Source organism: Amblyomma maculatum, chromosome 10 (assembly GCF_055883805.1).
Source record: "Amblyomma maculatum isolate TAMU_Amacu chromosome 10, ASM5588380v1, whole genome shotgun sequence".
NCBI classification, from domain to species: Eukaryota; Metazoa; Arthropoda; class Arachnida; order Ixodida; family Ixodidae; genus Amblyomma; species Amblyomma maculatum.
Genome location: NC_139353.1, coordinates 175,946,475 through 176,004,434, shown reverse-complemented (window position 1 = coordinate 176,004,434; position 57,960 = coordinate 175,946,475). Strand labels below are relative to the sequence as shown.

At 44.8% G+C, this 57,960-nt stretch overlaps 1 protein-coding gene across 1 annotated transcript; it reads right to left on the bottom strand.

The window, feature by feature from the left end:
- Positions 1-1,570: 1,570 nt before the first annotated feature.
- Positions 1,571-32,625, bottom strand: LOC146177983 (dermonecrotic toxin SPH-like). The gene is made up of 6 exons (XM_084581873.1): positions 32,459-32,625; positions 25,041-25,284; positions 21,754-21,888; positions 12,554-12,679; positions 9,321-9,561; positions 1,571-2,285 (listed from the first exon to the last, which is right to left on the bottom strand). The coding sequence occupies exons 1-6, from the start codon at positions 32,501-32,503 to the stop codon at positions 2,159-2,161; spliced, it is 918 nt and encodes a 305-aa protein (XP_084437999.1). The 5' UTR covers positions 32,504-32,625; the 3' UTR covers positions 1,571-2,158.
- Positions 32,626-57,960: the final 25,335 nt, after the last annotated feature.

Below are 57,960 nucleotides of genomic sequence, written 5' to 3'. Positions count from 1 at the left end.
CGGGTTTGATCGCCACCTCACAAGAGCTGCCCGAGTCTAAGTCCCGCCAACTTCGGGATGTCATACGGTCTTGTGACGGCACACAACTATCGATCAATCTATGTCCGGCCTTTTACCTGCCAGCTAGCGCTTGCTAGAGGCATCCTTGTATATGCTTGGTCACAACACCGATGCCACATTTTCTGCAGAATACGGTTGTTAAAAATTATATTCTGGCTGTTTTCTTGGGCTTGTTTTGCATTATGCATAGTTTGTACTTTGCAGACAAGAAAAGTCTGCAGTTTCCCTGTTCATGTATGTGAGACATACCGAGGCTGATACTTAACCAGCCAAAGGACGAGACACAGGAAAGAAGAGGACAGGACAAGGCTGGACTTGCAACTGAATGTTTAATGATCAGAAGAAAACGACGAAGACTCTTTCCGAAAAGCACGCGCACAACCCAACCGGTGAAATGGCAGGAAATTGGGAAGAGATGAAGAAAATTCAAACCCAATTCAAAGTCAAGGCCTAATCAACGACTTTTCTTATAGATCAAATTCCTTACAATGAAGGCTAACCGACGCCTTAGCCACGCACTTGTCCTCGGCTTTAGCTATGTAAAATGCTTCAACCAACTCTCTATAGAGTTGATGACCATTGCTGTAAACTACACCCGTATTATTGAAATCAGGCGCACAAAGGGACGGGTCATGCTCCGACTTACACTCTCGGGATTGCTCATGTAGCGACAGATTAGAACTCTCCTTCCCTCTCAGAGAATTAGAGTGCTCCGTCAGGCGCACATTTAGACATCTGCCTGTCTGCCCGTAGTAGCAACGGCCACAATTGAGCGGAACGCAAGGTACGTCGTTGACGTATTTACAGCGAGGAGCCTTGTGCGCAAGAGTTAAAAAGGGGCTCGACAGTGTAGCTCGTGATAGTTTTCGTTGTGCATAAGAAAAAGTTCACCACCTGCAGAAAGAATGTGGTCTACCACATTCCGCTTTGATAACTGTTATGTTGAAAGGTTGACCTTGGATCTGAAGTGAAATCATTCGGTCGTTTTTGGGGGGGTACCATAGCACTGCTTTGCCCATTCTTCTGCTTACTATGTGCACTAAATGTAAGCTTCTTATTCCTGCCATGCTCGGAAAACATTGATGTCCTTTCCTGTATGAATTAGTTGAAGTTATTTCATAAAGTAATGTTGTAAAATATGGCCTCAACTTTGTACTTGTTCACTTCCCTAAGTAGTGGAGGGAACGTTGAAGTAACCTACTAATATGGCTCCGTTATAAAGGTAGGTATAAAATGTGAAGTGTGAACGTTACGTTTGGTTTAAGGTATACAGATCACATTGTGGCTGTAAAGTGAAATGTGTTGACGGCAACAACTTCATGAGTGATTTTAGGATCGATTCCATGCATTGACACGCCACTCTGAACCACAACAGCAGCACATCCAAAGAGCATGCTTGCTCGTTGAAACTTCTTGTGTACGCGGCATCAGCAGTTCCACACTGCTTTGAAACGAAGCGTGCAGTGCACTTTTCCGACACTTTTGAAACCATGGATAGTATTATAGAATATTTATTGCTTCATTATGTCTGACATCATAAGCACATCAGACCGTTCACTTGAGCTTGGTTGTTTTGCAGAATACGTGCGCACTGCGTCAGTGACCTATTTTCGCGACTTGAATTCATTCGATTAGCGAAAATGACCAGCTTCACAATCTTCAAATGATGACTTATATTATTTGATTAGTACTGAATAATGGGAAGAAATGCATTTTGCGGGGTTCAAATATGTCCGGAATATAACATTTCTTGCCACTTTTCTTTTATCGTACCATATTAGATTTAGTAGTAGTGCCACAATTGTTGCCGATATATCCTATTGTAAACTTTGCTCATTACGTAGTCACCTATTGAGCCCATGCCTAGCTATTGACATAATTTTTGGTGGGGGAAATAACCGATTTACTTGCGGGAAAACAAACATTATAAATGAGTATGCCATGACATTTGATGTTATGGGGAGGAGGTTCCACCAGCTATGCTGATGAAAAAACTGGCGAACGGACGTACACTTTGTACAAACTGTCATTCCTCGGGATTAAAACATGAAAAACGAGAGGCAGCAACGTATCTCCCGCAGGTTATGTCTTAGTTCTCTTAGGATAGACGTTTCCAGGGATCATCCCTTCTTTTTGCGAACCTAAGCCTACTCACAAATTCTTGTTCCATGAGGACTTTAAAAACATTCCTAGGATAATTCGTAACAATTCCATCGATGTCATGCCTGAAAAAGAGGAAAGGCAAAAACGCAGGATTATTGTTTTTTCCTGTACATAAATTATTTTAGCAAAGCAATTATGTTATGTTAAAAATATAAACACAAGTATTTGCGCGCTTCACCATCATATCAACATAAATTTGCGGCCCAAACACATGAGTCATCACGAACACACATACTTTTTTCTAGACTACACTGCCTTAATCCTGTTTAGAAAATAGGCTTTCTTTCCCAACATACTTGGCTGTGTCGGTGTCGCCAAATACACTGATATATCTGCGCTCCTAAAAACAGCATTTATTAGTGTTCGCTGACCCCCGTGGAGTGCTTACACACTTGCTCGCTGACAGCATTTTGGCGCACAATCAAAGGGAATACCAGTAGTCCTCCACGTCATTTCTTGTTCCCTTAGTAAACAAGCGCGTACAGCTTTTTGTTTGAAGTGGAACGCAGCTACCACATCTTGTTATTGAGGGGAAGAGAACACTGAGTAGCGGAGGTTAGCGGTGGGACGTAGTGGGAGTATGCAACTTCACGACAGTGACGGCCATTTCGTCGTTCTTGAAACAATTGAAAGGTTCCAAGTGCATCGAATTATCTAATCACGCTATCATTTCCTACTCCCGTTTGCACTACTGAAGCAGTGCATTGAACCAAAAAAATTGGTCCCGTGACATCATTTGAATACCCCCTATACAGGCAAGATTTGTGAGCCCTGCGATAACACTACGCCTTTGATGGAGTCCAATGAATGCTTAGGCTTTCTATCGATAACTGCATCAATGGCGCGGTTTTCATCACGCAATGCAGCACGCCCCTGAAAAGCAGTATTATCTTGCTGAAGCTGGAGCTTTTTGGAGATTCATGCTCACTAAAAGGTGCTTCCTTTTTCAGCGATAATAAGATTGATTTTTCAACTTTAGTATGACCTCAATCTGTAAACATCGCTTCTCAGAGGAGTGCAAAATCTTTTTATAAGCATCATTCGCCGAGGGAATGATAACTGTCGAACATTTTAAAGCTTACGTCTAGAATATTGATAAAGGGTGTGCTATGTCTGAGGTCTGGTATAGAGCTGATAGAGGAATTGTTGCTTAGCATTTTAACGTCATTATTCTGACTTTAGGGAAAATACGCAAAATCTCAATTTGATGGAAGAGATGAGGTGCCCTCCCCCTAACCGGGAAGAGGAAGGAAAAGAAGAGGGCGAGATAGGTGGGTCAATTAAACAGCTGAAGAGGCTGACCACTCGAAACGGGAAGCAAGGCCCAGGCGACAAGGTTAAAGAAAGCACTGCATTTTAAAGAGGAAGCTTGTCTTGATAATGTTCGCGATTTCGAGGCAGTTGGAAATGGGTGCAAAACATCTCCTTAGGCCCTGTCTCGTTAATTAAATATTCAGGAGTAAAAGAACGATTTGTGAGGTAGAGGATGACAAAATGTCGCTGCGCGCCGAGTTTGTTGAATGTGGAGTTATTAATTAGAGAGAAAGGCCAATTAGATGTCCAAATAGCGTTGTACGTGCTAATTGCGTATGGACATCATCGAAATCGTGGCAAAAAAACAAAACAAAAACGTTGGATTATCATTAACCAATAATTAGGACATTTGCTGAACACCGGGTCAAAAAGGGCTGCACTCTTGGTGACGTCACGCCATGGTGACCGTCGTCGCTGGCTTCATTACGCATTCTATTCGCAGCGTGACGTTATGGGAGAGGGCGACGGCATGATGACGTCTTCGGGAGAGAGCGGTGGCGCGAAGAAAAAAAACCTAGAAAGTTCGTGCGCTTCGCCTCCGCTTCAGGCGCTTGCGGTTTGTGTCAGTCGTTGCCTTGCCGTCAAACATATTGACAGAACGTATTGACAGTTCGTCTAGTGTCGCAACAACAGGGCACAATGGCAACAACAAGCAATTGCAACTTTAGGCTCGCTTAATTTAGATACCGTCATGCTATAATCGCGGTTCTCCTGGTTTCTCTAGAAAAGTATATTTGCACACGTAAGCAAGTTAAAAGAATCAAAATGTTTCAACACGAATGACTATTCTGAAGGAACATCTAGAAGGTGTAAGCTACTCAAGGAATCTGTATTCACTGAGAAAAAATTTGCGCTAAGGAAACTTTATAGACGACAAACTCATAGTTGATAATAGACATATATATGGATTGATGCTACAAGGAAACGGATTCTCCGCCGGGCACCGACGCCTCAGACTGACGCATTACTTCTAAGGTCACCGACCTCCTCCTTTCATTATTCTAAGTAACAATACGGAAATCACAGTTAATAGAACTGAAGCCCTTGAAATAGCTTTACTTACGCACACCCTGCAAGTAGCCATCGTAACTAAAAACTTGCTATGCATTGCATGGCAGGGGCACGGCATCTATGCATGGCAAGGGGGAGTGGAAGGGGCGGACGTCGGCGCAGTGCTGCCGAGAAGAAACATTACGCCTACACTCATAGACCAGACTGAAAGCGATGAAAGTTTGTTCCTGAAGATAATCTACCAAAGCCGCCCTTTCATACTTAGGCGCATTCTTTCAACTTCCAAAATCGGACCCTGGTTGCCTGCGCCAGCTGCGCACCATGTGTCTTTGTTCGGCAAGAACAACATATATCTTGCCATGACTTCAATACTACTAGAATTGATTTGCACAATAAAAATCTGAAATCCACTTTTGAGCCAGACTTTCTTTGCAATGTGTTTACGCATAACCTGAAACAAATTGTCATGCAGCCCACTACCCTAAGAGGCTCTGCCAATTCTATATTAACCTCGAAACCTCGTGTTTATAAACAATTTTGTTAGTGCAGAGTTCATGAGGGAATTGGACCACAAAATTGTGGCTGTATATTTCCTTCTACCAAAAAAAGTACTTAGAAGGATGCAATCAAACATGCATAAAATACTGTTCAAATGCAAGGAAAGAATCTGAACTCGAATACTTTGGAACAGGTTTGGAACAGGTTTCAGCAAAAAAATGTGTCAAAAGTATTTCACAAATTCAAGGAACGCTGCCACGACTGGATTCAAAACTTTATTTCAAACAAAAATACACCTGAAGAAGATAAATCCTTACATCAGCCGATATATTATCGACATAAAGAAACGTATTAAGTGCCTCAAAGAAATTGGTCTCCAAAGTAAAAAAAACATAGGAACACTAATGATGGATTTATCTACTAACATGTGGCTGGTCAGAGAGGTTTACTTAAGTAAATCATATAATGGAGATTTAAAATACAAATGCAGCTTTTACTCCATGCCAGAACCGTTTCAGAAACATTTTAAATGGCTGCGCAAATAATTACAGCCAATCAAACCTTTAGTTCAGTAGTAGAAAACTGCTGTCGAAATGACGTGATATATCAATTTCAGCAAGACTTTCGATAAAGCTGCTCACAGCAAACTACTTCTGAAGCTTGAGAGCACTGGAGTGCCAGCGCCATTAATAAATTGGATCGCTGCTTGCCTAAAACAGAAAACACAGCGTGTAGAGATTGACGGATATTCTTCCCCACCACTTATTAGTTGCAGTGTGCCCCAACATAGTGTGATCTTTTATCGTTTTTGGTATATATAAACGACTAGGTTTCTTTTATAAAAATGTTATGTCATCCAATTTGCCTGTGATTGTACGTTATTTAGGAAAAGGCACTGTTGTTGAGACCAATTGCACGGCTAAATACAACCTTAGGCGATGTTGCCTGTTGGTGTAACAAATGGGAATCTAATTTAACGTTGGCAAACAGTATTCATGCTCATTACAAAACAGAAGATGCCTTTGAACTTTACACTCTAAATAATATGCCTGCGACTGCAGTAAAAACATACGCGTGTATAGGCGTTGTTATTAATAAGCAGCCAACTGATGTGACAATACCTGCTTTGTAAATAAATGCACAATGAAAAAACAACAACAATAATAACCGGTTTTTAAGACAAGTTAAAAGGTGCGCCGAGCAGCCTGAAAAAAAAAAAGAAAAGCTTATGAATCTGTTAATCGGCCAAAGCTTAAATACGTTGAATGGGTGTGAGACTAACACCAAAAAGACATCGCACGGGTAGAAAATGTTTAAAGGCGAGCTGTCTGCTTTATTTGTAACAAAGGCCGAAATTCTGATTCTTCGTAGCTTCTCATAACAAACCAAAAGAAAAGAGCTCTGTACCCGGTGAAAGATAGTAAAATTAGGAGTTTTACGCTTCTGAAGGACGGAAACGGCAGAATCTCGGCAACAATTTAGGCTATACCTTCGTTAACTCGAAAAAGAAGACACTTAAAGTTATGGCTTATCGCCCCAATTTAGCAGAAGCGACATCCACGGAATTTCTCATTTTCCCAGGAACAATCAATGATTAGAATTCACTGGCCGTGGAGGTATTTATCATTAAAAAATTCGAAATTGGCACTGACAATACAGACACCGCTCTCCTCGGCGATCGCCGAACCTCTCTTGTCTACTTCGTCGCCCGTGTGAATGCGGGAGCGAGGGAGGGTGTTCCGCCGGCCGGCGTTGCGCTCGCAGGCCCTCTCCGAAAGGCTCCCCCGTGTGAATACCTCTTTAAGAGAGTCTTCAACCAGCTGTATTTCGCTATATGTTTGCTAAAGAGATGAAATTAAAATGGCTTATACATGTCCGAAGTCATGCTTCAATGTTATGTGCATTAATGATATAATTCTACTGTCTTATCTTTTTCTCCGATTTTGCCCAACCTGCTCGGACCAAAAAGGTATGCATTATCATGTAAATAAAAACACTAAATGTTCTGCTGCGAGTGCCTCATTCTCGATGCATTGGGTTGATGCTGATAGGAGTGGAGGGAAATTCATGTTGTATTCTGTGACCAACGCTTTAGAAAACGAACATGCCCTATCTGCCAAATAAACGCCCCCTTCGGCGCAAAGAGGTAAAGAAATAGTTCTTACAGAGACTTTCCAGAGCTCCATCCTACGAAAGCCCGAAGAAGCTAACCACTCAAAACGTGTAGTCTAATGCGGCTTGAAGGCGACTGCTTCAGGGAAGACTACTGGGATTTCAGTGCCATAACGTCGTTTGCTTTCGCGACCACACTGGAACAAATGCATGCCTTAAATAGTCCCAGGTCTCTATACTTCATTGTCATGCTTGTTGTACACTAAGCAGCTGTCACGTCAGGAAACATTTCTTGGTCCACTACCTCGTAACGAACTTGGCACGCTTCAAATCTCGCCGAACTGCATTTCACTAATAATCGTTTTATATTAAATTCATTTCTTTCTCAACCATATGATGCTGCATCCGGCGACACAGGTAATATGAAAATGAACCACTTTAACTACCAAAGAACGCTCCGATGAAATCAACTACTTAAGCTCGTATCAGACCTACACCATAGTGTCGGAAAGCTGCCAATGCTATTGAATAAAGGGGCCTTACGATGTATCTGACAAGTCCGACTAGATTTATTGTGACTGATACTGCCTGGGAAAAGAAAGTTTCGCGAGCATGGTTTTTACGGCCTTGCCCGAGTAAAGAAGTTATTAGTAAGCTGATCCTCTGTTGCGCCCCAACTAAACCGGCCGTGTACGTCACTAGTCATCGGAGTTCTACACCTTCTGTAGTTTTCGTCAACATTTATTTTCTTTACAAAGCTGCAGAAGCATGGATATCATCGGCGACACACCGACTAGGGCGGTCGTGTCATTAGTCATTTTATTTCACCGTGAAAATTCTGCTGAAATAAAAGATAATCAAACCGAAATCAAAATGAAAGAAAATATAAATGCATACTTCCTTAACACGCTTTCTCTGAAGCACCAAATACGCAGGATAAAACAGAAAGGTAAAAAACAGCTGGCAATATTTTTGTAGCGGCGAAAACTGAGGTGCGCCAACATCTTATTTTTTTTTTCATATCCCTAACTTCCGTTCTAACCAATTTCGTGCTAACTTTTCTTATCAAATGTAAACAATTTGATTAACTCAGTTTTATAATATCTAAGTGTAAATAACTATTTCACTGAAGTACTTCTCGCAAAACACGCGGCTGCCTGGAGCCATGCAATTATTATAAGCACTTCAAGCAGCCTTGGGATGGGCCGTCGGGAAGTGCTGTTTCTCCAGATACCCATGTGAGTAATATGTGGGCGTCGCTATAAGGTAAACGTCATCTACTGTCAATAATGAACGTGTTCTTTAGGCGTATAGGTTCACGCTTCGGGCAATAAAAGCGTCTGAAAATGTCTGCTCTTAAACAGGTTCTTCCAATAGATGCACAGCAAAACCAATAAATACCAAAATAGGAAGAGATCGCAAAGTATTGCATGTATAGATAACTAGGATATTGATGCACAATTTCGATACAAGCTAGACAGTGAAACAGCAGTTTACAATGCATTTGAATTAGTCATTCTGTATCCTAAGATGTGTTCTCCTGTTGCCAGAACACAATATATTTACTTGGTAAAATTAAGATACAATAGGTTTTCACAACGCCTTCTTGCACGCCTTGTCATATTCACCGCTAGGGTTTGTGTGCAGGTATATAGGCTTTGCCGAATAGCAGTGATACGGCCTGTAGCTGCAAATTTCTGCCTTCCATAGTTCTGTGCTCATTTATTCAAGCATTTTCACTGCGCTGGCGCTACCAGCAAGGGTCAAAGGCTGCGCAGACGCCCTATAGTTGAACGTCTGAATAGTGAACAAAACTCGACGTTAGGATTACCACATGTTTCTACATCGTTTCATATATTGAATGAGTTGTGAACACTGAGGTTCAATTTACCTTCAATATAACTTTTTAAACGCCACTGTGTTTGTTTAATATTGCCATTATATTGAGATATATTCTGGCTTGACGTCTGCGTGCTGAAATGCATTCTTCGGTAAAACATAACAGCGATGCCCTTTATTTTAAACTCTTTCGCCTACCTGTTAATTTACCTTTCAGAATCAGTTAAGCAGCCTATGACCTTGTGCCCAGAAAAGAGCAGCCCCGTTGCGTCTTCAGAGCCGCTTATGCTTAACGGACGATCACGACAGGAAAGAACTGGCACCTCAAAAATCGACGGATCGTGAAGGCGTTGTCGGCCGTCCAGACGTACGCCTTGTCCACGTAATTTTGATCCGAAAGGTCGTACGATCGTCGAGCAGTGATGAAGGACATCCTGAACGTCGGGTAGAGGTTGATTAAGAGGTTGTTTGCACCGTCCCCTTGCCAGCGATGGCGAGCCACGCCGAGTTCGTTGTACATGCTCGCAATCGTAGACAGGAGATTGGTCCCGCTTACGTCCAAGCCTGCGTAAGAGGAGGGGAGAAGATCGCAGACTGTAGAGAATTGCATGCGAGAGCGCGATTTTACTCCATATCACTAGACGTGCAGCCAGCCTCCAACGCAGCCCTCCACTCCCCAAACCAGGCAATATCGACGATTGTACAAAGCACTCGTTACTCAGCACCTAGTGAGTAAAGTGTTGCTCATAGCGTGTGAGGTTTAAGGGAAAGGTATTCTTGTGAACGTAAGGTCCGTTTACTATGGCGTATCCTTATAAAGCAGCACTGCTTAGATCAGCAAGAAATGTGAAAATCACGGCTTGGGTTGAACTTTAAGGCACGTAGCTCTGAGCGATGTTTACAGTTATGTTTAAATTTTAAACTCGCGAACAGGTTCATACACTGCAGCGTAGCTCGGTCCCGGTGTAGCACGTCTTTTACCAGCCGCGAAAACACTATAGTGGAGCGTGGGAAAACGTGCCGAACGCTTTGTAAAGCGGTTCTGGTAAGCAGGATTCCATATGGGCAGAAAAGAGCTGCTTACCCTTTTAACCATCCCAGCGATGCGATACGTCATCAATAAAATAAAATTACGTGTGCGACCCCGGCTAGAAAACATGTCTTAAGGGAAGCTGGTCATGTAAGGAGACAAGTCGATTAACCAAAATACACTGAGGTCCCTAGGGAACAAACACATGACAAGAGTGGGAACTGTAGATACCGGAACTTAAGGCCACCATCACCTACTAATATGCGAAACAGTGGCTAGCCAGGTTTTTAGAGATAGGAATGGCGATAACAGGGAAGCTGAACATACACATCGACGCTGAAATAAAAAATTAAAGCCAGTATTAGAGCCCCAATATAAGGGACAGAATACATGCCACCTACCCAGGGGCTGAATTTTACACGTCGAATTGCTAGCCTTGCTGGAGCCGTCAACAGGATTACGAGGGCCATAAGAAATAGGATTGGAGAACAGGATACTCTGACACACTCATACGCAGCTACTGCAGCGCTACTGCCTCCAGCGACAGACGACGTGGTGAATAACTATATCAGGAGAAGGTTGAAATGAATAAATTTCGGTGGAAAGTTTTCAGATTGTATTGACTTTGGGATATACTGGCACGGACGGGGGAATTGCTGCCGCAGAAGTGTATGGAGTCGGAAAAAAAAATACAACACCCCATACCCTAACTTTCTGCCAACCCTACTGACTTAAATCTCCGGCAAAATTCTCACTGAAGACTCTCCTGGCACAGCAGTCATGCACTACGTCCGTAGCAGCGTTAAATACGAAGGCAAGTGTAGGTTATTAGATGCAACGCCAAAGTCGATTATTCCTTCGCTAGAAATCTTTGTAAACAAAATAATGGGAAGCTCAGCTGGAAAACATTGTCAGCAATGAGCGATAACTGCGCGTAATACTTCACAAGTAGTTTTTCGTTTGACACGTAACGACCAAAATAGAACACATGAACCCAATGGAAGATACTAGGTTCAACACACCTAAAACATCTTGTACATGCTTTCGCAAAGAACGCACAAAATTGAGCAAATTTGGCATGACGTCATGTCCGCTCTAGCACACCAGATACGATCGAGCATCGCAACACAACTTTCCCTTGCGGCATATGAAAAAGAGAGTGACCTGCTCTGAGTTGTGCAAGAGCAATTTAATTGCAACGCACAATTTTGAAGATCGTGATAGAGACGGAAGTTGCTTCTTCAAATACACCACCATTTATCTTACTTTTCCATTCCCAGAACCGTGGCCAATAGCAATCTCTTGTTCAGATATTTATATTGCGGGTTCAATGGGTATATTCCACCCTCTTGAACATAGTTCCTCTGTATCTAGTTCATAGTCCTTGAACTATCTCTGAGTGCGGCTGATATTGCGTCGGCTTGTGTTTGAAGCGGTTCTCAAATGTCGCGCGCGAAATAGATTTTAAACCATGAAGTGTATTGTTTTCATATCTTCTATATTTGTGATGTTTCGCCTTCGACGAAAAAGCATGAGAAAGCCAACGTGCCCAATTATTTCAATAACTACTATTTGGAGTTTAATATCTCGGGTGTACGGTTCTTTCCTTACTGTTCGAATTAATTGAGAAATATGAACAAAGACACCCGAATGCTGCAGCAACACTCGCCCGAAACCCATGTGTACGAGTCTGTCCAGATTTTTGGGATGCGCGGAATTTTATTTTGACTGAGTGGATGCGAAGAAAGCAGTGGTCATGCCGGAGAGTGAAGGGGGAATAACCTAACCGTGCCCTTCTCTTCATCCCCACTTGGTCTTGTGGGTAAACGCAGAGGTTGTTTGAGGGCACTAGACAAATTGCGATGTGCATTCACGCTAGGTGGTTGTGGATTCTTGCTTCTGGTATTACGTTCCGCCTAGCTAGGCAACTGTATTTGTTTTTTGCAGCAAGACAAAAATTTGTTGCTAATATAGCCACAGGATCTCTTAGCCATGCGGCATTGCTACTGCAGATGTTCATACCAAACATATCTTCTCTATACAATCTGCCAACATCTATGGTTAAATACCGAAAGTAATATCGTAATATCAAAAATGCGTTATTCGAATCGGTGTGCCCTGCACAGAATATGAGTGACAGTTCTCTCAGGCAAGCATATGAAGTTATTCTCCCAAAAATTCGTTATAAGGTCTTTCTTTCTACCATAGTATGTGGAGGAGCTTTCCGAGACAAAAAGAGAGCACCCATAGCGCCTTCGCTGCATAAAGGCATCGACACTAGCTTCTAGTTCACACCAGCAATCAATGTAATTTCAAAATGCCCCAGCTTTGTCATAAGGGACAAATGAATTGAATAAATTGGCCCCAGCTGCTAATTTTTTTTTTCGTTTAGAGTGTGATTTACTGTTCCACATACCCTTATTTTAAGTTTATTGATATACTTCTTTCCTCCTCAAAGTTGTTATAATTAAAATAGAAAAGAATCAGTTGTGCAAAGAAGCTGAAAAAGCAAAATGTTATTCTTACCCACGTGGTCAATAAAATCAGAGCTGTTATCATGCGACGCCAGTGTATGCAGTGCCCCTCTGAAGACTTTCTTGTCAGTCGTCGTGTAGATCGACAGCAGCACATTCACCATGCGACTTGAAGGAACTGCAAAAATGGTACACAAAAAATTCGTCAGCTCGCAACCTTAGTGCAGTGGTAAAGATGCCCGAAAACTGTGCCGGAGTACCCGGGTTCGATCTCAACCGCTGGCGGCTGTGTTTCGATGAAGGGAATGAAGAGGCGCCTGTGGGCTGTGCGATGTCAGTTCACGTTAAACATCTCGAGGTAATCGTAATTACTCCGGAACCCTCCACTACCGGCACCCCTTTTTCTCTTTCTGCTTTCACTTTAATCTTCCTCCCTTTCCTTATAGCGCGGTTAAGTTGTCCACAGAAACAGGTGTGACAGATACTGCGCCTTTAATGTGATCCAATTATTATTATAAAAGATCAAAAACGTTAGGTGATCGAATGGACTGCAACTGCCGAGCAACGCGCAGCGTTTTATGTAGTAACGCCATGAGAGGGAGAACGAGAGATGTGGGTGATTGCGCAGCGCCCTCTGGCAATCATCAAGGGGACACACAGCGGACAGTTGCACACAACGCGGTTGCGCGACGCCCTTTTTCTCCCTTTCATTATTTTCTCGAATGTTCCCCTCGCATCCCACGGTCTACTAGATATCACATGAGAACTCGCAGGCTGAGGCTGTATATGAACAACACAGGTAGGCTTCAGCTGAAGCTAAGCGCAGAGCCACCCTCTTATTGGGGTCTAACACATACTTAACACATCTTCCCCACTCTAAAAGAAAAGCAAGGTCGCCTGGAATTAGCTGCGGAAGGAACGTAAAGGAGACTCGTTTTCAGCGTAAATACTAGCTGCAACACTTCATCACTTGCATCTGCATGATATAATGCTCAACCTATCGAAGGTGATCAGTGAGATACAGCTGTTCATGAACACAAGACTTAAAGCACATTGAGAATAATCTTCCAAGCATTTCCGGTAAAATTTAGCCAACCCGATATAAACTTGGTTAACTTAATTATTTTCCTATTAGACTTTATTCCACAAAAGAAAAAAAAAACGCACTGAGAGACGCGTAGTACAATATAGAGTACAAAAGACTACAATCATTGCGAACAGCATGAAGGCAAACTTGAAGCCTATGAAGGTTAACCCTATTGAAGCCGTGATCGTCTCACAGTGTGGCGACTATAGTGGATCCACGCTCGTGAGCTCCAAAGAGCGATGAGAGGATTGTTACAGCCGTAAATGCACTACGAGGCAGCAATAACAAAAATTGGGACAATCTCATCATCATCATCATCATCATCATCAGCCTGACTATACCCACTGCAGGGCAATGGCCTCTCCCATATTTCTCCAATTAACCTGATTCTGTGCTAGCTGCATCCGCTTGACCCCTGCGAACTTCTTAATCTCATCCGCCCACCTAACTTTCTGCCGCCCCCTGCTACGCTTTCCTTCCATTGGAATCCAGTTTGTTATCCTAAGCGACCATCGGTTATCCTCTCTTCGCACTACATGTCCTTCCCATGACCATCTCTTCTTAATTTTCACTACAATGCCGGTAACCTGAGTTATTTCTCTGACCCACTCTGCACGATTCCTATCTCTTAATGTTACCCCTACCATTTTTCGTTCCATAGCCCTCTGCGTTGTCCTCAACTTAAGTAGAATCCTTTTCGTTAGCCTCCACGTTTCAGCCCCATAGGTGAGTACAGGTATTATGCAACTGTTGTATACTTTCCTCTTGAGCGATACCGGTAAGCTGCTAGTCATAATCTGAGAGTGCTTGCCAAATGAGCATCATCAAAATCTTATTCTTCTTGTTATTTCCTTTTCATGGTCCGGATCTGCGGTTACTACCTTTCCTAAGTAGACATACTCGCCTACTACTTCCAGTACTTCGCTACCTAATGTAAACTGCTGTTCCTTCCCGAGGCTATTGAACATTACCTTAGTTTTCTGCATATTGATTTTCAAGCCTTCCTTTCTACTTTCCCTGTCTAGGTCATCAATCATTATGTGCAGTTCATCCCCCGAGTTGCTTAGCAAGGCAATGTCATCAGCAAATCGCAGATTACTGCGGTATTCTCCATCTACCCTTATTCCTAACTGCTCCCATTCCAATTATCTGAATATTTCCTCTAAGCAAGCTGTGAATAGTACTGGGGAGATTGTTTCCTTGCCTTGCCTAACACCTTTTTTTATGGGAATTTTGTTACTTTCTTTATGCAGAACTATGGTTGCTGTGCAGCCACTATATATATATTTTCAGCACTTTCACGCACGGCTCATCTACCCCCTGATTTCGCAATGCTTGCATCACCACCGGGGTTTCAACTAAGTCAAATGCTTTTTCGTAATCAATGAATGCTATGTATAAGGGCTGGTTATATTTGGAGCATTTTGCTATCACCTGATTGATGGTATGGATATGATCGATAGTAGAGTACCGTTTCCGAAAACGTGCTTGATCCTTTGCTTGATTACAGTCTAAGGTTGCCCTGATTCTATTAGCGATTACCTTAGTAAATACCTTAGACGTAACAGACAGTAAGCTGATTGGTCTGTAATTTTAAGGTCCTTAGAGACCCCTTTCTTTTGAATGGGGATAATGTTTGCATTCTTCCATGGTTCCGCTACCGTCGCTGATACTAGGCACTGCATATACAGGGTGGCCAGTTTTTCTAGCACGATATCCCCCCCGTCCTTCAGCAAATCCGTAGTTATCTGATCCTCTCCAGCTGATTTCTCCCTTTTCATAGTTTCTAATGCTTTCCTGACCTCGTCCTTCGTCACTGGTGGAACGTCTGACTGTTTTTCCCTACCGCCAATCTCATCACGGTCCTGAATACTTTGGCTACTGTAGAGATCTTTATAGAACTCCTCGGCTACTTTGGCTATCTTGTCCATATTCGTGATGACGTTGACCGTTTTGTCCCTTATCGCATACATCTGGTTTTTGCCTATGCCCAATTTCTTCTTTACCGCTTTAAGGCTTCATCCGTTCTTCACAGTATGCTCAGCTTTCTCCATGTTATACTTCCTTATATCGGCCACCTTGCTCTTATTGATTAGCTTTGATATCTCGGCCAATTCGATCTTGTCTGTTGGAAAGGAAGCTTTCATACTCTGGCGTTTCTTAATCAAATCTTTCGTCTCCTTAGACAGCTTACCGGTATCCTCTCTAAATATCCTACCGCCTACTTTTACCGCGCACTCAGTAATGATATCTCTGAAATTATTGTTCCTTGGTTCTAGGGTAATGTCGCCATCCGCGGTTAGAGCTGAGTACCTATTCTGTAGCGAGATCTTGAGCTCGTCTGCCCTCCTCCTCACAGCTAATTCGTTGATGGGTTTCTTTCTTAATAGTCTGTTGCGTTCCTTCTAAAGATTCAGGCTAATTCGGGACCTAACCATTCTGTGGTCACTGCATCGCACTTTCCCGATTACCTCTACATCTTGCATAATGGCGGGGGTTGAACATATTATGAAGTCAATTTCATTTTTAGTCTCCCCGTTAGGACTTTTCCATGTCCATTTACGGTTCTTCCGTTTGGTGAAGAAGGTATTCATGATTCGTAAGTTATTGTGCTCTGGAGACTCAACCAGTGACTCCCCCCTGTAATTCCTAGAACCAATGCCATAGTCACCTACTGCCTTGTCTCCAGCCTGCTTTTTCCCTACCATGGCATTGAAGTCGCCAATTAGTACAGTATACTGCTTCTTTACCTTTCGCATTGACGATTCTACATCTTCGTAGAAGCTTGTAGCTTGGGACAATCTAATCGGAATAAAATCCCGGTATGAAACCACAGAATAAAAATTCCCGCTATAAATAGGTTAGGCAAACATAACTGCTGGCCTAAGGTCTGCGAGTGCGACTCTGGATCCAAGTTCCGTGTCTTCGAACCCCATCACATCCATCGTGAGTTATCTTTACCACGCAATATTTGGCTATCAATTCTACCTATCCACCTCTGACGTCAAACCGATTATACCAATGCTGATTTTCCTCACGCTAAACTGAGGACTGAGCCGTCGCCAAACAGTTCTTCGTTCATCGCTGAAGCGGCGACAATGCTGTCGTGTTATTACCCCTCACATCCTCCTCCGGTGGCTACGCTAGGGAGCTCGACCGCTGAACCCCCAATTCGGGTTATATCCCGGCCAAGGCTGGTGCTTTTGGACGGAAGCGAAAAACAAAGCCCCCGTGTATTGCTTGACACCAGTACACGTGAATAACCACAGGTGGTCATATTTCTCACGCCCTCTAGTATGACGTTCCTCATTGCCGGAATTGCTTTGAGACGTTAAATGACCCCTGACACTTTACTTGCGGTAATATTTGATTTTAAGCAATTCATAGAGATGGTCGTAATATCACATTTAAATTCAAAAGATCCATGTGAAACTCGTAATTTAGAAATATTTTTTACTAAATGTTCCTGACAACCTCTCTCAACCCGCCTAGGGCGAGGAATCTCTACGCCTTTTCCCCTGATGACGTAATCGGTGTTTGCTAGGTATGCCCACTCATTGGACCCTCTGTAATGAGGAAAGCGGTTCTGGTCGCAGTAGGGCGACGGCGCAACTTGCTTTCTTTGTTGGTTTTCTTGCGTTGAGTTAAGGGGGGAGATCAAGAGCACCACACTAGATCGCCAATATGTTCAGGGGTAAAGATGCTATCTTAGAAACTTTTGCTCCACAGATAGGAATAGTAGGATAGGCATTGTTCGCGCGCATTTCATATAGTTTTAGTAAATTTTATTTCATGCGATCTTTAAACTATATGGCGATGAACCACTGAAACCTTTATTTGTACTTCTTTTCAAGAGCACCAGCTAGTAGCCTTATTGATAGTAGCGCGACGAACAATCTTTTCCATGCTGGATGTCATGAGATGTCGCATTATCACTTTTTGTGTAGCGTGGAATGCGCTCATAGTATTCCCGAGGGATCGCCGCAAAGCTCACAGTTGCCGCATCGTTCCAGACCTTTACTGGTTCCTTCGCCCGGTTCTGTAGATGGTTCTTTGCCGACATTAAATTGAAAGCTGCCGAATTCTGCGGTGTTTCATAATTCGACAACAGGAGCACGTTTTCTGCTATCGCCGCCACCGTGTAGCTAAATTATGTTGCGGGCGCAAGTCAGCCCAATAGTTTCTTTTCAATACAAAGTTAGTGTCTGTTTATCACCTACCGCGTTCTCTCCACAGCACGTGACAAACTAAATCAAAACAAATTAATGCACTCATGAGCACACAGTGCTCCCTCTTTTTCCATCCTGCCCTCTATTTACCACCTCGCAGGGTGAGTGATGGTGGCGCTGCGGCTGGTTGCCTCTGGCAACGACATTTTCTCTTCCTCTTAGCCTCCACATGGTTTAAATGGTGGCATAGTTGATTCGTGTCCCATGAAAAACCGACGTCGTCTCCGCATCGGCAACGGATGCAGCGACGACAAGTTGCACTTGTTCAAACTCAGATCTTTATTTGGGTAGTGAGGGGCTAGATGTTACGCACCGCGAGACCTGGTGAGGCTCACGGAGCCACAATTTGCTGCTAGTGAAGCGGTAGTCAGCAACTTGGACCAGCCTTGTGCGCGAGTGACCATACTTGGGCATGCGCAGTGGAATGCATGGTGGCGGATTACAGTAAGCGATCACACTATCCTATTTATTTCTATGCACGGTGTCGCAACGTCCGTGTCTGCGTGGATGACTGCTTCCGCTGATGCAAGACTGAGTCAGCCTCGTAATGTATTTCCATAACACATTACCGTCCTCGCTCTGGCCATTTGGCTCCCGCAGCGCAGAGAAGAAAGTCGCTACGCACGTTGTTTTATTTTTTCTCCCCTATAGAAATGGCGTGTCATAGTATTAAATGGTGGTAGCTTAGTGTTTCCTTTATTCTTATATTTTAATTTATCCTTGAAAGTAAACGCTGCTCAGAACTGAGGGTCCTTTCTGGACAGGGAATTTCTCGTACTGCCGAAATACATGTTTCAATTCATTATTATAAGAGAAATCCTGACCGTTTCAGCTATAATTTACAAACACTTCAGCTGCGCCCCTAAATGTATGACGTGATAACATTATGCTTCCGCCTGCGGCTACCCTTGTAGACAGTCGCTCACGTAATGCAGTTTGCTGCTCTTCTAATCACCAATCAATTAATTTATACATTTGTTATCGCACAGGTACTCATCACTATACAGTCGTAAGATATACGCTATGTGTAGTCCGCGCGACATATAAAGCGTTCCTTTAACTAACACGTTAACTCAGAAGTGCTGCGTTCGACCACGTAAACACTCATATATCTCATAAGCACTACTACCAAAATCGCAGCTCAAGACAGCGGTCTGGTTAAGTAGCCTAGATATTTCACATTTCTCGCAATGAATAAGAAGTTCGCGTTCATGTCCCCTGAGAACTATCTTTTGCCACAGGCAGAATCATGAATATTTAATCTCACCGCAAACGCCAATCTCGATTTTCCGCAGAACATAGCCTTCAAACCTACGGCAGGCGAGCGGACCTAGATAAAAAAAGTGAACAACAACAACAAAAAGACAAAAACAACAAACAAACGTTTGCTCAAATTGAAATCAGGTGAACGCTTTTTAAGAGTCATGAATGCATTGTACCCTCTAGCGAAGGTTTCTTGACATCTACTTTATTCCGTCTTTCACATCAGTTAATCAAACTTTTGAAAAACCAGAGAGGGCTGCATGATCTGCACTGGAGAAATGCGTAAGCCTGAGCGTTTATGCTACACACAGTATATGATGCGCCACTAGTAGAGGTTTCAAATTGCGGATATTATGATAGCAGCTGCATTGTTCACGACATTGTGTACCAAGCTAGGCAGTAATCATCAAGTGGTGAATTGTTAACGTTGCCCAGCAATGGGCGGCCGCTATGTCTTTTGTGCCGGCGCTCCTCCTTCCCAACGCACTCAGATGTGCCTCGTCGCCGGTTCTCCAAGACGTCACCGTTGGTAGAAGCGCGCAACGGCGACAAACGGTTGCAAGAGGCTCAGCATGGAAATGTTTGCCCGTCTCTATTTAGTCTTGCTTCCTCCTCCTCGCAATCGTTTGGCCTAAGTGTATTTTATTTTAATTATCTGACACCTATTATACAATTTGTGATCGATCTCGACCACTTATTAGCCCGTTTTCATTCAGACTTCGGAACACGTCGTCTAGCGATTGCGTGGCATCACGTTCGTTTGGACGTCGACATTAGCTCGCTCGGCCATTTTAACATCTCATTGCCGTTTTGGCTATAATTAACCAATGACTCCACTTCGATCACACGAGTAAACTGGCGAGATTTCCTGGTCCTCTTTCGCATACAATTTTTCTTTTTCGTGTAAAACTTTTCAGTTCACCGCAGTCGCGATGACAACCAATGGGGACAAGTTGTGCACTGGGACAGTGCATAGTGTGTCGTTGTTTTATGTAAGTTTTGGGTCATTATGTCGGATTTAGGATATATTTAGAATCGCAGTAAATAAATGCGCAAACCTGCGCACCTTAAGAAGTCTTGTTATGGATTAGCTCTGGTTAACCCTAGTTGAATTGCGAAAGCAACGGCGAAGCTTCTTTTCCCCGCTTCATTATTCCCCTATCACGCCCTATCAGTGTAAGGTGCTACACTATTGGGCACACTTAAGCTCATCCTTTAAGGCTATGACGCGAGAGCGTAAGCTATCAGCCCACATATGATGTCACCCTTCAAACAAGTCCTATGGACTTGCCTGAGTCACGTAGGGTTAACTAATGCCAATTGTTCTTGCGTGCTGATTCTGATATGACCCTGCCATACGAAAGGAGCGACCCTAGTTGGCAGCTTTTGCCCTTAGCATAGGGGTAACGCGAATTCAAGTGTCATGTCAGGCGGAGTTTCGTATGAGGGGACTGTAGTTATGCCTCTTCACGGCTCATCTTCACGGCGTAGCTGCGGCCATCGGAGGTCTCGCTTTGGCGGTCGTAATATTGCTTTCAGAATAATATTCCTGGAAAAGTTTTCCCCATCCGGCCAGCTCAAAAGATGCTATCTTGCAATGGCACACAACAACGCTCTTCGGCAGCTTTGCTGGAGATATTAAAGCGGAGCAGCCTGTAGGAGCTGCTACCTTTGCTTCCCGCCTAGTAGACCGCTCCAGTGCACCGTCTCCTGATGCGCTCTGCCGCCGAACACTGGTCTGATCCTGTTTGTGGCCGGCGGAGCAGAGAAGAAAACGGCATGCATGTTGCTTCGAACCCTTCTCCAGAACGGGAGGTCAGGCTCCGACACTCCTAGGTCATCTCGAGCAATGGATGTGGTATCTTCTCGCGTTGCGTGCATCATTCAAAATTTCATGTCTTGTCCCTATATTAATATAGAAAGACTGGCTTCGCCTAAGATGTCGAGGGGCATTTCTAACTCAAACTTAACTAACCGCGATTCACTTTATTAAAACGGCGTCGCTTTTACGTATAATACATAAAATACGGGAACTGATTGCACATTTTGTGCTGTAGAAGCAGCGAAGCTGACGTAAAACGCCAATAAAACGCCAAGAGATGATGTTCTAAAATGTGCAGTGCGGGAAGTCAGCTTTACCAGCAAGAAATGCGATTTGTTTTTTACGTTAACTGTTTCCAATGTCATTGCCAATGAAAAAAATAAAACTTGGTTCATCCTTTATGGTGCTGGCGTTCATTTGCTTAATATAATGTTGGCCCGTAAGATCAAAAGTAAAAAGTTTAATAGCCAATGTCCGTTAATTGCTTAATCACCAAGCTCTGTCATGTACGTGATGCCCGCCTTGCTGTACAATCGACCTGCGCAGACCGCATGTGCGTATCCCTCGCAGGGATTGAAATAAAGATATGTAAAGAGTGAAAAAACAAGACAAGCACCCGAAAACATTTATCTTCTTAATACGACACAGTACTCATTACCGGTAATAACGTTAGGAGCCAAACACAGGAAAATATCTGATTAGCGTTGACGATCTGAGCGAATGGTGATTAGCTAACGACCTCCCATCTAGAAAATGAAGAAAAAAAAAGAGGTCAGACGAACAGCACGCTTGCCACACAGGCGGTGTGAAGCCGTCGAAAGTATAGCTTAAGGCAAATGCTTGGTACTTGCCTTCACTCCACAGGTGCTGTATGAGGTTTTCAGCAAGACTGACGCCAGCTTTGTATTTTGCTTTGTCTCCGCGCAGATTTCCCGTTTTGATGTCTACGTAGAGGAGGAGCATTCTGTCCTTGTGTTTTCCTCCATCTGTGAGAAGAAATGTGAGAAAAGAAGATGCACGTGAGGCTCGATTTGACGAAACAGCCGGTCGTACACCGTCTGTTTCTGACACGTTGAAAACAGAGGTGAAAAGTGCAATATCTGTAAACGTTAGCTGAAAATCATGCGATCTTGTGCAATCAAGTCTTGAAGTGTGCTGGGAGAAAGAAAAATAAATGAAAAAGTATTTAGATAAAGAACTCAGCAAAAGAAGGGCTAAATCACAGGTAAATCATCCTTTAAACCTTGCTTGCGCCTAGTGCGCACATTTTTATTGGGGATCACTTGAAAATGTACAGCGAGGTCGTTCCGCTGCGTCAGATACTTTGGAGCGCCTTAAAAAAATGTATGAGGATGCTCTTGGTCGTACGTTATTCGTTGCAATTGTAGTTTATAAATAATGAAAATTAAGCGGATATCAGAATTTTACGAAGATTCGTGGTTCAAACGGTTTTGACAGTGTTACCTTCACTTCCGCTGTGAAACCAATCTTTCGTTTCCTGAATTGAGATGTACAGTACTCGACCTGCGGCTAGTCGTAACTAATCGTGCGTAATCGTGCAGCGGTACTTGTTCTCGCATAAACAAGGGCTAGACCGCGATACGAATTGTTCACGTTTGCTAAACAACGAACATGTGTGCATGAAGTGTTAATCTTCATGCCCCTGCGGAGCCCGTGGAGGGAATACATGCTTTAGCTAGGTCGTCCGTTGATTTGTTTTTATTACGTGACTTGAACTGCAATAAAGATGGAAGACCTGCCCTTTTCTCAATCCGGTGAACTTGGCCATAGCCAGACGCTAGGATTCTCATCAGCAGCCGAGCTGGCCCAGTTTCCCCACCCTATCTTCACACCAGAGGTGCAATGCAGCATCATTCGTAAAGACTCACGCTTCTCCAATCTCGGCCGTTGCCCAAGGGGGGAGAACACAGGCACCTCCGGCGCTTTGATTACGGCGCTTGGCATCGCCACCGCATACACGACATAGATACCCTCGAATAAAAAGGGAAGTCCAAAGCTACCCCCCGGATTGTTTGCCGCGCCCTGTCGAGGCCCGACTGTAGCTCATAACAAACAAGTCCCTTCACTCCGTGGTGAAGAAGGCGATGTGATGAACGCGATGTGGTGAAACCGATCTTTCGTTTGCTAAAATGTGATGTAGAGTACACGACCTCCGCTTAGTCATAACTAATCGTGCAGCGGCACTTGCTCTCACGTAAACAAGAGCTAGATCGCGCTACATATTTATCTTCATGCCCCTACGGAACCAGTGGATGGCATACAAGCATACAAGATAAAAGAGGGAAAGAAGAATCACTGTAGTTAGTGAGCACTATGGGCATGGGACGCTTGCATTGATCTGTGATGAGTCTGAATCACAATTCAACACAACTTAGTGAGATGCAAGGACTCTAATCGACCGATTACCACAGACTGCAAGTTATCGCAGGTGTTCGGCGCTCACTAGGAAATTTAAAGGCACTGTTCGAAAGCTCCTGGCTTTTGCATACGTCCGCACAATGACCGCCTGTCTATTGTCGCATGAGGGTTAGTGGGCCATTAGAGGAGCCTACGTAAATAGCAGAAAATAATAAAATTGGACTACAATTTTCCGAAGTATTGACAAAACTTTTGCAGTTGGCAAAACTATAAACTCATGTGCACTATACTGGAACACGTAATATAGGACCATGTCCCAACTCACTCTACAACCTACTAGTATAAAGTGTCGCAAAAAAAATGTCATTGCAAAATCGGGGACCAATCTAGTAACCTACGCTTCAAAATGGTCAATGTGCGCAACAATAACTTCATTTACACGAATAAAAAGCAAGCTAAAGGAGACTATCGGTAAAATTTTTATGCAAGGTTTTATGGAAGAACCCTCACCTTTTTGCTATATTGCAAAGTAGGGTTTGAAAGGTGATGTGCAGTTTTTTCTTAATTTCATCCCACTTTATGTAAAGGTGAAGAAAAACTGTCGGATTATAAGTGCTGGATATCTGTTATCTCCGACGTGAGAGTCGCGTGGTCGTTCAACTATACCAGGGGTAGCAGTTTACGCGGCCCCTGCTTGTATACCTGACATGTATAACAACTTATGAAGCGAAAAATTGTAATCTAATTAACGGGAATATTTTGTTTTAAATGAACATTGCTCTCTCGGCGTGTAGGTGCAATGAGGACAATCTCAGCTTCGGAAACTGTGCAGAGGGCACGAGTAATGATAGTCTATATGTGGTGGATAATATAAGGAACGGTTACAAAATGGTTAGTACTACAACTTTTTTAACGGGATTAAGATTTTCTAACATATTAATTATCTCTTCCCTGGTATGCAGATAAAATGAGAACGGTCCTCGCTGGAAAAGTAGCTTATTTCTTTGGAATTAGCTGGATATGTGTCCCTTGTTACGTTTCTCCACCGACAAGTGGGACAGCTGACGCGGCCATCGCATAGCAACAGGCAGAACCGCGAGCGGATCGGCCATTTCGGCGCCGTTCATCGGCCGCGCAACGCTTCCTCCCGCGGGCAAGTCTCGAAGTGATCTTGCCACGCGCCAAATGTGTGTGCGTGCCTGTGTGTGCAAACGCCGGCCAAGGCTGGAGCTCGTGAGAGAGTGCGCCGCTCTCGCCCGTCTGCTGGAGGTGGAGGAGATGCGGTCGGACCACCTGCTATTGAGTCATCCCTTCGTGCCCAGACTTGTCGGGCTCTCCATTTCCTATGAGGGTTTTCCTTTCCCTGTGAACTGGAAAACCTATAAAAAGCAGCGGCCGACTCCGCTGGGACAGACTACTTTGACGCGCCGTTGGCACGACGCTAGACACCAGCTGTGTGAGAGTCTAATCTCTCCGGGTCAGCTTCACTGCCCGTTTCTTCATGATGTTACAGTAAAGGTTGTTTCGTTAAAAGACGCCTCGTCTTTGCTGGCACCTTTGATGCCGTCCGCCGTCCACGGAGCCGCCAGGCCAACGCTATCGAGGGGCGCGCGACCCGCATGTAATTACTGCTGGCAGCGGTACGCTACCCAGGCGCACGCGACCCAAACCTAACACCCTGTATTTTTGGTGGTGCAAATTCCAGTACCTCTGATGAGGTATAGAAACGGAAGAAGGTATAGTAAAGAGGTTTTCATACCTGCACTGACTGTGTCTTTCAAGTATGCGAGGTACTTGTCGATGGCCGTCTGATTTTCGCAGTATCTACCGTAGTCGCAGCCAGGGCCATGATAGAACTTGAGGGCGGTCCCGTCAGGAGAGAAGGTTACATCCGCTTCTATAGCATTCGCTCCCTGAGCCAAGAAATCGTCCAACTCCTGGATGCTGTTAGCCATATGCCCGAACACGTACACGGGCCGACGGTAATCGTAGAACGCGTCCACCTAGAGGTAAAGTGGGAACCAGGTCAAAGCCCCTTTTCCCTATAACTTCTGTCTCTTCCGCGCAAATAGAAGAAACGAATCCATTCCCCAAGCACACCACTCGGTCATGGGAGACAATGGAAAAGATATTGTAGAAAGTGCGCAAAGTGACCCAAGAGGACAAGGAGGGTTCTATGTAGCTGTGAAGTAGGTAACCCGATGATCCTCTGCTCCCAACATGCAAACAGCGAGTTTGGCTGATAAATTGACACATAAGAGATGAGAACTGCTCCCATCGAGAACCTTGTATTCCAAATGATACGCGTTTCCCGTTGGCCACACAGAAACGTTCGTACGACTTAGTTAATACGGGACTTAATCTTTATTTCCCTCCTTTTTTATATCTCTGTAAATCATACCTCAAAATTATATCAAATGTTCTATATCTTTATATCCTATCTTATATATCATGTTTATATCCTTAGCCATGTAGGCATGCTCGTACGACTCGGTTAAAGGTGGGTTTTATCTCTCGGTCGCTCCTTGTGTTTAAAGCTCTGTTTATCATATCTCATGCTGACATCATATATCTCAGCGTGACAGCTTTAAAGTCCCCCTTCTGCAGTAAATGCGATATTGTCGGCGCTGCGCTGTCAACAAAAAAATCACATACATAGCTGGTACGCGGAAATTGCTAGAGCCAGGCACATATTGGTCGAGTGGTATTGTGACGTCAGGAGAACATGAAATGGCTGGAGCCGCAAACTCTGGCTTTTGCATTGAGATTGGAGGATAGGTTTGAGATCGAACCCTTCCTGCTTTGAGAGTAGAGGGCATTTGGATAAATAAGGGATTTAAGGCTGATTAGATAACCAACTCTCTCGAACCGTTGTACCCTTTGTCAGAACAGTCACTTCTAGGCCATGTGCGTATGTTCTGTACGGGCTCGTTAAAGCGGGGAATTAAATTTTCTTAAGGATCTCAAGGACGGATCAGTAAGTGTAGTTTCGTTGATTTATTAATACGACATATACATTGCAGGATATGGAAAGGACAACTCTTGGGGCACTAGGGGCACTTTAGTACACAGGTCAAGCAAGTAAGTTACACCCTGGCCTCGCCCGACAATTCGCATTACCGGAGTTCAACTCCGTCCGCCAGTTTAACCAATAAAAGAAGAAACTTCGCGGACGCAATTGAAACGACAAATTAAAATTAAAAACAGCTTTTGCCTCGTCGGCGCCAACAAGATGGTTTCCCTCGCCAGCATCGCGCATATAGGGAACCCAAGCTCAAGTTTCGCCGCGCGACGACAGCGCTGCATTGCTGGCGTGGTGGCGAAATGTGAAACGATGGGGCTTCGTCGGAGCAGACGCTTCGCTAGCTTCCTACGCACGCGCGGCGATCGCGTTGTGCCTGGCGGTTATTTGGCGATACAAAAACGCTTCCGCTGATGCGAAACGGAGGTACTATAAGTAGCATTGTGTCATGGGCAGCCACAATAGTAGGTGAAAAGACAAAAGACGAAGCTCACGTGTGAAACTTTGCAGATTCTGGAAGCGTGTCTGCAAGACCTGTTTTCTAACCGCATGACAGCGCTCTGAGAAGTCTCGCGTTCTTTATGGAAACGAAAAGAGCCATTTTCCTCTTTCTTCGTAAACTCAGAAATGTTGACAGTTGACAAAGACGATTTGGAGAGGCATCAAAAGAGTACAATAGTTTAAACTGGACGAGCTGGAGTGAAGATTGCTGGAAAACGTATCAACAACCTTAGATATGCGGATGATACCACTTTAATGGCAGAAAGTGAAGTGGAACTCAAGAGACTTCTGATGCGCGTACAAGAAGAGAGTGAGAAGATTGGGCTTAAACTGAACATTAAAAAGACAAAGATCATGGCGTCTTGCCCTATCAAGACTTGGAGCATCAATGGACAAGAAAAGGAAGCTGTGACAGATTTTATCTTCTTGGGCTCCAAGATTACCTCGGAAGGAGATTGCAGCCATGAAATTAGGAGACGCCTGCTTCTGGGAAAGAGAGCAATGGTTAGCCTTGACCGCCTAGTAAAGAGCAGATACATTAGTCTGCCAACCAAGATCCGTATAACTCGTGCTATGGTCTTTCCAGTTGTGATGTATGGATGCGAGAGTTGGACTGAAAAAGGCTGACCGCCGAAGAATTGACGCGTGTGAATTGTGGTGCTGGCGAAGACTTGAGAGTTCCTTGGACTGCCAGAAGATCAAATGTCGATATTGTCGACCATAAACCCTGACTGCTCATTGGAGGGTCAATTCTAAAGTTAAAGCTCAGCTACTTTGGTCATCTGATGAGAAGAGAGGAGTCACTAGAGAAAGATTTGATGTTGGGAAATGTTGAGGGTCCCCGGAGAAGGGGTAGGCAGCGAACGCGATGATTAGATGGCATCCTCGAGGCACTGCAGATGAAGTTATGTGATGTTAGGAAGATAGTGGAGACCGGAAAGCGTGGCGTGAAATGGTCCATAGGGTCACGAAGAGTCGGACACGACTGAACGACTGAACAGAACTTAACTGAATAGAAAGTGAAGAGGATGGAAGATTATCCTGCTCTTCGCTCCCCGCGTGTCTAGTGTTGCCGATTTTCTGTGCTCTTTCCCTGCTTTGTGAGTGCTCTGAAAGCAAGCAAATCAACAGATGCGACGTCCGCGATTGACACTGAAGCGTGAATGTGCCTTAAGTGTCCACAGCTGCCTTTTTGGTTTTTTCGGGGGTGGGAGCGACGTTGGAAAACATGCCTTGCTGAGACGCGTTTACAAATTTTCGAAAATTGGCCAGTAAGTGAATCAATTATTATTATTATTATTAATGAAGATATGTCCAAAGTGCAGTAAGAAAGTGATCTTATAGCTAAGGCTCAACTGACACTACTCGCACGAAGCACCCCATTCGCGTCACATGGTTCGTGAGTGCAAACCTAATATTATCATAAATGAAGCACTACCATTTAACAAGAACCGAAATAAAACACAATGCAGTGCGAGCTTGGATTCCACCTGCCTTCCGAGCCAGCGAGCCTATATGTCGCGTGCAGCGCACGGAGCACGCATGTGCTTATGAGGTCGTTAACGCTCTTGTCTTTGAAGAAACACCTCCTTCGGACTATATACTTATTCTTCTACTACAAGATTTTCTTTGGTAACGCCGTAATAATAAAAAACAAATTCGTATATAGATCGTACGCTACAGGCGAAAACGGGGGTCAACGAGCGGGCCACTTTATTTTACAGTACTGATGATACTTTAGCAGGTTTTAAACATATTATATACGACAATATAATTACATAGCGGACTTACCTCGAGATGCACTTTCTACGTTTTTGCTAACATGGGACGCATTCACAATAAATTTTTACTCATCCCCGCCTGTTTTCTGCTCTACAGTGCAGACGTGAATAAAAGGTTTGAGTATCCTTCATGAAAATACGCGTCAGGTTGCCCAATCAAGACGGAATGCAAGTGGCATGTCGCGGTGCGCCTGCGGGGGCGCGTCAAGGCGCGTGCTCGTGCAAGAGAAAGCGCACGCACGGCGCACGCCGTGAAGGCAGCGAGCTGAGCCGGTGGCGTCCAGTGTGCGCTTTTCTGTCCGCGCGACAAATCAGCGCGAGACGTCTGCACGTGCGCGGAAGCGAGCGAGCGAAAGGAGTAAACTTGCACGAGATGCCTATGTGGTACCGTCGCGTGTATCCCCAGTTTCTATTTTTCTGTCAGAGATGGCGAAATAGACTAAGTCCTGCTTTGACCTTCTCTGATCTTGAAGTTCAAAGCACCAGCCTGGATCGTTTTCCGAAGTTTTACCGCGGTGAAAGATTTCACGCTCTAAAAAAGACACAAAGTCAGAGGCAGTACTAGATTAGGTGCACAAAGTAAAACCTTATCATGTGATTTAAAAAGTCTGCATCACAGACCTCGCCCGAAAGCTTTGTTTATCAGTATTCCCTATTCAAACAGTTCAAAGAAGAAACCAATCAATTCATGAACTTTACTTTCGGCATTCTCAATGCTTTTCTCGCAATTTTTCAAAAATTTTGTGCCCTCCTGGAGCACAGACCTGGCCCAAAAACTCGCGCTTCACTCACTGCTGCGGCCAGCCGGCGGGCGACAAGGAGAAAAAGCGTGTCGTGCGCAACGCTTGCCGCCGCCGCGCTAGGAGAATCGAGGAGGAAAGCGCGGCGCGGAGGAGAGTGTCGCTAGTAGTCTGCGGAGCAAGTCAGCGACATCTAACGTTAGGTTCTGGGTTTTAGCTATTCATCCCATGCGCATGCGCGACAAATAAGAAGGATGCCTGCTCATCACTTCCTCATCCAGCCCCTGCCTTGCGAGTACCTTTCTTACCCCTAGGGTCGCATTGCCTGCATTTGTGATAGGGTGCCTCGATGCGCCCCCGCTCTCCGCATCGAGGTATCCAAATTTGTGAGGTGACGGTCGCCAGAGCGTCGCGATGACGCCGTATTTTTCGGGTGTAACGAGACGGCCAGGAAAGCAAGCCCGACTGAGAGCGGGTAAATGCGCGTTCCTGCATACGAACCACTCATCGCCCCTGTACTTAATTGTGCAGGAATTCAAGTTCCTATATTTGTAAGGATGCCATATGCTGTGTCCCTTATAGCTCATAACCCGGCCCAAAAGCACGGCATCATACGAGACGCCTGCATTGCATGGTGCGTGGTCGTAACCTTATACGGACAGGACGAAAACAGACGCCAAACAGCCAACTAGGTCCAATTCTCGAACCATTTGCTATGGTATTTGTTTGAAACGCGCGATCATCCGCTATCACTTGCAGTTGCTTTTGAACTGAGCGATAACCTGATATCACATTCCACTTGCCTAGCCGCTTCGTGATTTGCACGAAACGCGTTTGTTTTCAGGCCGCTGTTATCATTAAGCGTGTGCCTGGCATCATGAAGCGCAAGCACTGAATGGAAATGAGGCCGGGAACACACGAGCAGGCACTGCTTTATTTTGACCGCGCATGCGCATTGGACGCATAACTCAGACCCAGATGGCGCTGACTTGCTCCGCGGAGCACCGTCGGCGCGCTCTAGACAAGGCTGCTCACCACTGTACTTAAATGACCCACAACGACTTTGGCGACTGCTCGGAACGACGACTTAAAATTATCTGCAAATAACGAGCCGCGGTGCGGGACACAATGCGAACATGCGCGGAACGCGTCCCAGCATTCCTAATCGCTTCCTAAATATATAATGGGTCCGCACGGCTCCTCTCCACGCCCCGAAAACCCACCTCGCCAGATCCAGTCTCTCGGCTGCGGGCTCACTATCACACCTCGTTTGTTGTCAGTGAGTCAACTTCTACAAGCGCAGTTTCGGTGTTCTTCAGTGCAGCGGTCCAGCATCTTAACTCAGAGATTTATATAGTTGTCCTGGGGTACTGATGAATTACACTAATCTTTCTTAGCGGCATTAAGCATTGCCCTTTATTTCTGAACCTTTGAAGATTTTGATGCCTTTGAACAGCTATTTTCCAATTCCTCTTTTGTACAATTACTGCTATTAGTTATTTGAATGCCTACACACTATATTTTCGCATTTATCTTCAGGAAGCATTGGCGTTTCATTAGCAGCATTTAACGCCTCCTCTGAAGCGCCCGTTTTACAATTTTTCAAATATTTCAATTTAATAAAACAAATTAACATTCCAAATTTTCATATTTAACATCACCGCGCCAAGGCTTTTCGATATGATTATTTTAACACCTGCTAGAGTGCCCTTTTTCCGAGCTTTGGTCTCTATTTGAGCCACTCATTAATCATATACACAAGGATTTCATTAGATCGGCATCGCATATCACACACCAATATAAGCAACACAAGATCAACAAATTATCATGATATGTTTGTTTTTTTTCTACGCAGCCCTCGGCCAACTTTGATACAGGGGGTCGAGCATTACTTAAACGACGCCGACGGCTCTACGGGCGAATCAGTTGTATGAGCTATCTGTTAAGTTTGATTACTCGCAACGATCTATACCATGAAATTGTCATTAATGGTCGCGTATCACTGGATATGCACAATCATGCACTTTAACGTACCCACATATACCTTGATTTAAATTGCGAATACGAAACACACGAAGGTCTAACCTAGTGTGAACTCGAAAAAGCACAAATACGAGAAAGCATGCTTTCAGGATGTTTAAGTTCTCGAATTATTCTCGCCCCCTTGCAGAAACACTATGTTTTCGTCCTAGGTTACGAGCAGATATATGATGAGAAAGAAACAAAGACGTCTCTCATCCGCCGCGGCTGTGTAGCAGAAGAAACCTTTCGGAGACTAAAAAGAAAGAAATATATTCTTAATACACGTTATATATAGTTTCTTTCGCATTTCAGATAATCCCCCTCCGCAAAGCAGACGACGGAAGGCTAATCCCCCTCCGTAGCAGACGACGGAAGGCTGGCTCCACAATCCGCACACACTGAGCATGTTTCTGGTGTTTCCTATTCTCGACGGCTATAAAGGTGGCGCTCCGCGGAGCGCGGTGGCCACGCGGCGGGGTGTTCTCTTTATCAGTGGACCAAATTGCACATGTACAACGTTCTCCGAGCTTGAATGAGCCTGAGCCATATGTATTCAGAGATGCTCCTCTGAAGAAGTGTCTCGTGTTCACATAGCTCTATTTGCTGAAGGAAATCATTTTTTACTGGCACCGTGCACTCGTTAGATCAGTGCTCTCACAGCCCCGAAAGCGTTGCATTATAGCTTAGAAATATCCTGCTATGCTTGCTCGTCATTAATGGCACACATGAAATGACTCTTATCAAGTCCTTGTGATATGATGTCCTCCACTGAAACTGTGGTAACAATTCCACGATGTTCCGATAAATAAGGCAACGTGCAAAGAACGTAGTTCTGTTCGTTCTCACAGTAGTTTGTTGTTGGCGACTCCGTGCAAAATTCCGATAGCGCGACAAAATGTTCTGGTTAAGGCATAAAGTTATACAAGTTGTAATGATGGCGCTGATCGACGTTGCACATTGCAAGCGTTGCTGTTTTTACAACAACACTGTCAAACTCCCGGCAGACAAAGACACTAGGAAAGCGTCTAGCATTAGCGAATAATTTTTTGAAATATTGGGCTTCTGTAAGGAGCACTTGAGTGGAAGCGCTAAATAATAATTTTAGACTCACCAGGCAGATGACCGCAGCAAGAATGAAGAGGAAATTCGGCTGCATTGCAACTTGTAGACTTGGACTATGGGACGTTGGAGCACCACCACGGTCCTGGTGAAACAAAATATGCAGGAATACACTCGGTAGCAGCCGGCGCGTTTGCAGTGCGTCTTACTCTGCTCAAAGAAGAAAACTGAAGTGGCACTTTAAGTGGCACTTTAATAAAAAACCCTGTCGTCTACTCATGTCAACCGCCCTTTCCACTGAAACCACGATTATAAAAGTGCAAGTGCAGATAGATATATGCAAGGCGAGATAGGGAAAGCGGGCATATAAGAAAACCGATCGGGTCAAGGCTGTAGGGCTTGACATCATTCATGTGTAAACGGGGCATCCTGCACTGATAAGAGAACGATATCTTCCAGTGAAAAAAAAAAATGAACTGGTTGGGAGATATAGATATGGAGGCGATAAGACAACGGTACTGTAGCCTGAAGGAACGATAACTCTCGGAATGATAACATCACTTAGCCAGCTATCAGCTTCTACAGAGCTAAGAAACGATACAGCCGGACTCTAACTTTTGCATAGCGCCGTCAATATTAGTAATTGAACATTTTTTGTACGCCAAGGTTGAGCAACTGCGCAATTTGGCGAATCATCACAGAGAGGCCGTTTAAACCATCGCTGCTTCGCCCAATACAGAAATGCAGTAAACAATTTAAAATGCATGTAGATTATATTACAGATTACATAACAGCGCTCCCCCCTGCCACTTCATCGTATTACTATGGGACATTATAGAAGCGTTAGAGAAACACAAAGCTGATAGGCCTTCCTGCCTGGTCGAAGCAAATTTTGATCGGATGGCGTGTGCTGCCTCGTCGCAAAAGGAGCTCTAGCCATGACAGATTTTGAGGGGAAGAGCGTTCCTTCCAGCCGCCTTCGCAATACCCCTAGAGTAACATGGAAGTAAATAGCGGAAACACGAGCCCTCTGAAAGTTCGGTGCCTACCCGCGTCTGCCAGCTCACGCGGCTTGAACAAAGAAAAAAAGGAATTAGGACATGGTGCTGGCTCGCAGTGCTGCACTGATCGACTTTGGCGGCGGCTGGATGTTTTTTCTTTTTCTTGCAATCGCAAGGCTCGTGAGCACGTCCGCTCTGTGTACTACTATGGTTCTGCGACGGTTATTTCCCAGTAAGAGCGCAGTTCGCTATTGTTTAGCGCTGTGATGCTTGCTTCTAAATACCTTTACATGTGTCTCGCTGACAAGAATATATTCCAATGCGTTTATTTCGAACACAAAGCTCTGTCTCATGGCGGCATAGTCTTCAATACACATATTTCGAACACGAAACTGCGCATACACTCTTAAATAAAGGCTAGTAAAAAATTACTAACTGCAAGCAAAAAGTTAGTAACGGCTTCAGTTACTAACGTTTTTTTTTGCAATTGCTAACTTCTACCAACGTTACTAACGTTCTAGTCGAGCGAAAAGTTAGTAATTGCAGCGATTGCTAACCTGTTATTTCCCGTTGCAAACTTCTTAGTAGGTTCTTACACCGTTACTAACTTTTTACAACTACGTCTCTGTTACTACCTCGTGTGCCCCAGTTAAAAACTGGAAAACTCCCTTTATACATGAAATATTTTAAGCGTCTATAGGGGCTCTTTTTAAAATCAGAGAGCTAAACTTTCGTGCGGACTGTGAAGATGGATTGTACAGCAAGGCGGACATTCTGTTCTTGACAGAGCTCGAAGAGTAAGTAAAATTAGCTAGGTAACCTTTTTAGTTTCAATTTGAGAGGGAAATATATTGTGAAGCTGAAGGCTGTAAACTTATCAGCTGAGCTCAGTTTTAAAACTTTCGCCATGATTATGCATTTAAAAAAAATTTAGCTTCAGCCATAGGCTTTTAAGAGCTCGTTAAGTGGGATTTCTGCTTTTTAGATTGATAACAGGACATCGCTGCACGAACGCGCAAGTATTGTCGTTGAAGCCACGTTAATTGCCTCTTTGTCATGAAACAGGCAAGCGTATTTCGTATTTTGTGTATCCAAGTGCTTTTGACACCATTTTAAACTTGTAGAATGCGGGATATGAGCTTAACAAGCTCTGAAATGCTTAAATTTTAACCATATTTTGTAACTGCACTGCTAATCATTGATAACTTAGAACTCGACTCAGTGTCTATGTCGAAAGGCTTGAATTGTGCAGTATTATTATGCAGCCATTTATATGCGGTTTGCTGTGTAATTGTTCAATCACTAAGTTCTATCACGCACGTGTCCGTCTAGCTGTGCAATCCACATGGTTAGGCCACGCCGATGCTTCTCTATCAGATTTCAGAGTAATGATCTGTAAACGTTAGAAAAATAATCACCCTGTATATCGCACCTCAGAGGAACTTGATAAGGCTATGCTTTGTTGCTGAAGCATTAAACACTTTTTGCGTAACATTCACGTACTCCGATCCCCTATTCACCTTTCTGTGAAAACGGAACAGGGAATATAAATGAAAAGTAGGGCTAGGTGTTGCTTTTTTGTATTAATCCACAATATAAATGCCAACAAGCTCACCAAATAAGGCAGAGTGAATATGTCAAGTGAGCAAAACGATGAAGTCGAAGAGGAGGACCTATAAACTCTGAAAGTTTTAACTTTCACGCTGCCACGGGGCGCATTGCATAGATAAGGGAAACAGAGGAGGCGACGCCGCAGCGCGCCTAAGGCTACACCGCGAGGGAAGGGCTCTTTGTTCTTGGCGGACACGGCAGTGATTGTTTGAAGCAAGCGGTCGGCGCCGGCTGCTCTCGTTTCGGACGAGGCGTCTCGTCTTCACTTTAGTGAAACCCACCGGCGATGCGTTCCCACGATATGCTGTGCAATGGCTATGTATGACCTTCGCCATCGACTCTACTGTCATCCCACTTCGTCATCGTTGGCAGAAACGTCACGAACAGCAGCTTGCCAAAAGTAGCCAGAGTGAGGTGGCAGGAGAAAAATCACTGTCCTACGTTGTAGCATTTATACATTTTTTTTTAATACAAGCGTATCGTTATTCGCGAGAGAAGAATGTCGTAATAATTATTGATTGCTTCTCTTTCCTCTGAATTAGTAACTTTCGAAAACTTCGGGTAGACGTTTCTGGAACTTGGTATTCCCCATGCTTGCGGATGACTAGTTTTCGGCAACTTTTCGCTGCGCTTTGAAAACACTGTCATAAGAGCAACATGTTTTCATTTTCCTGCAATGCCTGCCTTGTAGCTGCAGGTGGCTTCTCAGATGTGCTTGGTCGGTTGACAGCTGAGTAGAAAAAGGAAAATTTAAACCTTGCTTACAGCGAACGAAAGAATATTACTGTCAGTTTGATTCATTTCGAGGACGCTGAGACACACGTCTGTGCGATGCATCGGTGAGACACTTCGCTTTTGTTTTCTCTGCAAAAGTCTTTCACATCGTGCACATGTTCAGACTCAAAATATTTGATACATTTAGATATGTTTGAGCCCCGAAAAAACCTGTCAACCCCAAGGAAGGCTTAAATCCGGCAGCTATCAGCAGCGGCGCGCCGGCTCCTGTTGCCATTCCTGCTACGCTTCCCTCTACAGACACATAACTGACCGGTGGTGGCGCTGACTGCGCCGTTGGTGGAGGCTCCTGGCGGGTGCATAATTGTGTTACGTTACGTCGAGGTACAGTGCGGGGGAAGCCACTTGTTGCCCGTTTCGCGTGCGTGGTGTTTGTAAAGCATGTTGTAGGCGTTCGGTCAGAACATTATCCACGTGTTAATTCGGCTGCAGAACTCGGCTCACTCGAATGCCTTCCCAGTCGGAAAAATCTACAGAAAATTTTCTGATGTTACGACAGAATTTCTGTGCGGTTTTTGACGGGAAACCTGTTGTGACAACAGAACATTCTGTAGTAACATCAGAAATTTCTGTAGTTACAACAGAAAAATGCTACAGAACTACAGACAACAGAAATATGCTACAGAAAAACTACAGAACTACAGAGAAGAACTACAGAACTATAGAAAAATCTGATGGTTACGACAGAACTACAGGATATTTTGTCGTATTTTTGACACAGTTCTGTAGTTTTTTTCGACTGGGTTTCATTGTTTAATGAGCGCAAAGCGATAATCAGTGTTAAAGGACAAACACAGGCCTATGTTGCGGATGCTTACAAGAACACGCACTTTGGTCATGCCTTGGTGACAGGATCGATGGAGGTAATTTCTGAACCTAAAATGTACAGCATGGACTGCCCCCTGAATAGGTCACCTTTATCAGAGTGACAGGAAGCGATCGGTGATGTTTGATACGCGCATCCGTTGATGTCTTTCCTGAATATAGCCTAGATCAGAATGATAGATGAAAACATGAGTTACTGACATGGTTTTCAGTGGAAATAAGGCTTACAGCCTTACATGACCATTTTCGTGCATTCAGAAATACTTCTCATTAAAGGAATAAATATCAGAAGCAGTTTTGCCGCAATTTGTCTATGTTCATCCCAGGGCATTCGAACTTTACGTATTTGATTTATGTTTGCGCAGAAAAATTTCCCCGGTCTTGATTTGTGACAGAAACATTCTTGCCAAGCTTCATTAAAAAAAAAAAAAAAACACGCAGTTGCTTTTTACAACAGCGTTTTCTTCGCATATCATATATGATTCCCCATGCAGTTGCGATACGTTGCATGCATATACACAAAACGTAGGATATGAAGAGCAAAAAAATAAGATTGGCAAATATGTTGAAAGTAGGTGAAATAACAAAATTTATTGCATAAAATATAATCTCTGTGATACTTTAGCAGTGAAGTTCCTGCAGTGTGATGACGTCACTCGCATCTCTCATACTTCCGGTTCTCCTAATGAAACAATGCAAAGCAGTTTCGCTCCCTGTTGAAGCGCAGAGCATCATTGCACTTCTTTCACGAAACATTTGCGAGGCTTTTATGAGAGGGCAGCCTGCAGTGCACTTGCTTGGGAAGCCAATTAGGAATGTGGTCCGTTTTGTCCAAGCGCACGTCAGCAGTTGGCAGCGGTACCAGCGGAGGCCTCGTCATTGGTTGAATGAGCGACTCGATTTCAGATAGTGATTGCCTTGCGCGCTTTCTGTCATGTGGCTTCCCTGCCTTGCAGAGTCCTTCTGAGACGGCAGACTTCAACTCAATTATTGGTGTTTTGCCACAGACTTGCCTTCGCCACAGCAGCCAGGCATTCACCACAGTCAAGTCCATCAAGTGAAAGAAGATCCGATGGTACGACATCTTATACCGTATTTTGATTCGGTAGTAGCCCAACATCGAACCCATATGAATGTAATAGAGCAACACAACATTTGGGCGGCGCACCAATTTTTATGTCGTTTCTTTTCGAAAGTATCGCTTCACTTCTCCCACTAGTTCACTCCCAACAAAGGTTGGGAGTCTTATAGAGTCACTTTCTTATTGTCGTGCCATGCAACGGCTGAAAGCTTGGTCCCTGACACATCGCACACCCTTTCTTCGTATGTTCCTTTCTCTCTTACTTTTTTTCTTTTGGGACTGTGCAGCCATGTAGACGATTTTGACGCACAGTGCCAAGGCAGTGCACTCCCTCCTTTTCTAAGAAGACTTGCAGAGGAACCGACGTAAACCAGTTGTCAAACAACAACTTGTGACTGTTTTGCCTAGGAATCGTGCGCGCCAACCTTACAACAACGTTGCTGCTGGCCCCTAAGTCAGGCTCCCCTGAAAGCTGCTTGTTGTCCGCGGCAACATTGAATACCTCCAAGTCGTAGCAGAAACCAGAAACACCAAACACCACTGATAGCAAAGACTTCGTAGCCCCAGAGATGTGTTTCTTTAGGATTGTATTACTTCAATGAGCTTCTTCCTTTGAAAGGGACGATTTGCTCGTCGATGCATAGCTTTTCTTTCCTGGGAGCGATGCTCAGCTACTCAAGTAATTTCTTCAGAAGTGGTCTTACCTTGTGCAATTTATCGTGCCCGATTTCACCAGGGGGAATAAATTTCTCATTGTCATTGAAGAGCAGGAATCGCTTTAGTTCTTCCCAGCGGTTGAGGCTCATTACATCTGGTACTTTGCGGTGCCCGATGCTAGATTTGCAGTAGTCTCGAGTGCTTGGCAGCTGAATTAGTGACATGTAAAGTGCCATGCCAACGAATCTTTCCATTTCCTCCGCACTCGTCGTATGAGGCTTTTCAGGGCTGCACTGAACTGATTAACGCAACAACTCCTCTAAAATCATCTCAAAAATCTCAACAGGACAAAGAAATTTGAAAAACTGTAAAGGCGTGACAAGGCCTGTGATAGCTGATGGCGTCTCAATGCTACCAGTGAACTCCATTTCTTTCGGGTCCCTCGTAGGGCAGGTTTTAGTCCACTTCGGTGCGCCTTTTAGGGGTCCTTTTTTGCTTCGAGTACTAGATGCTCAACTTCATCTAAACTATCTTCCTCGGTTTCAGACGACTCGTCTACTAGCAGGGGCGGCACCTGGCATGGAAAAATCTCTTCCCAATCGTCGTCTGGCAGCTCACTATCACTGCTTCTGTCTCCATCATCTGGAATGGGCCGGACTCCACGTCTTGTTCTACAATAAAAAGTGCCCGCATCCATAGCCTTTAATATACAAAAATTATTCCTCAGCGTCTGGGAAACGTAAATCACGCGAACTTGCTGCATTACAAGAGAAATGTATTCTTTCCTCCAAGAAAGCGCCAACGTGTTATCACGCTCAAAATTTACCCCTAACTGCATAATATTATCACACATGACACAGGCCCAATGAAAAATCTTTGCACGCTCAAAATGTCCCAAGATCAAGACAAGGAGCTATTCTATACGCTAATATTTTTTTTTCAAACGGAAGTATATGTCAGGATTGCAAAAAAACATTACATCCACTTACCAACTTGGTGCGCGAACCTTGCGACGCTGCGTCCTCGTGTTTGGAAACAGAAATGATGCTCAAAAGATCTTCGAGAGGTGGAGCCACCGCTTATGTAGTTGCTAGACAGAACACAGATTCCCGCTAAATATAAAGTAAGTTTTTTATTTCCGTTCCCGTGGTGCGAGATGGAGTTTGGTGCGTAACATATATGATACACCATGCGGTAAGGGGTTACACTGAATATTTCCTTACTGAATATCTTACACAGAAAGAAAACGCTCAGCTTAGATTGTTCTTCCCTTGGCTTACCTTGCAAAGGGTTGTTTCGCACAAACACTGTGGTTCTAGCTAATGCAATTGGCGAGTAGTGCAGTGCAAACAGCTTCGTTGCGTATGTCTAGTAACAGAAAAGATGCAACGCAATTCAAAGAAACGTCAGAAAAGTATATGTTAGGCTAGTGACTTTATATGTAGATGTAGATTTTTAGCGCTGCAGCTCTTCATAAAATAAAAGCTTGAGGGGCAAGTTGGTGCTGCATAGTACCCAGGAATGTGTTTCCTCTCATGTGATTGTGTTTGCCGCGCCACATTCCTGGGTACTATGCAGCGCTTTATACTGGTGTCTTTGTTTTCAGACATCAAATCTCCTCCCAGACAGAGCAATTCTGCACGATGAACAGACCGTTAAATGAAATGTGGAACTCATGAGAAAAAGAGGTCAAGCAGCCCTCTCCTTATAATGCGAAGCTATCCGAATCGATGAAATGGACCAGGGCATCAAGGAGGCAGTGGATGAAAGACACGCAGCCATCAACTGCCGAAGTTATAAATTAGCCTCCTGCACTATCGAATGCGGAAATAGTGAGCAGGATGCTACATTTATTCCTTTTCCGATTTCTTTCTCGCATGAATGCACATTGTACTCGTTTAGGGTATAGGTGAAGAACACCATCTAAATTATTCGACAAAAAACACGACAGTTTAAAACGGACTGGGCTCCTTCTTCATGGTGTGATTCTAATCAAGGCGCAGCTTTGCTTTTTAAGCCCTTGTGTTGAAGACCCCCGTGCCAATGGTCGCAAACCATGGATGTGCGAAGAGAGAAGGGTCTGGCAACCAGCATCGAACGCCTCCTTTCTCGCCCGAAGGACCGCCGCCCTAAAAAAAATATATTCAAAGCATGGTCTAAAAAGCCCCTGCTGGGTTTGTCCGGCTTCATATGTAGGGGAAATGAAAACATTACAAGAGTTCAACGCTGCTGAACCAAATATTGAGGGAAAGCATTAGCTTCGGGTTACCGAGGGTTCTTTTCTTTTTCTTCTTCCGCAGCCTACATATGAAGTCCAGTGTTAGCCAAGCCGTATGAGCGTGCCTTAGTGGCCTATAGAGGTAACGTGAATGCCAGGGTCCCAGCAGGCAGATTCAGACATAACCGTCCCATGTGAAACGAGAGACCCAAGTTGGCAGCTCCTGCCGACCGCTTGAGTTGATAGCGCAGCTCTCGCCCTAGTGTCACGCGGTGTTGACGTCACAGCGTCACGTGGGTAAGACGTGGCTACCAGCCGCGCTACGCTGAATGCTCGAAACCTAGAGTAGTGTTGCTTTCGCAATAAAACTTCGAGGAGAGCATGAAGCAACACAGAGCGGACGTTTGACAAAAGCATAGCCAGCCAGTACGGTGTCCCAACACTGCCAGAGATGCGGTCACAAAATCGACTTCAATAGAACGGTTATAAAAGACAATGACACTGATATGCGCAGGAGGCTTTTACCTGAGTCGTGGCATATTCAGCAAGCAACTGGCCACATTAATCGCTCTCTGGGGACCCTTCTCTCTTCATACATCTATGGTTTGCGGCGATTGACACGGAGGTGGTCAATGCAAGCGCTTAAAAAACCAAGCTGCGCCTCGCCCAGAGTCACACCAAGAAAAAGCCAAGTCCTCTTCGAAACGTAATGTTTTCCTGTTAAATAACTTTGTTGGGGTTATTCACCTGTACCTTAAGGTAAATTTCCCTAAACAGACTTCTGTCAGATGTCTTCTCTTGTGTCTCGATTTATGTTTTAACATTATCGATAAAATATATTGAGTTCAGTAATTAAGTGAAAAGTTTTCTCATTCAAGCTTCGTGAGGAGTTCACCGCAATGACAGGCATAAATTTGCTACCGAAGTTGTTGGCATTTATAAATCACTACGGAGGAAGGTACTTGGAGCTGGCCAAGGGTCGACGGTATGCAAAAAATCAGTCTCCGAGAAGAACATCTCGAAAAAGTGGAAGGAGACACAAAAAGTGTTTGTATAACTTTTCCTTGTTCATAGTCTTCCTTAGTGCTATGACAGAACTTCGGTTGACAGATTGCTTCGTGATTAGTGTTCTACGCATATTGCCGATGCTTGTGAAGGAGCAGCCCGAGTACTCCATTTTCTGAGACAGCTTTCAATAGCGGGTGTACAGGTAACCGGTAAGCTAAACGGATAAGAGCCATGGTGTGCCGTTATCGTGATATTTTAGAAGCGTTGATTTATTGCAGACTTCATTTCCCTGGCATTTAGGATCCTTTGCTGTTTAACGCCCGCAGTCAAGCTGCTGTGCTTGTGTTATCGCACTGATTTTGCACCAGTGATTATCTGCCATCGAAGGAGTGCTGCCTGAATGTGAGGCACACCACATCATCAACATTTAGGTGACGCAGAAGTTGTCAGCAACTGTGGGAGCCTTGCCATATGAAACATGCTGTCTGTAAAGAAACATTGACACGGTAAGTATGACGTGTTGCCTCTGTTTTTCATTCATATATTGGCTTTAAATGCTCTGCTGGTTTAAGCTCTCTACCGTTTTCTTTCCAGAATGAAAAGGGAAGATCTGCAACAGGTTTTAGCATGCAAATGTCTGAAATTGTATGGTATTGCCATATGATTTTCGCTGCTTTTAGCTCAAGACTTAATTCTTCTGTAGTTTTGCCCACCAGTATGCATAAAATAATATACTTCGTAACTTTGGCAGTGCTTTAAAGGCTGGTAAAATCCTGTAAAATTCTTAACAGGGGCAATGCTGCTAAAATGAACACTGTACAACGTTCTAAGGACGAAGTGTTTGAACCGGCGCTTCTACTAGTTTTGCGGCTGAAGCAATGAAAATGACTATCGTAGAAGAATTCTAGAAATTAATCATTGCCATCGAGCTGAAATACTGCTTGAAAGTAAAGGTTTAGTTCAGACTACTCCAGGCTCCGAATGTTTCGTGCTTTCCATAAGGGCTCACCAAAGAAATTGTGCTCCTCATTCAGACCCTTACGCGAAGGCGCCCCAGGCCTAATTAGCAATAATTATGGTACAAAAAAAACTAGCTTCGTATCAGCATTTTGCTGATTTTAATCATAATTATCATATTTTTTCTTCCAGATTTCAAAAAGCTTGTCAGTGAACAATTGAGTTCAGCCTAGGCCTCTTGTACAGTTTCCTTGTGCGCATTAAGTGCCAATTTGAAGATGTGTTTTTCGCTCTCTTGTGGGTATTGCCAGCTTATTTTTTGCTGTTTCAATATGAATTTCTTTTCAAACACGTTTTTTAATAATTGCTTCTGATTTCTCTATACCCCACAAATTAAAAACATTTAATTTCAGATACAAAAAATTGTTTCTCCGAGTTCATCCTTTTGCATGTTTAAAAACAGTTCCCAAGTCGACATTCTGAATAGTGCTTCACACTCAAAGGCGCCATGCACACATCTACACATCTGTTCTTGCGTTGGGTTCTACATTAGGGGGAGTCAAGGCTCAACCAAGCGGCCCCCCCCCCCCCCCCCGCCTCTATTCCTATCCCCATTCCCACAAAGGTTTGTGGGGTTTAACGTCCCATTTCCACAAAGGGCGCTATAGTTAAAATGCAGTGCAAAGGCGAGGAAAAGTTAATTGTTCTGCCCATCTAAAGAAATTACGCGCTTAAATACTAAAGCTAGCTTCGCCACGAATGCAAAATTGAAAATAATGCGACGACGTGCTTCTCACAACGGTTCTTTGGGCCGCCGGCTTTCCGAGGGCAAAGGTGGCAAGCAAGCAGTCCTTGCATTGCAACATCGCGGGTTCAAGGCCGCCAGTATATTGAAAGAACCTGCATGTCCGTAACCTTACACTTTTAAAAACGACTGCAGAGAGTAAAAGTGAGGTTCCATTAGAGCCCCTAGCGAACGCCTGTGTGTACTTGCGTGTCTGTATCACACAAGCAACAGGAATCTTTATAATCGGACTTGGGACATATTCATTGCCAGTGCTCTGGTCTGTAAAACAGCTATTACGTGTATGCTTTAAAACATCGCACTCCGCGTATCGTTAGTTTAAATGCCGCTGTGAAAAAAAAAGTATCAAAGTTGGCCTTGAGCCAAAACTAGGTTTAATTATTTCTATTCTTTTCCTTGACCGAATCTAAATATAACGAAGGTCCTCAAGACGCACTTGTACTCTGTCAAAACTACCGCAAAAAAAGAGAAAAAACCAGAAAGGCTGCGCAGCAACGCGCATTGCAGAAGCAGACGACAACGGCACTCGGCTGTCGTACGCTGGCGCTGTCGCTAACGCCGCCGCTGACCGTGCGCTCGTCCAAGCGGTGACGTAGAGGCACGTGACAGCAGAAAGGGACCGCCCTTGAGCAGGATGCTGTAAGATTTGATCGGCAGGAGTATACAAGTGGGAGCATACCACTTGCTATGAGTTTATAGAGAAGGTCGTGCCATTTGCATACAAAGGCAACCATTGCTGCTTTGTGTAAATTATGGCGGTGGAGCCGCAGTCAGTACCATTGTTTGGGTACGTTGCATATCATGATAAATGAAAGACCCAGCAAAAAATAAGTATATTGACGATGGAGGGATGCCTCAGATTGTGCAGATGAAGATTTGTACCCTGCCGATATCGAAGAACTGGCCGGTAAGCGACAGCAATGCTTTTATTCAGAGCGACAGGCAGCTGCGTTTCTACACATTTTTTTTTGGAAAGGGGGGGGGGGGGGTTGTGAATTGCTTTTGCTGCCGCAGTGCGCAACTTTGCGGAAAGCACACGCGTACAGCTACTAGCAAAAGTTTTAAAACCTCTAAACCCGCGATCGAGCTTATTGTGGCAAAAAGTTACGTTGTGATCAGCGCATTCTTACGTTGCCGACTGCGGCCTGCGAAGTGAACCCGTTATGTTGTCATCTGCAAACGACACAGATAGGATTTGCCCAGACGAATCAACCAGGCGTCAGTCGTGGTACGGCTGTCTGCTCCAGCGTGTTTGATGAGAGGTCTGCATAAAGACGTGACTTTAAATAATATTCGTTTTTTCTATGCTAATCGTGCTTTGCTGTGCTGCCGTTATAGTGCTTCATATATGTCAATCTGCTTAAGATTCTTGTGGTAAAGCAACGACAGAGGAGCTGGCGAGGAAACTCAGTAAGCTGCGGACCTAACGGCCGATGTACATCTTCAACGACGTTGCTTGCTCCGAGAAAGCTGCTACTGTATTCAGTACAGATGGCGTTCATTTTAGAGACATAATCTCGCCATCACGCGGGATTAGGCATGGATTGAGTTGGTTCATGTTTTGTAATGGTTTTGCATTCTGTCTAAAGAGCTGAATGCATCAATCATAACCATAGTGGCACAAGTGTTGTTACAAAGGAGTAAGAAATAAAGGTACTTCTAAATGCAGTCAAACTTCATGCAGTTGTCCAAAATTATAGAGAATGTGTGAACTGTCTTCAAACAGTGTGACTGCTATTCCTTTCATGACTCTAAAAGCCCACAATTAAGTCGCACCTGTGGCTCAGTGGTTACGGAACAGGGCTGCTGCTCCCGGGGATGTGGGTTTTATGCTTTTCAATGGAGACTAAAAAGAGGGCACCTATGTACTGTGCATTGTCGGTCTATGTTAAAGAACCCCAGGTTTTCAAAATGTGCGGAGCTCTCCACTACGGCGTCCTTCATGGCTTGAGTAGTTTTGTGATGTTAAGCCATATAAACTAATCCAAATGTGCAATTTAGGTTTTCTACAAATATTTTGATCCCGAGCGCTTTACTGCAGATGCGAGAGCCCTCCGCCAGCTTTCTTTGGCATAACCTAAATAATTCTAATGCTGCGTAGTAAAATACTCAGCAGAATACGTATTCTTTAATGTATGATGCGCTGCTGGTACTGTGGATGAGCTTAGTTTACGCAAAAGACGGTTAACTGGACTTGTGCGGACGATTTATGCTCATATGGAAAGGTTATTATACAATCTGAGTGTTTCTCTTGTGTTTGAGGTTAATTGCGCTGCTTAACATACCTAAAGCGGTACGCCCTAAGTAGAAAAGTTAAGAAAAAGTACATGCCGCTGTGGGATATGAACCCAAAACCTCCGAATATCGCATTCGCTGCTCTTACCAATTGAGCTACAGAAACAGTTGTTCTGTCTTCTACATTATTGGGTATTAATGTTGCTTCTAACTTAACCTTCAGCGTGTTCACCAGTGCCACCCGCGTCCGCAGCTATGGATAAGGTTAGCACATGGTGAATACCTGAAGGCCTGTTGACATTTGTGACTCGCAGAGTTTGTGTGACCGTCTTAGTCGAAAAGCGAAGGTTGCAGTTCATTGGAGCACAGCTCAATTTTCCAGCCTTGTGAATGCTGGTAGCAAACTGGTAACCAATCATCAGCACATATAACGTGAATTGAGGGTAGTTTTATATCCGGATTTTTATTGCTTACAAAAAAAAAAAATCAAAGCAAGAAACTTGCACTTTAAGTAGATTTGGAATCACCCTAGAAAAAAATATCTAATACGTATGTTTGTGAATTCGATGACTAGCCTAAACATACCGGCATCTAGCATAGGTCATTGTACATGGAGAGCCAGGATCTGGTAAACCAGTACACGTCAATGCTAGTAGATCTTCATCCTGATAAAACACTGCTATAAGTCAAGTTGAAGCCTGGCCTGGAAGGTAATGTTCCCTCGGCGCTTAGGTCGTTTGACCCTACAAAAATACTTGGACGTTCCAGAATAATTTGGCAAAACAAAAATTTACAGTTATTTTTTATGAAAAGTATAAAAATAAAAAAAAGCAGTTGTCATGCTTTTATAATCAGGATGTCACTCATTATTTGCAGCTTAATATGAAGATTAAAACCAAGTAGCAAAAAAGACGATTTTTCGCTGGTCGCCATCTACTATGGTGTCCAAACGTTAAAAACGGGAGAATCTTGTTTTTTTTTCGTCTGGTTCACTGAACATCTTGCGTGGCGCAATGCAGTAGTGTTTATCATGTGGTGGTATGTGTTTTAATGCAAATATTGCATTTGATTTTAAGTTGGACATGCTGTAAGGTAATGCTACCACTGGTTACATGTTTGCATGCCTGTAGAGAGAATGTTAAGTACAGATTGAGGTTTCTGCATTTTATGCCTTCCGTTGGGATTACGTTCTCGTGGAAAATTTCTGTAATGTAGCATGCACAGGCATGTTCAGTAATCTGCTAGCAGCGATACCGAAGGTTTTTTGTAGTTTTCGTTTGAGCAGAGCAAAAGAGAAAAAAAAAGACAAAGCAAGAGAACCTCGCACAGAAAGCTCGACTCCACTAAAGAACAGAGTTGCTCTTCTGATGAAGACCTTGTGGAAAAGAGGGCTCTACACGCAAAGGATAAACGAATCAAGAAACTGCAGCGTGAACGCAGACCCCTGAAAAAAAAAAAAGCTGATTGTCGGCCAGGCCACAACACATTCCTCTTTGCCAGTACAGCTAGAAGCAATATGGAAGGGAACACAGGAGCTCGCGGCCTCCACTCTTTCAAATGCGCTGTCACCGACAGGTGATAAGAACCAGTGATAAACACGCATTCAAAGTAAGCTTGGTGTCATGAAATCGGCGCACATTTTCATCAAGCCGGTACGGCGCGAAGCCCGCACGGCGTCGCGTGGAAGGCATGGAGAGAAAAGCCCCTTCACCGCGCGGGAGAGCGCGTAGCTTTGTACGCTTTGCCGTCACCCTCTTTCCCATTGCCCGGGGAGGGCGGTGGTTCATCGGACTGGAATCAGCCAGAAATTTCCAGCATGTTCTATGGGATCTGGCCAATGGCGACGCGCGGCTCGACGGGAGAAAGAGAGAGCGCTATAACCAGCAAAGCTAAGTGTGTGTGCGCGCTAGCTTTGACGCGCGCTAGCAAAGAGACGCGGTGCGCCCTATTTAAAGAGACCGCGCCGCTTGATGAGTCAGCCAGTCAGTCAGTCAGTCAGTCAGTTCTTCAGTGTTTTGCGACGTGTTCGCCTGTGCTTCGGCTGGACTCCCGGGGATCACCCGCTGCTAGCAAGCCCACGGACTTTCAAGGGAGCGGCGCTCATCTCGTATGGCGGCCACATCGTGACTCTTGAGGCGTCGGACTGCAACAGTGCCCGGTGAACAATTTGGTGTTTGTTTATGTAACTCTCTCGTGTTTAATCTGTTGTAAAGCCTGTGTTATTGAATCATTAAGTAGTTGCATGCTTAGCGTTCGTATTCTGTGAACCTCTCGTCTGTTGTATTTCAAGTGACCTTGTGTATTCCTTTGTATCGTCTCTTGCTGTGCATAAATTGTGTTTTGTTTGTTACTTCTGACTCCGATCCTTACTCTGGTTTGAACCGGCGACCGCTGGGTACCAAACGACCACCCCCTTCTGTCACTACAAGGTAGTTGAACTCCGGCTGAGATTGCCACGCAAGTCGAGGGCATCTCCTTTGCGACCGGGACAGCTACCCCCACTCACTCTAAGGGTGTCTGGGAGTGTGCGCACCGTTAAGGGCGCATCGTTAATGTTAACCCCTCATGATTATTAACGGGTGACACTTGGTCGGCTGCTCTTTCCGAGCATACCCTTGATGCCACCCCTTCTCGTCTTTGGTTTGTGACAGCGCTTTGCAAACCGCAGATGCCACGTGCTCCCGTGTTCCCTTTCGTATTTCTACTAGCCGCACTTGCTGTGTTCCCAGGGGAATTTCTTAATATCTTTGTCTCTATTTTCTTAGTTTGAGGTGTATAGCATTAGCCATTTTTGGGGAGCATGCACTTGGGTTTGTTAGTGCATGGTCATTTCTAAACTACTGAGTGAGTGAAAAAGCTGAAAGGAAAAATGCTGGCAGGGGCTGTTTTATAAAATAAGTGGGTAGGCTTTCAGCCTTCGTTGTAATGGCTTGTTCGGATTGGCTGTCACATGGAAGCTTGTTTCTAGTGTGCAATGAAGATTGCGCAAGAAGCCATGAATAGAGGTTTTATTAATACGTTGGTTATTTATTTGTCTGTACTTACCTCTAATTCATGCGCAGCGCTCCAAATATTGTAATTTTGAGATATACTCAGGTAAAGAAATTAAGAGAAATGTTTCTGTATATGTGCATTTTTAGCCACTCTATATTTTCCCCCATAGCCATCTTTCAGGTCGCACCTTGTATCGACGACCTCACCTCAAGTGGTGTGTGGGTGAGGTCATTGCATTTATCATGTGACATTTCTACATGCATAATTTGTGCATGCCTATCTCGCCTTTAAGGGCTCGATGTGATCTTTTGAACGGCCAGCGCCTGAGTCTCTCCTTTATTTTACGCTCTCGCTCACGCACTGGGCTATTCCTTGAAGCACTACTCGCCTAATTTGTGCCCCTGATATATCCTACATAGCGTACAGTGTCCCGGGTTTGATCGCCACCTCACAAGAGCTGCCCGAGTCTAAGTCCCGCCAAATTCGAGATGTCATACGGTCTTGTGAAGGCACACAACCTATCGATCAATCTATGTCCGGCCTCTTGCCTGCCAACTAGCGCTTGCCAGAGGCATCCTTGTATATGCTTGATCACAACACCAATGCCACATTTTCGGCAGAATACGTCACTTAATGCTCGGTTGTGAAAAATTATATTCTGGCTGTTTTCTTGGGCTTGTTTTGCATTATGCGTAGTTTGTAATTTGCAGACAAGCAAAGTCTGCAGTTTCCCTGTTCATGTATGCGAGACATACCGAGGCGATATATAATAGAAGTAGTCGAAAAGTAACAATTATGGGACTATCAGTTTTGTTTTACATACGATAAATGTTGAATTTTAGTGAACTGATTGTGAACCTTTGTTGTCCCCATTGATTGTATTTGGGCGTTGGCAAGGTGATCAGTTGTGTTTTTGAGATCAGTATGCATGTTTTTTGATGCAAGAGAGGTGCGAGAACTGCAAACGAAAAGGAGGTACCAGTGCAGTGTAAAGCAGCAGGTGCATAACTTTGCACTAGCATTGTTCATTTACTGGCGCACATGATGTTTGAACTCCTGTTTTATTTCATAGTATAGGTGTTGCACTCGTGTATTACTGCGACAACGAACCATGACCGAAAAGACCATGCATCCTCTGAGCCTCAAGCCTTCACTGATGCAATAATTGTGGAGCCTGCAAAAGCCGCACCAACCTCAGGGGAACCTCCTCCACTCCCTGTCCTTCTAGCACAGGAGAATCTGCAAATGCCTCAAGTGGCATACATGCAATACGCTCATGTTTAAATGGCAGAATTAATATTTTTGTGTAATAAGTTTATTTGACCACTTTAAACCAGAGCTTACTGATTTGCTTTTAAGAGCATCCTTATTTAGAGATTAGTGTGAGGCTCTCACTAGTGTAACAATTTTTACAGTCATTTGTATTTTAAACAAGCACATATTAAAATCCTAAAACTCGCATAAACACAGCGTGGATTATGCTACGCTAAAAAATTATGCAGGAATATGGGCAAGCCTTTCCTTCGTGTTCATGAAAAATGCCTTGCCCAATTCACGTGTTACCTGTGTTATCCAGCAGTGGCTGGCATGACTTATCACGCATATCACTTGGGTGTAATTAATATTTTGCAGGAGTTATTCATAGCTGCTTTATTTTTTTATTGAAAACTGGTTTTGCTTAGCTGGTCATAATGATTTTGTATTGAGAGCATTTGTGCAACGTGGATCTCTACTGCGAGCAGTAGCGTGCTGTATTCATTTTGTGAAAAAGTTAATTCAGTAAAATCTTGTTCCTTCGAACGTCACGGGGCGCGAAAAAGGTTTGAGTTATCTGATGTTAGGAATATTGAAAGGCCTCAGGAAAGCTGACAAGAACCATTTGCCTTATGCTAAATGTACCGTATTTACTCGGTCAATGAATCCACTCGCATAATGAACCCACTCACTCCAGGTTTTTGCCTAAGAAATTAAAAATAGCGTCAGTCCTTGGTGCTTCCCTGCGTTTATACCGTCACGGTCCACAACGCTTTTCTTGCCTGTGCGCCAAGATGGTGCGTAGCTGTATCAAGGGGGGGGGGGGGATTTCGGTAGAGTGCCAGCGCTTGTCAGGTTGTGCAAGCCTCGTTTTCCGTCATAATCATCATCAGCATCATCATCATCATCAGCCTGACTATACCTACTCCATGCGCAGTGATCCGGGAAATGATTCTGTATTGATGTAGGTTGCGGAAAGTGTTGGTTTTGAGTGGTGTCTATTCCCGCGTTGTCTGTGCATTTAGCCCCTTGTGAGGAGGGGGTAAATCCGACGTTTTTCGCGCATAGACATATGCACTTGCTGCTTCGACAAGCCCGCTGCTTTCCACATCACATGGGGTGCACGGGCCCAAACCTCCAGACATAAACGCGCACCATTCGGAGGCGCAGTGGGAGGCCACTCTGCTATGCTCTGACCTAGCGACCCAGCGTAGAGTGGTACTTCAGGCAAGAGCGGTAGCCCAGGCCACTGGGGTCTTGAAATGAAGACTCCACTCACTGCCCTCCCTCCCCTTTTACCCCAAGCAACATTTCCCTAAGAAATTTTGGAGCCCCAAAAGCCGTGCATTGACGCAACGGCCTGTATGGCCGTTGTATGTGTGGCACCGGCCGAAGGAATCTGGTAGACCAGCGCAACCTTACATAGGACGAACTTATTAATTTTATAACCTGTTTTGTTGCAAATTTCATCTTCCTTTCTTTGTACCACCGCTCCATTCTTGCCGACTTCGTTATGAGCCGATAACACAATGTTGACATCATAAATGGCTGCACTGGTCACACGTAACCTTGCCACGATGTTTTCCGGCACTACGAAGAATATGCCGCTCTTCCCATTTGAAAACTCGCTCTGTTATTTTGTTGTTGGCGATTTGAAAAATTCGCAAGGCTTTAACGTTTTCTTATTCTCTTTAATACAAATGTTGAAAGCTGTACCAGGCCTAGGGCTGTTGACTAGATGAGTGTGCAGCTGTACAATATGTGAACATTTCAATCTTCTCATCAATCAATAGTAAAAGTGTCCGCAGAAATCTTTTCCGCAATGGCCGTTTGTAGATATAGCATCCAGTTGGCTAAAAGCTACTCACTACCGATGTTCTCTACGAGGGATTGTGGCGGGAAGGATAATACAGATTCAGTTCAGTTCAGTCGTGTCCGACTCTTCGTGACCCTATGGACCATGTCACGCATGGTCCATACGCTAGGCAGAAGATTACGCTAGGCAGAAGATCGCTTGCATGTAGGCTATGCAGAAAATTGCTTTTAGAATAGAAAAGAAGCATATGTGCACTAAATGTAAGCTTTTATTCCTGCCGTGCTCGGAAAACATTAATGTTATCTCCTGTATGAGTTACGTTGAAGTTATTTCGCAAAGTAATGTTGTAAAATATGGCCTCAGTGCTGTACTTGTTCACTTCCCTAAGTAGTGGAGTGAACGTTGAAATATCTTACTGATATGGCTCAGTTACTAAAGCGGGTAAAAATCATGAAGTGTGAATGTTAGGTTTCGATTGAAGTATACGGACCACATTGCGGTTGTAAAGTAGACTGCAACAACTTGATGCGTGATTTTAGGATCGATTCCCTGTATTGACACGCCACTCTGAACCACAACACCACCGCGTCCAAAGAGTATGCTTGCTCGTGGAAACTTCTTTGGTACTGTTACGACCGTGCATCCGCATTTGCGCGCTCTATTGTTCGCCTGTGGGCATGGAAAAGTATTGTGAATATGTGGTGATGGTCCAATGGCTCTAAGTGAGCCTGTTTCCAGGAATCCTGTTTTGTAATCCTGTTTTGCTTTGTGGAGGCCTGCAAATGCCAAATTGACCCTGTCAAGAGAACGTCTGGAAAAACACAAAGAAACGTCCCCCTGCGGGAAATGCAGGAAGTGCTTTCTTTCTTTTGTTCACCCTTCCAGTCGAGAAGCCCTATTGTCCAGTGAGGAATGTCTACTTTCCAAAGGAGACGACAGAGTGACATGTCCGCTGACGTGCAGGACAAGAAAGGAGCATGACGCATACAGCCATTAAGTGATTTCCCAGGAATGCAGGAAAGATTTGCAATTGTCGAAAACGGACAATGCTGGGAGCGTATGCGGCGCCCACGTGCACTTGGGTTTCTGAGAAGTAAACCCACTTGTCAGAACCAGCCTGTGGTTTCTTTGCTGAAGAATAGAAATGTACCTCCTCTCCTCGCCGTTCCCAAGCTTTTCCCGCCAACAAGTGATCACGCCCAACGAAACAATGCCGGACCAGTCAGTGCTTCAGACCATCAGTGCAGTGATGTGTTCGATTGGATGCCGATATCTGAGGGGCGTGCCCTGGATTTGGTTGGTCAGCATCTTCAGAGAGGGGCTGGACATAGGGGGTTTTAAGGACGCTGCAGAGCACGAAATGTCGCTCTGAGCCTTGGGTAAACGGCTCATCCAGTCGCTTCTCGCTATGAACTCTTAACGCTTGCCATTTTGCTGATGTACCCTTCTTTTTCTTGTAAATATTCGTGTAAATAATCTTGTAAATAAGTTTCTCAAAGTGCCATTAAACCTGCTTGTACATATTTCACCAACTTCGAAGATTCAATCCTACTTCAACCCCGAGTCTCTGCACGCTACCAAGTGAAGGCCGGGTCGACGTAGCCCCAGCGTCACGACAACTGGTGACCAGCGTTGGGATCTGAATCTACAAGCCACAACATCTGATGACTGGAGGTGGGATCTGGATCTACAAGCTACAACATCTTGTGATCGGAGGTGGCATCTCAAGCAACAAGCAGGAGCAACAATCGGCCAACAAGAAAGCAGCTCGGAACATCGATCGCATGTGTGGGTGAGTGCTTGGCTTTTCTTCTGATGTGGACCAGGTTCTAGAACAGGGTTAGATTTTAGAACTGGTAAAAAGTGTTGAAACGCCTTTAGGTTTGGTAGTTTGCACTGTTGTTTTGGAGGTAGCCGACACTCGGAGCGATCATGGACCTACAAAAGCTGCAGAAACCGGACCTGTTGCTATTGTGTGAGGAATTGGGAATTGATACAAGTGGTTTGGCACGAAAACCTTTGATTATAAAGGCAATCACAGATTTGGGAGCCGATGATGAGGAGCTCAGTGAAGCATGGAACCTCATCGCCCAAAAAAAGGAGGAGCAGCTCAGACAGCAGAAAGAGCGGGAAAAAGAAGAAAAGAGGCGTGAGCGCGAACTTGAGAGGGAAAAAGAGGAAAGGGAGCGCGAACGTGAGAGGGAAAAAGAGGAAAGGGAGCGCGAACGTGAGAGGGAAAGAGAGGAAAAGAAGCTAGACATTGAGCTCCGGAAATTAGAACTAGAGTTGAGCAAGAGGTCGGGCGATTGTCCCCAGCTAGCGGTACCTCGTCTCAACAAGGAGGCAGATTTCAAGATGTCAAAGTACATGCAGCCATATGTGATATCAGGGGATATCGGTCTGTATCTGGCTAACTTTGAGCGAACCTGCGAAAAACTGTCCTTCCAGCGAGACACTTGGTCTCAGAGATTATTGACGGTTCTGCCCTGCGAGGCAGCGGAGGTTGTCGCGCGGCTAAGCAAGGAGGACGCGGACAACTACGAGAAGGTCAAAGCTTGCCTTCTGAGAAAGTATAGGCTTAGCGCCGAGGCGTTCAGACAACGTTTTCGGAACGCTACTAAGTCCAGAGACGAGAGTTACCCTGAATTCCTGTATAATTTAAGAGTCAATTTGGGCGAGTGGCTAAAGAGCACTGACTCCTACAGTGATAGGGACGCTGTAGTCGAGCGAATTCTTTTGGAGCAGTTTTATAACTGCCTCCCAGAAAAAGAAAGAAATTGGTTACAGGACCGAGGCGAAATTAGGTCGGCAACTGAAGCTGCCGAACTTATTGAGGAGTATGCTTCGCGCCGACAATTCAGCAGCCCAGCAGTGGATAGGCCCCGCAATCCCAAGTTGAGTGTGAATAACCGTCAGAAAAGGCACTTTGCTAGATTTGCAAACGAAGAAAGGAAGGCTTCTTCAGGCAAACGCCCTAGAAAGGACGGCAGTGAGAAAAGTGGGGAAGTGACCAACGCGCAGAACACAAAGAACAAGCTTGGGGCTAGGAAGCCGCTCACGTGCTTTAGGTGTAATGAGCAGGGTCACATTGCCGTCAACTGCCGGAAAGAAAAGATTGCTTTCTCGTATGTCAGTGACTGCGATGAAAATATGCAGCTTTTAGAACCCTACCTGCATGACCTAGTAGTCAACGGGAAGCCTTGCAAGGTACTGCGCGATTCGGCCGCGACGATGGATATTGTCCATCCGGCTTATGTGTCGCCTTCCGACTATACAGGACAGTGTGCGTGGATCCGCCAGGTAGTGGAGGAACAGAGTGTGTGCTTGCCAATCGCGAACGTGGTCATCGAGGGCCCTTTCGGCAAGTTAACAACCGAGGCTGCCGTTTCAGGAAAGCTTCCTAAGTGCTATCCGTATTTGTTCTCCAACAAATCGGACATGCTACTGCGAAAGAGGGGCATCCTTTTCGGAGACAGAGTTGTGCAAGCCCTAACACGTTCAAAGGCGCGAGAACTAGCTACACTGCTCATTCCAGAAGAATCCACAGCGGAGGAAACGGCAGTTAAAACAGTGGTAGATGCGGAAGATAGCAGGTCAGAAAGCTTTGAGAGCGAGGCATCTCAGATAAGTCTACTTGAAAGTGAGCTTGATGAGACGCGGAATGAGGACGTTCTTGAGAGTAACCTCTTGCCGCCAGTGTCTAGTAATCTCACTAGACTTTTAAGTGGAACCCGAGAGGACTTAGCTATGGAGCCAGCAGTGGTAAATCTAACGTTAAACCTTCCCGAGGAGATGGGGGACAACTTGATTTGCCTCAGCGGAAAAGGAAGCAACGCTCAGGAGCTTCTCAGAAAGACGGAGCAGAGAGGAGAACTAAAGAAATCCCAGCTGTCCGATCTGGGCGAAATAATAACAGAGTTTGAGGCCTGTTTCGTGGACAGGCCAGGCAGGACTGATTTGACTGAGCACGATATTGAGCTGACTTCAGACGTGCCAGTGCGATCAAGGTGCTACCGATTCTCTCCAAGGCAAAGAGAAATTCTGGATAGGGAAGTAACTCGCATGCTGGAATTGGGAGTAATAAAACCCTCGGAAAGCGATTATGCTTCGCCTATGATCTTAGTAGAAGCTCCAGGTAAAGACCCTAGGCCTGTGGTAGACTACCGAAAGCTAAATTCTCTCACCAGGGATCAAGTGTATCCTATTCCGAATATTGAGGAGAGAGTAGAACAGGTCAGTAGAGCGGCATATGTGACTACGCTGGACCTTACTCGAGGATACTGGCAAGTACCGCTCACTGAACGCGCCAGCAGATACGCGGCTTTCGTCACTCCGACGGGCAGCTACCAGCCAACAATGATGAGTTTCGGGCTCAAAAATGCTCCATTTTGTTTTTCCCGACTCATGGATAGGGTTTTAAAGGGGTGTGAAACATTCGCGGTGCCTTATTTAGATGACATTGCGGTTTTTTCCGACTCATGGGCGGACCATATGGTACATCTAAGAGCTGTACTGAGCCTTTTGCGTCAAGCTGGACTAACCGTAAAGGCCGAGAAATGTTGCCTGGCAAGGGCGACCGTGGACTACTTGGGTCACAATGTAGGTCAAGGTTTCAGGAAACCCAGCGAGATTAAGATTTCTGCGGTAGCAGACTACCCGCGGCCGAGCACGAAGACGGAAATTCGAGCATTCCTGGGTCTGACTGGGTACTACAATCACTACATCCCTAACTATTCAGCTTTGGCTAGCCCTCTGACCGACGCTCTCCGCAAGACAGAACCGACAAATGTAGTCTGGGACGAACAAAAGGAAGCCTCCTTCGTAAACCTGAAGGCTGTGCTGATTAGCCGTCCGGTATTGCGAGCTCCAGACTATGACCGAGAATTCACGGTCCAGTGTGATGCAAGTGATCGAGGGTTAGGTGCTGTTCTCTGCCAGAGAGATGACGACGGTAATGAGCACCCCGTGCTCTACCTGAGCAGAAAACTGAGTTCTAGAGAGAGAGCTTATTGCGCGTCAGAGAAAGAGTGCGCTTGCATTGTATGGGCCATTCAAAAATTGCATGTGCTATCTTGGAGGGGCCAAATTCACCGTAGAGACGGACCATTGTCCCCTGGCTTGGCTGCAAACTGCGACATCGAAGAACAGTCGCCTTCTTAGGTGGAGCTTGATTTTACAGCAGTACAATTTTGAAATAAGATACAAAAAGGGGAAGTTAAATGGGAATGCGGACGCGCTTAGCCGCTCTTTCTAAGCGGTCCGAGATGTTCCTCACCATGTATCGAAATTGATAATCAGGTTTTTTTTTTTTTCCGTGCGCTTGTATATGTGTGACTATGTAAAGCAGCACGTTTGGTTTTCTAGGCATACGTGGGTCCTGAACGTCTTGAGAGTGGGCTTTTCTCGAACAACAATGGCAGTTTTCTTTTAACCTGGTCTCTTCAGACGGGAGCCGAGTGCTTGTTTAGACATGTGGTTGAGTTTCAGACAGCTCGAGCAATTTGGCCTACAACAACCAAGACAACGCGACAAGCAACAGTGAGCTTCAAGCGTTCACGTGCAGGCCATTAAGTCGTCTCTTCATGCAGCAGCGGCGACTGCTGCCCTCCGTGACTCTTCTGGCGGGGGAGGAGGCTGTTACGACCGTGCATCCGCATTTGCGCGCTCTATTGTTCGCCTGTGGGCATGGAAAAGTATTGTGAATATGTGGTGATGGTCCAATGGCTCTAAGTGAGCCTGTTTCCAGGAATCCTGTTTTGTAATCCTGTTTTGCTTTGTGGAGGCCTGCAAATGCCAAATTGACCCTGTCAAGAGAACGTCTGGAAAAACACAAAGAAACGTCCCCCTGCGGGAAATGCAGGAAGTGCTTTCTTTCTTTTGTTCACCCTTCCAGTCGAGAAGCCCTATTGTCCAGTGAGGAATGTCTACTTTCCAAAGGAGACGACAGAGTGACATGTCCGCTGACGTGCAGGACAAGAAAGGAGCATGACGCATACAGCCATTAAGTGATTTCCCAGGAATGCAGGAAAGATTTGCAATTGTCGAAAACGGACAATGCTGGGAGCGTATGCGGCGCCCACGTGCACTTGGGTTTCTGAGAAGTAAACCCACTTGTCAGAACCAGCCTGTGGTTTCTTTGCTGAAGAATAGAAATGTACCTCCTCTCCTCGCCGTTCCCAAGCTTTTCCCGCCAACAAGTGATCACGCCCAACGAAACAATGCCGGACCAGTCAGTGCTTCAGACCATCAGTGCAGTGATGTGTTCGATTGGATGCCGATATCTGAGGGGCGTGCCCT

Bases quoted from the DNA above. Each gene is read 5' to 3' on its own strand.
- LOC146177983 (XM_084581873.1), bottom strand. From the start codon at position 32,503: ATGCAGCCGAATTTCCTCTTCATTCTTGCTGCGGTCATCTGCCTG. The intron at 12,680-21,753 runs GCAAGTACCAAG...CCATTTTTGCAG, and splicing joins ACAGCACCTGTGGAGTGAAG to TTCCTTCAAGTCGCATGGTG. The intron at 9,562-12,553 runs GTAAGAATAACA...CCTCTTACGCAG, and splicing joins TGATTTTATTGACCACGTGG to GCTTGGACGTAAGCGGGACC.